General features: G+C 43.6%; 4 protein-coding genes across 4 annotated transcripts; 2 read left to right on the top strand and 2 right to left on the bottom strand.

Annotated features, from left to right (window-relative positions):
• Positions 1 to 951: 951 nt before the first annotated feature.
• On the bottom strand, positions 952 to 2,540 carry LOC121631983 (uncharacterized protein K02A2.6-like). The gene has a single exon (XM_041973102.1). The coding sequence runs from the start codon at positions 2,100 to 2,102 to the stop codon at positions 1,338 to 1,340; it is 765 nt and encodes a 254-aa protein (XP_041829036.1). The 5' UTR covers positions 2,103 to 2,540; the 3' UTR covers positions 952 to 1,337.
• Positions 2,541 to 25,514: 22,974 nt separating this feature from the next.
• Positions 25,515 to 27,101, bottom strand: ch25h (cholesterol 25-hydroxylase). Its single transcript, XM_041973661.1, has 2 exons — positions 26,626 to 27,101; positions 25,515 to 26,537 (listed from the first exon to the last, which is right to left on the bottom strand). Exons 1-2 carry the CDS (start codon positions 27,046 to 27,048, stop codon positions 26,205 to 26,207), a joined length of 756 nt encoding a protein of 251 aa, XP_041829595.1. The 5' UTR covers positions 27,049 to 27,101; the 3' UTR covers positions 25,515 to 26,204.
• A 2,682-nt stretch (positions 27,102 to 29,783) lies between these two features.
• Positions 29,784 to 33,800, top strand: LOC121632925 (S-antigen protein-like). The gene is made up of 2 exons (XM_041974742.1): positions 29,784 to 29,933; positions 33,000 to 33,800. Exons 1-2 carry the CDS (start codon positions 29,784 to 29,786, stop codon positions 33,798 to 33,800), a joined length of 951 nt encoding a protein of 316 aa, XP_041830676.1.
• Positions 33,801 to 33,909: 109 nt separating this feature from the next.
• Positions 33,910 to 61,027, top strand: LOC121632924. Its single transcript, XM_041974741.1, has 18 exons — positions 33,910 to 34,808; positions 35,472 to 35,865; positions 35,987 to 36,178; positions 36,297 to 36,512; positions 39,755 to 39,908; positions 39,987 to 40,110; positions 40,193 to 40,337; positions 40,504 to 40,551; positions 42,547 to 42,738; positions 50,649 to 50,893; positions 50,971 to 51,157; positions 51,917 to 52,108; positions 52,576 to 52,797; positions 54,080 to 54,230; positions 54,393 to 54,516; positions 55,588 to 55,729; positions 55,867 to 55,914; positions 60,404 to 61,027. Exons 1-18 carry the CDS (start codon positions 34,579 to 34,581, stop codon positions 60,593 to 60,595), a joined length of 3,198 nt encoding a protein of 1,065 aa, XP_041830675.1. The 5' UTR covers positions 33,910 to 34,578; the 3' UTR covers positions 60,596 to 61,027.
• The last annotated feature ends 11,062 nt before the right edge of the window (positions 61,028 to 72,089 follow it).

Raw genomic sequence — 72,089 nt, 5'->3', positions numbered from 1 at the left:
AGGTATTGTCAGGTACTATTCAGGTACTGTCGGGTACTTCTGGGTAATATCAGGTAATATCAGATACAAACAGGTACTATCCAGGTACAGTCAGGTACTACCAGGTACCTCCACGTACTATCCAGGCACTGTCTGGTACTACCAGGTACTATCCAGGTAATACCAGGTACTACCAGGTACTATCCAGTTACTGTCAGTTACGTCTAGGTAATATCAGGTAATATCAGGTACAAACAGGTACTTTCCAGGTACTGTCAGGTAGTAACAGGTACTATCCAGGGACTGTTGGGTACTACCACGTACAACCAGGGACTATCCAGGTACTGTCGGGCACTTCCAGTTAATATCAGGTAATGTCAGGCAATATCAGGTACAATAAGGTACTACAAGGTAATGTCAGGTACTATCAGGTAATGTCAGGTACTACCAGGTACTATTCAGGTACAGTCGGGTATTTCCAGGTACTATCATGTACTCTCGGGTACTACCAAGTAGTATCGGGGTACTGTGAGGTACTACCAGGTACTACCAAGTACTATCCAGGTCCTGTCGTTCACTACCAGGTACAACCGGGTACGATCCAGGTACTGTCGGGTACTACCAGGTACTGTCAGTTACGTCTAGGTAATATCAGGTAATATCAGGTACAAACAGGTACTATCCAGGTACTGTCAGGTAGTACGAGGTACTATCCAGGTAATACCAGGTACTATCCAGGGACTGTTGGGTACTACCAGGTACAACCAGGTACTATCCAGGTACTGTCGGGCACTTCCAGTTAATATTAGGTAATATCAGGTACAATAAGGTACTACAAGGTAATATCAGGTACTACCAGGTACTATTCAGGTACTGCCCGGTATTTCCAGGTACTATCATGTACTCTCAGGTACTACCAGGTACTACCAGGTACTATCGAGGTACTGTGAGGTACTACCTGTTATGTTCTTTGGTATAATGTTAACAGTTCAAGAACCGGACATTCAGTTGCACATGACGGTCTCTTTATTACTCTAGTGCCCGATCATACACTGGATCAATGCGCACCACATCACACATCACATGTGTTACACAGAACGGGAAATAGTACCCCAACCAGTGTAATGTCATTTCTCAAATACATAACAATTCCTCCAATCCAATTCTGTTGTATCCACTTAACGTCCATCAGCAAAACAAAAGAACATTAACCTGCAACTGAATATTAACATTCTGCTTTATGTTGTAACCCAATAACTCACTTAAACCAGAATAAAACACATGCTCAGCAGTTATCAGAATAAACACAGATTGTTCACTCTTGTTTGTTAACCTTATCAGGCAATCTGCTGAGAATCTTACAAATCCAGTCTCTGAGGTGCTCGGCGATTTCTCTCAGGGTACCGTCGGGTCGGTTGACCAGAGTCTATGTGACGCTGTGTGGAGGATTCCGCTGTTTGATCCTCGGTGACATCACTCAACCCTTGGGCCTCAGGGGGTGTAGTGAAAATAAACTCATCCGAGCCCAGGGCAGTTGATATATTTTCTGGTTGAGCCGTAGCCAGATGGGTTTCTGCATCCAAAATCTGGTCAACATGCCTGCGCCAGACAAGGTTGGTTCCCACACTTATAGTATATGTCAGAGGCCCTGTTTGTGACAGGATCTGACTTGGCTGCCATTTCTGATTCTGCCCTCTATAGTCTCTGGCGAGCACCTTTTGTCCAATGTTGAAGGTTCGTGTCTTGATCTTTGTTGATTCTTTAGTGGATGCTTGTTTATCCTGGACATGTTTACGGATGTCTGGTTTCAGCAGGTCCAAACGTGATCTCAGATTTCGTCCCATGAAAAGCATTGCTGGAGAACAGCCAGTTGTTGCGTGCGCCGTGTTTCTGTACGCTAGAAGGAACTTGTCAATTTTCTGCTGTAGTGGCTTTACGTCCTTCCGGCTGGCTTTCATTGATTGCTTAAAGGACTGGATAAAACGTTCGGCCTGTCCATTTGTTGCAGGATGATGGGGTGCTGAGGTGATGTGTCGCACTCCGTTGCACCTGAGGAAACACTGGAACTCTTCTCCAGTGAATTGGCAACCATTGTCACTCACTAGCTGTTGTGGCAGACCCATGCGTGCAAACAATGTCCGAAGAGTATTGACAGTGTTAGCAGCTGTTGCTTGTCTGACAGGAAAAATTTCCGGACACTATGAATCAGCGTCGACCACAATAAGGAACATTTGGTCCATGAACGGCCCCGCATAGTCCACATGAATACGTTGCCACGGACCGGATGGCCACTCCCAAGTGTGTACTGGTGCTGTCTGAGGTTGGTGTAATGTTTGCTGACAGCCACTGCAGGACTTGGCCAGATTCTCTATGTCGCAGACTATGCCTGGCCACCAAACGTAGCTCCTAGTGAGACTTTTCATCTTGATCATACCTAAATGTCCATCATGCAGTGAGTCTAGTACCCTGGCACGCAGCTTCGGTGGCAGAATGACGCGTGTTCCCCACATGACACGGCCTTGGCAAATAGACAGTTGGTCTCTGTGGGTGAAGTATGGAGAGAACTGAGTGTCACTACAGTTGGGCCAGCCTTTTAGTGTTAAGTCATACACTTTGGATAAAATTGGGTCACGGTTTGTCTCTCGTTGCACCTGAGCACTTGTGATGGGTAGTGGTTCCATTTGTGCAAGGTGGAACACTGTAGCAGGGTCAGTAGTGTTTTCAGTGTTGTGTGGTTGTGGAAGGCGAGAAAGACCATCCGCATGTCCATGCAGTGTTGTCCCTTTAAATTCAATAGTGTACATATGTGCACCTAGGAACAAAGCCCATTGCTGCAGTCGTGCCGCTGTCATGATTGGTATGCCCTTCTGAGGGTTAAATATGGATACTAGTGGGCGGTGGTCAGTGATCAGGGTGAAGTGTTTTCCATACAAATATTGGTTGAACTTCTTTACTCCCCACACCAGACTAAGAGCTTCTCTGTCAATCTGAGCATAATTCTGCTCGGTTGCATTTAGGGACCTGGATGCAAAAGCAATGGGTCGTCCAGATCCGTCAGTCATTTTGTGGGATAGTACAGCGCTGATACCATATGGTGAGGCATCGCATGCAAGGCAAAGGGGGAGATTTGGGTCATAGTGCGTCAGCACCTCCTCCGATGTAATAAGCTGCTTAACACTGTTGAAAGCTTCATCGCAGTCTTTTGTCCATTTCCATCTGACGTTTTGTTGCAGTAAAGAGTTCAGAGGGTGTAATACCATTGAAAGATTTGGTAGAAACTTGTGGTAGTAGTTGATTAAACCCAGAAATGAGGGGAGCTGACTCACATTCTCTGGTTTGGGTGCATTCAGGACTGCCTCTATTTTGTCCTTTGTTTTGTGCAGTCCATGTCTGTCGATCTTGTGTCCACAATACTCAATGGCCTCCTGGAAGAACTCACATTTGTCTTTGTTTGCTCTTAAGCCATATTTTTCTAACCTGGCCAGTACTGCTGCCAGGTTAGCCAAATGAGTGTCTTCATCTACACCAGTAACAATTATGTCATCCAGAAAGCATTGCGTTCCTGGAATGTCTTGTAGTACTTGATCCATGGCGCGTTGCCATATTGCTGGTGCACTGGCGATACCAAATACCAGTCTGTTGTACTGGTACAGGCCCTTGTGCGTGTTTATCACAAGATATTTCCTGGACGCTTCCTCCACTTCCATCTGTAGATATGCCTGTGCAAGGTCAATCTTGGAAAAGTGCTTTCCACCTGACACTGATGCAAATATATCCTCTATCCGTGGAAGAGGGTATTGGTCTATGCGAAGAAGAGGGTTCAGTGACACTTTAAAATCACCACAGATTCGCACATTGTCACTAGTTTTCTTGCCCACTGGTACTATTGGCGTAGCCCAATCTGACCATTCAACCTTGCTGAGTATGCCTTGGTCTTCCAAGCGCTGGAGCTCTGCTTCTACCTTGGGGCGTACGGCATAAGGAACAGGGTGAGCCTTGTGAAAACTTGGCTTTGCATCATCCTCTAATATGATCCGTGGTTTAATGTTTTTCAGGGTGCCAATTCCATCCTGAAACACCTGTGCGTGCTTATCCAACAGCTGATTAAGTTTTTTATCCACCTGTTGTCTCCCAGGGCCTGATGTCTGTCTCATTGTTTTGATTTCTTTCCAGTTGAGGTGGATGTGTCTCAGCCAGTCACACCCAAATAATGGCACTCCTCCATTATTCAGAACATAAAGTTCCAGATTGCATTTATTTTTCTCGTATTCCACTGTCACTTTTATTTTTCCCATGGGGGTTACTCTCTCTCCTGTGTATGTCTTTAATTTCACTGAAGTTTCCTTTAGTTTCAGATTGGGGAAGTTGTCTTTGTAATCCTTATATGAGATCAGTGAAAGAGCGGATCCAGTATCCAGTTCCATCTGTAACTTAACTCCCTGTATTTTTGGTGTAAGCCATATCACATCATTATTTTTCTCTTGTATTGTGTACAGCTCGAGGCATGCCAACTCTTCCTGAGAATCATTTGAGTCTTTTTCATCGACTTCATGTAGTTTCCTGTCTCTTTTCCATGGTTTGTCCTTCTTTTTGTCATACACCTTTGATTTACACATTTTCTGTATGTGTCCCTTTTTGTTGCATTTCCGGCAGTCTTTATCCTTATACCAGCAATTTGTAGAGTCATGTGATTTTTTTCCGCATCTGTAGCAGGCCTGAGATTTATCATTGCACTGCATCAGTAACTTATTCACAGGACTTGCCTCCGTGCCTTTCCCCTGGAGCTCTCCTGCATCTTTTGCTGCCGTCACCATTAATATTGCAATCTCTAATGCACGGTTCCGTGTGAGATTATCCTCTGTGAGGAGCCGCTTTTGCGTGCTCTCATTGTGCAAACCGCAGACGAAACGGTCTCTCAGCGCATCTGACAGCCCCTCCCCGAACTGGCAATGTTCTGATAAACGCCGCAGCTCCGCGATGTAATCCGAAGTGGACTCCATCCTTAGCTGATTACGCCTGTGGAATCGGAAACGTTCAGCTATGAGCAGTGGCTTCGGGTTGAAGTGTTTCTGGAGCACTTCTGCGATTTCTTTAAAGTTTTTTTTCTGCCGGTTTAATCGGTGTGATCAGGCTGCGCAGCAGGTTATACGTCTTTGCTCCCATGACACTCAATAACACAGCCACTTTCCGGCCGTCCTCGACTTTATAAGCCAGACAATACTGCTCAACTCGCTCCACGTATGTTGTCCAGTCATCCGTGGTGTGATCAAAGCAGTCCATTTGTCCAACACCTCCTGACATTTCCTTGGTGTCTTTGTTAACTGTCCTTTACTTTGGTGAATCTTACTCACGTGTCCTCTTCACTGCCCGTTAGCTTGACGGCGCGTTAGCATTGATGTGGCAAGAACAATAATGTGGCGTCTTTCCTCTGTCGTCGTCTCATTAACGATACATGTCCCCTCACCAGCATCTGTTGCACATCGGGAATCCGTTTCGATTCGTCGCCAGTTTGTTATGTTCTTTGGTATAATGTTAACAGTTCAAGAACCGGACATTCAGTTGCACATGACGGTCTCTTTATTACTCTAGTGCCCGATCATACACTGCGCACCACATCACACATCACATGTGTTACACAGAACGGGAAATAGTACCCCAACCAGTGTAATGTCAGTTCCCAAATACATAACACTACCAGGTACTACCAAGTACTATCCAGGTACTGTCATTTACTACCAGGTACAACCAGGTAGGATCCAGGTACTGTCGGCTACTACCAGGTACTATCCAGGTACTGTCGGGTACTTCCAGTTAATATCTGGAAATACCAAGTAATATCAGGTACAATCATGTACTACCAGGTCATATCAAGGTACTATCAGGTAATATCAGGTACTACCTGGTACTATTCAAGTACTGCCGGGAATTGCCAGATGCTATCATGTACTCTAAGGTACTACCAGATACTATCCAGGTACTGTCGGGAACTACCAGGTACTACCAAGTACTATCCAGGTACTGTCGGGTACTACCAGGTATCACCATGTATTCTGAGGTACTACCAAGTACTACACAGGTATTGTCTGGTACTACCAGGTACTACCAGGAAATATGCAGGTATTGTCTGGTATAACTAGGTACTACTAGGTACTATCCAGGTACTACCAGGTAATATTAGGTACTACCAGGTTCTGTGTGGTACTACCAGGTACTGTGGGGTACAATCAGATACTATCAGGCACTAACCAGGTACTGTCAGGTGCTATCCAGGTACTGTCAGGTACTTCTAGGTAATATCAGGTAATATCAGGTACAATAAGGTACTGTCCAGGTACTGTCAGGTAGTACCTGTTACTATCCAGGTAATACCAGTTACTACCAGTTACTCTACAGGGACTGTTGGGTACTACCAGGTACAACCAGGTACTATCCAGGTACAGTCGGGTACTACAAGGGACTCCCAGGTACTATCCAGGTACTGTCGGTTACTTCCTGTTAATATCAGGTAATATCAGATACAATCAGGTACTACCACGTAATATCAGGTTCTATCAGGTACTATCAGGTAATATGAGGTATTACCAGGTAATTTCCAGGTACTGTTGGGTACTACCAGGTACTACCAAGTACTATCCAGGTACTGTTGGGTACTACCAGGTACTATCCAAGTACTGTCAGGTACTACCAGGTACTACCATGTACTCTTAGATACTACCAGGTCCTACCCAGGTACTGTCTGGTACAATCAGGTACTATCAGATACTATCCAGGTACTGTCAGGTACTACCAGGTACAACTAGGTACTATCCAGGTACTATCAAGGTACTGTGAGGTACTACCAGGTAATATCAGGTACTACCAGGTACTATTCACGTACTGTCGGGTACAACAACGTAATATCAGGTAATATCATGTACTACCAGGTACTATCCAGGTACTGTTAGGTATTACCAGGTACTACCAGGTATTATCTAGGTACTGTCGGTTACTTTCAGATAATATTAGGTAATATCAGGTACAATCAGGTACTACCAGGTAATATCAGGTATTATCAGGTAAAATCAGGTACTACCAGAAACTATTCAGGTACTACCAGGTATTACCAGGTGCTATCAAGTACTCTCAGCTACTACCAGGAACTATCCAGGTACTATCCAGGTACTGTTGGGTACTACCAGGTACTACCATGTACTCTCAGATACTACCAGGTACTACCAGGTACTGTACAGTTACTGTCTGGTACAACCAGGTACTACCATGTATACCCCCAGGTACTGTCTGGTACTAACAGGTACTATACAAATACTGTATGGTACAAAAAGGTACTACGAGGTACTATCCAGGAACTGTCTGGTACTAACAGCTACTATCAGGTACTATTCAGGTACTGTAGGGCATTACCAGGTACTACCATGTACTCTCAGATACTCTCAGGTACTACCAGGTACTACCCAAGTACTGTCTGGTACTACCAGGTACTAACAGGTACTATCAAGGTACTGTCTGGTACTACCAGGTACAACTAGGTACTTTCCAGTTACTGTCCAGGTACTATCATGTATTACCATGTCCAGGTACTGTCAGGTAATATCCAGGTACTGTCAGGTACTACCAGGTACTACTAGGCACTATCCAGTTTCTGCCCAGGTACTACCAGGTACTATCGAGGTAATGTCTGGTACTACCAGGTACTATACAGGTACTGTCAGGTACTACCAGGTAATATTAGGTAATATCAGGTACTATCAGGTACTATCCAGGTACCTTCAGGTACTATCCAGGTATTGTCAGGTACTTCTAGGTAATATCAGGCAAAATCATGTACGATCAGGTACTCTCCAGGTACTGTCATGTACTATCCAGGTACTGTCAGGTACTACAAGGTAATATTCCGTAAAATCTGGTACTATCGGGGACAGTCAGGTACTATCCAGGTACTGTCAGGTACAGTCCAGGTACTGTCAGGTACTGTCAGGTACTTCTAGGTAATATCAGGTAATATCAAGTACAATCAGGAACTATGCTGGTACTGTTAGGTACGTCGAGGTACCTCCACGTCGTATCCAGGTACTGTCAGGTAGTACCAGGTACTACCCAGGCAATACCAGGTACTATCCAGGGACAGTTGGGTATTACCAGGTACAACCAGGTACTGTTGGGTATTACCAGGTACTACCAGGAACTAACAGGTACTATCCAGGTACTGTCGGTTACTTCCAGATAATATTAGGTAATATCAGGTAATATCAGGTACAATCAGGTACTATCCAGGTACTGTCAGGTAAAACCAGGTACCTCCATGTCCTATCCAGGTACTTTCAGTTAGTACCAGGTACTATCCAGGTACTATCCAGGTAATACCAGGTACTATCCAGGGAATGTTGGGTACTACCAGGTACAACCAGGTACTACCCACGTACTGTGAGGTACTACCAGGTACTATTGAGGTACTGCCGGGTATTACCAGGTACTACCAGGAACTACCAGGTACTATCCAGGTACTGTCGGTTACTTCCAGATAATATTAGGTAATATCAGGTATTATCAGGAAAATTTAAGGTACTACCAGGTAATACCAGGTACTATCAGGTAATATCAAGTACTACCAGGTACTATTCAGGTACTGCCGGGTATTACCAGGTACTATCATGTACTCTCAGGTACTACCAGGTATTATCCACGTACTATCCAGGTAATGTCAGGTACTACCAAGTACTATCCAGGTACTGTCGGGTACTACCAGGTACTTTTAGGTACTATCCAGGTACTGTCGGGCACGACCAGGTACTACCATGTACTCTTAGATACTACCAGGCATTACCAGGTACTATACAGTTACTGTCGGGTACTACCCAGGTACTACCATGTACTCTCAGGAACTACCAGGTACTGCCCAGGTACTGTCAGGTACTACCAGGTACTATCCAAGTACTCTCTGGTACTACCAGTTACTACCAGGTACTATCCCGGTAGTGTCTGGTACTACCAGGTACAACTAGGTACTTTCCAGTTACTATTCAGGTACTACCAGGTACTACTAGATACTATCCAGGGACAGTTGGGTACTACCAGGTACAACCAGGTTGTCACGTCTCCGCTGATAGGGGTCAGTTTTTCCCAGCCGTTCCCGAACGCATCTCCAGTTTTCAGCATGATTAGGGCTGATGCGCTCCACCTGTCGCAAGCACTACTTATACAGGTCTGTGACATCCCTTCAGGGCCAGATTCTCTCGGTTTATCCCTGCACGTATCCAGCCTCTGTTGTCTGCCTGTTTACCCGTCTGCCTGCCTACCTGCCATCGACCCTGTACTCTGAACCTGGATATTCGCCTCTCCCTGTCTGGTAACTCTGTTTGGTCTGTTATTTGGATTTTGCCGGTATCCTGACCTTTGGACTGTTTGTCAGACTGTTTGTTGGATATTGGATCTCGGATATTGAATAGGATTTTGTATTTGGACTCTGATATTGGATAACGGACTTATCCTATTAGCCTTTAAGGAGAATTACAAAAGCACTGCCCGCAGTCCTCGATACACGACTCCTTAGCTCTCTGTTTGTGGCTTCCTCACTTATTAATCTCTGTTCAGCCATTCTCTCCCTTCTGCCAGTGGTCATCCTTCAGACCGGTTCTGGAGCTCTCAGAGTCAGACAAGGACTACTACAGCTGGTACATGATCTCCATCCGTTCTGTAACATCACCTCATTCATCCTGCCTCCTAACGCTTGTTCTCGTGTGTCCGCAGACCACTGACCGAGGGAGAGACCAGATCGCATATCTTGTTTATCCGCTTTGTACAATAAAGCTCTTTATACCTATCCCTGGGATTCTGATTATTTTATGAGTCCAATCTCCTGGTACGTCACACAGGAACTGTCCAGGTAATGTTGGGAATGACCAGGTACTACCAGGAACTACCAGGTACTACCAGGTACTATCCAGGTATTGCCAGTTACTACCAGGTACCTCCATGTACTATCCAGGTACTGTCAGGTAGTAATAGGTAGTATCCAGGTAATACCAGGTACTACCAGTTACTAACCAGGGACTGTTGGGTACTACCAGGTACTATCCAAGTACTGTCTGGTACTACCAGGTACTACCAGGTACTATCCAGGCACTGTCTGATACTACCACGTACTGTCAGGTACTTCTAGGTATTATCAGGTAATATCAGATACAATCAGGTAATATCCTGGTACTGTCAGGTACTACCAAGTACTGTCAGGTACTTCAAGGTAATATCAAATAATATCAGGTACAATCAGGTACTACCAGGTACTGTCAGGTACTTCTAGGTAATATCCAGGGACTGTCACGTACTACCAGGTACCACCAAGTACTGTCCAGGTACTGTCAGGTAGTACCAGGTACTATCCAGGTACTACCAGGTACTATCCAGGGACTGTTGGGTACTACCAGGTACCACCAGGTACTATCCAGGTACTGTACCAGGTACTATTCAGGTACTGCCGGGTAATACCAGGTACTATAATGTATTCTTAGGTACTACCGGGTACTAACTGGTACAATCATGGTACTGTCACGTACTACCAGGTACTGTCAGGTACTTCTAGGTATTACCAGGTAATATCAGGTACAATCAGCTAATATCCAGGTACTGTCAGGTACTACCAGGTACTATTAAGGTACTACCGGGTATTACCAGGTACTATAATGTACTCTCAGGTACTACCAGGAACTATCCAGGTACTGTCTGGTACTACCAGGTACTACCAAGTACTATGCAGGTACTGTCGGGAACTACCAGGTACTATTGAGGTACTGTCGGGTATTACCAGGTACTATAATGTACTCTCAGGTACCACCAGGTACTATCCAGGTACCCTCTGGTACTACGAGGTACTACCAAGTACTACCCAGGTACTGTTGGGTACTATCATGTACTACTAGGTTATACAAGGTACTATCATGTACTACCAGATAATATCAGATGCTACCAGGTATTATCTGGTGGTATCATGTACTACCACATAATATCAGGGACTACGAGATAGAATCATGTACACTCATGTCCTACCAGATAATATCAGGTACTACCAGCTAATATCAGGTACTATCAAGTACTACCAGGTAATATCAGGTACTATCAAGTACTACCAGGTAATATCTCGTACTATCAGGTAATACCAGATAATATCAGATACTACCAGATAATATCAGGTACTATCAGGTACCACCAGGTACTACCAGATAATATCACATACTACCATGTACTACCAGATAATATGACATACTATCATGTACTACCAGATAATATAAGATACCATCATGTACTACCAGATAATATCAGGTGCTACCACATAATATCAGGTACTATCATGTACTACCAGATAATATCAGGTACTTTCATGTCCTACCAGATAATATCAGGTACTATCAGGTACTACCAGCTAATATCGGGTACTATCAGGTACTACCAGCTAATATCGGGTACTATCAGGTACTACCAGCTAATATCAGGTACTACCAGATAATATCATATACTACCAGATAATGTCAGGTACTATCATATACTTTCAAGTAATATCACGTACTATCAGGTACTACCAGATAATATCAGGAAATATCAGGTTCTATAATATACTACTAGATAATATTAGGTACTATCATGTACTATCAGGTAATATCACGTACTATCAGGTACTGCGAGATAATGTCTGGTACTATCAGGTACAACCAGATAATATCAGGTACTACCAGATAATATCAGGTACTATCAGGTAATATCAGGTACTACCAGGTACTACCAGATAATATCACTTACTGTCATGTACTACCAGTTAATATCAGGTACACTCATGTTCTACCAGATAATATTAAGTACTATCAGGTACTACCATGTAATATCAGCTCCTATCATGTACAACTAGGAAATATAAGGTACTATCACGTACTACCAGATAATATCAGCTCTTATTAGGTACTACCAGATAATATCAGGAACTATCAAGTACTACCAGATCATATCAGGTACTATCAAGTATTACCAGGTAATATCAGGTACTATAATGTACTACCAGGTAATATCTCTTACTATCAGGTACTACCAGATAATATCAGATACTACCAGATAATATCAGATACTATCAGGTAATATCAGGTACTACCAGGTACTACCAGATAATATCACATACCATCATGTACTACCAGATAATATCAGGTACTATCATGTACTACCAGATAATATCCGGTACTATCAGGTACTACCATATAATATCAGGTACCATTATGTACTACCAGATAATATCAGGTACAATCATGTACTAACATGTAATATCAGGTACTTCCAGATAGTCTCAGGTACTATCATGTTCTACCAGGTAATATCAGGTACTATAATGTACTACAAGATAATATCAGGTATTATCAGGTACTACCAGATAATGTCAGGTACTATCAGGTACTACCAGATAATATCGGGTACTTCCAGATAATATCATATACTACCAGATAATGTCAGGTACTATCATATACTTTCAGGTAATATCAGGTACTACCAGGTACTACCAGATAATATCATGTACTACCAGATAATATCAGGTACTTTCACGTCCTACCAGATAATATCAGGTACTATCAGGTACTACCAGCTAATATCAGGTACTATCAGTTACTACCAGCTAATATCAGGTACTACCAGATAATATCATATACTACCAGATAATGTCAGGTACTATCATATACTTTCAGGTAATATCACATACTATCAGGTACTACCAGATAATATCAGGAAATATCAGGTTCTATAATATACTACTAGATAATATTAGGTACTATCATGTACTATCAGGTAATATCACGTGCTATCAGGTACTGCGAGATAATATCTGGTACTATCAGGTACAACCAGATAATATCAGGTACTACCAGATAATATCAGGTAATATCAGGTACTACCAGGTACTACCAGATAATATCACTTACTGTCATGTACTACCAGTTAATATCAGGTACGCTCATGTTCTACCAGATAATATTAAGTACTATCAGGTACTACCATGTAATATCAGCTCCTATCATGTACAACTAGGTAATATAAGGTACTATCATGTACTACGAGATAATATCAGCTATTATCAGGTACTACCAGATAATATCAGGAACTATCAAGAACTACCAGATCATATCAGGTACTATCAGGTACTACCAGGCAATATCAGGTACTATCATGTACTTCCAGGTACTATCTCGTACTATCAGGTACTACCAGGTACTACCAGATAACATCACATACCATCATGTACTACCAGATAATATCAGGTACTACCAGGTAATATCAGGTACTATCATGTACTTTCAGGTAATATCTCTTACTATCAGGTACTACCAGATAATATCAGATACCACCAGATAATATCAGGTAGTATCAGGTAATATCAGGTACTACCAGATAATATCACATACCATCATGTATTACCAGATAATATCAGGTACTATCATGTACTACCAGATAATATCCGGTACCATCATGTACTACCAGATAATATCAGGTACAATCATGTACTAACATGTAATATCAGGTACTTCCAGATAATCTCAGGTACTATCATGTTCTACCAGGTAATATCAGGTACTATAATGTACTACAAGATAATATCAGGTATTATCAGGTACTACTATTCTATTCTATTCTATTCTATTCTACAGTCATTTAGCAGACGCTTTTATCCAATGCGACTGACATTTGAGAGGAAGAACAACACAAGCATGAATTCAAACAAGATGGGACGTCATAATTAAGTGATAGTCAGACCGCTTTTGAGTCCAGTTAGACCCAGGTGCTGTCATGTAGTGCTAGTGCAGTGCATGTAATTAATTTTTTATTTTTAATTTTTTTTTTTTAGTCATTTTATTTAAATACAAGATTACGATTTCATCACACAATATCAACTTGGTCATAAGTGCATGATTTCATCACATAATATCAACTTGGGCATAAGTGCATGATTTCATCACACATTATCATCTTGGGCATAAGTGCACACAGCTTCTTCAGTACTTGGTTGAGCCAAAGAGCTGGACAAATCTTTCTAACTCATTTAGTTAAGCTAAATGTGGAAATGCTCCTTAAACAACTGAGTCTTTAGCTTGGTCTTAAAAGTGGATAAGGACTCTGTGGATCGGACGGAGTTTGGTAGATCGTTCCACCACCGGGGAACAACAGAGGAGAAGAGTCTAGCTACTGATGTGGCGCCACCTTGTGGTGGGAGCACTAGGCGTCTTTCACTGGCAGAGTGTAACTGTGGAGAGGGAGTGTAGCTCTGGATTAAGGAGTGGAGGTAGACCAGAGCCGTTTGGGTTATTGTTTTGTAAGCCAGAAGCAGAGCTTTGAATTTGATGCGTGCTGCAACTGGAAACCAGTGGAGAGCGATTAGCAGCGGAGTGACATGAGCTCTTTTGGGCTGGTTGAAGACCAGACGTGCTGCTTCGTTCTGGATCATCTGCAGAGGTTTAACTGAGCATGCAGGCAGGCCAGCCAGTAAGGAGTTGCAGTAGTCAATGCGTGAAATGACCAGAGCCTGGACCAGGAGCTGGGCCGTGTGTTCAGTCAGGTAGGGTCTGATCCTCCTGATGTTGTAGAGAGCAAATCGGCAAGACCGGGAAACCGAGGCAACATGGTCCTTAAAGGTCAGCTGGTTGTCTACCATGACACCAAGATTCCTGGTAGAAGACGTGGGCACAAGCGTGATGGAGTCAAGCTGCACGCTTATCTGTGGCAGTAAGGAAGGATTGGCTGGAAAGACAATAAGCTCGGTCTTGGACAGATTTAGCTGAAGGTGGCGATCCTTCATTCATGCGGAGATATCAGCAACATGCTGATATTCACATTGAGACGTTTGTGTCATCAGGTGGGAAAGAAAGGAAAAGCTGAGTGTCATCTGCATAGCAGTGGTAGGAGAAGCCATGAGAGCTAATGATGCACCGAGTGAGGAGGTGTATAGTGAAAAGAGAAGAGGGCCGAGCACCGAGCCCTGAGGCACCCCTGTTTTCAGCCCATGTGATCTGGACACGCCCCCTCACCAAGATACTTTGAAGGATCTTCCTGTGAGGTAGGACATAATCCACGAGAGGACAGATCCTGAGATGCCAAGCTCCAAGAGTTTGGAGAACAGTATATGATGGTTGACCGTGTCAAAGGCAGCAGACAGGTCCAGCAGTATAAGGACTGAGGATTGACCAGTGGATCTGGCAACCCGTAGGGAATCAGTAACTGACAGGAGAGCAGTTTCAGTAGAGCGACCTTGCCTATAGCCAGACTGATATGGATCAAACAGGTTGTTGTCTTGGAGGAACTGTGAGACCTGACTGAAGACGGCACGCTCTAGTAGTTTAGACATGAATGGAAGCAGTGAGACCGGCCGGTAGTTTCCAACCTGGGCTGGGTTGAGTGTGGGTTTCTTCAGCAGCGGGGGAACCCGAGCTTGCTTGAAGGCAGAGGGAAAGACACCGGATTTAAGAGAGGAGGTGATAATATGGGTTACTGCAGGTTTGATTGGAGGTAAAATGCTCTGCAGGATGTCAGAGGGAACAGGATCAAGAGGACAGGTCGTGGGTTTTGAGTTGACTAGAAGTTTAGAGACTTGGTCCTCATTTAGAGAGTGGAAGGAGCAGAGTGAGGCACCAATAGCTGGTTTGGTAAGGCTGAGCTGGTCAGGCTCAGTGAATTGGTTACTGATGGTAGCAACCTTTTCAGTGAAGTAGGAAGCAAACATTTCTGCAGTCAGCACAGTGGAAGGCTGAGCAGGTGGTGGAGATAGAAGAGAATTAAACACCATGAACATGTCGTGTGTTGGGAGCATTGCGGGTCTTGTTCTGATAAAAGGTTTTCTTGGCCGCCTTTAGGCTGGATGTAAAAGTTTCAAGTTTTTGCTGCTACTCAGACAAGTCAGTGTGTTCTTTTGATTTGTGCCACTTTCTTTCTGCAGCCCTGAGTCCGGCTCTGTGCTCCCTTAGGACCTCTGTGAGCCATGGACTGGGAGGGTTTTGTCTGGCTGGTTTTGACACCAGAGGACAGAGTTTGTCCAGAGAGGAGGCGAGAGAGGAGCAGAGTGTTTCTGTAGCCTCATTAACAGACAGTAAGGAGAAGTCTGAGTGGGAAGGGAGGGTAGAGTAAACCTCATCAGACAGCTGTGTAGGTCTGAGGGATCTCAGGTTTCTGCGGTAGGACACCATTTTTGGAGCCGCTTGATTGACATGAGGAAGGAAGACAGAGAATTTAACCAGGAAGTGGTCTGAGAGGTGCAGCGGGGTGACGGACAGGTCAGCTGTGGAGCAGTTTCTGGTCAGTACCAAGTCAAGAGTATTGCCAGCTTTGTGTGTTGGAGGAGTCTGAACCAGTTTGAGATTGAAAGAGTAGATGAGAGCCAGAAAGTCAGTTGCTGTGGTTTGCCAATGTGAATGTTCATGTCTCCCATGACAGTTAGTGATGTGCCATCATCAGGAATGTCAGAGAGAATCATGTCCATTTCAGAGACAAACTCATCTATACTGCCACCCGGAGGCGGTAAATGACCAGAATGTATGCAGTGATGGGTGTAGAGACCTTTACTGGTGATACTCAAGTGATGAGCAGGTAGCCATAGGATGGAGAGGTAAAGTTCCACTTTGTAGAAATAAGAAAGCCCGTTCCACCTCCTCGTCCAGCTGAGCGAGGTGTTTGGGTAAATTCTGCATTGACAGAAAGGGCAGCTGGTGTAGCTGTGTTTTCTGGACAGATCCAGGTTTCAGTCAGGGCTAGGACCTGAATGTCTGAGAGATTTATCAATGAACTGATGAATTCTGTTTTGTTCACTGCAGACTGACAGTTCCAGAGACCGAAGGTAACAGAGGATGTGGCAGACGTGCATGCCATTGGAGAGGACAGGTTTTGTGGATTGCAGTGTCTATGGGAGACATGTCTTGGTCTGTACCCGTATCTGACAGGGATGGGTTTGAAGCACATTGTGCGTTAATATAGTTGTGAGGAGGTTTAAGCTCGTGCCTTTGCTCGGTGGACTCGCACAGGTAGACTCGCAGGTCTTTACCCTCAGTGGTCTTAACCCGACGTGGGCTGACGCTTCAGTGCACCATGTGTGGTAAAGTACCTGGAGCTGACACAGCTGAGCTCACTTTGTTTGATTGCACCCGGCTGAAACCGCCTCTATCTGCTTTGCCCTGAGCAGTACACAGTGGGTGTGACCCGCGTCACGGCCTCAACTGGTTGAAGAGAGAAGGTGCTAACGACAGAGCCCCACACCAGCAATGTAGACAATAACCCGAAACCAAGACAGAAACTCAAGCAGTAACTCACCTAACTGACTGTACCAACCCTGACTGAAATCAGTGCTTGTTCTACCAGATAATGTCAGGTACTATCAGGTACTACCAGATAATATCGGGTACTATCAGGTAATATCAGGTACTACCAGGTACTACCAGATAATATCAGGTACTATCAGATAATATCAGGTACTATCATGTACTACCAGATAATATCAGGTGCTACCACATAATATCAGGTACTATCATGTACTACCAGATAATATCAGGTGCTACCACATAATATCAGGTACTATCATGTACTACCAGATAATATCAGCTCTTATTAGGTACTACCAGATAATATCAGGAACTATCAAGTACTACCAGATCATATCAGGTAATATCAGGTACTATCATGTACTTTCAGGTAATATCTCTTACTATCAGGTACTACCAGATAGTATCAGATACTACCAGATAATATCAGGTACTATCAGGTAATATCAGGTACTACCAGGTACTACCAGATAATATCACATACCATCATGTACTACCAGATAATATCACATACCATCATGTACTACCAGATAATATCAGGTACTACTAAGTAATATCAGGTACAATCATGTACTAACATGTAACATGTAAGACTGGGTGATTAATGGAATTGCTCTGCTGCAGACTCCTCCCACTCATACAGACTCCTCCCACTCATGCAGACTCCTCCCACAACCCCAGCAGCTTTGGTTTTATTCAACGTGAGTTGCAAACACCTTTCAAGTTATTGGCTGGACACACGGGAGGCAATGTTGCTCATCCTCCATCATTTTCTAGGGAACTTGCGCGATGAGGCAAAAATCTCCTCATCGTAGTTTTTTGTTATAATTAGACATAAAAAAAAAAAAACAAATCAAACAAAAAATAACAACTAAATCATTTTTAAAGGATCAAAGAGTAATTGATCTTTTTTTTGCTTTCACTTTGACATGCTAGGTAGAAAAGCAAGTTTTCTTCTTCAAGGACCACTGAAGGGCTCATGTTTGCAGTTTCTTTTCTATGAAAGTTGCAGCAGCTACTTTCCTCGCTGAGCAGCACCTGTTATTCTAAGAACAACCAGCAGATGGCAGCATCGCATCATCAGAGGAGCAGCAGCCTGCTGCTTGTTGACTGTTTAAGAGCTCAGTGAGGAAATGTACTCAGACCTCTTTGCCTCTTCCTGGTGGTTCGAAGCTGGAATATAATTCTTTACAAGCAGCAGCCTCCGGTGGGGAAAAGTAAGCCTATGCGAAAGTGCAAAAAGTTGCAGTTCATCCTCACCGACTAGGGGCTGATGCAGCCATTTTCTTTGATAAACTCTTGTACATCTCAAGTAAACCATCATTTTTACATTTTATCAACACATATAATCTTGCGTAACTGTAACCAGTAACACGGCATCTACCCCGCCAAGGCTGAGGTTATATCTGCCAAGAAACTGGAGTCATTATCAATGAATAGGAATTAGTAGAGGGTGACGCTGGATAAACTGGGCCACTTCATGGTAAATCAGTTAGAAAACAAAAGAGAAGCATTGAGTAACAATGAATTCTGGTTTGAGATCGTTTTCAATGTGCTGAATTTATATATAATATAATTGTTTGGAGAACAGCAGTGTCCATAAAGGTTATGAACAGAATCGGTGACAGAGGGCAGCCTTGGTGGAGTCCAACCTGCACTGGAAACGATTCTGATTTACTGCCGGCAATGTGGACCAAGCTCTGACACCGGTCGTACAGGGACCGGACAGCTCGTACAAGCGGGTCCGGCATTCCGTACTCCCGGAGTACCCCCCACAGGAGTCCCTGGGGAACACGGTCGAATGCCTTCTCCAAATCCACAAAACACATGTAGACTGGTTGGGCAAACTCCCATGTCCCCTCAAAAACCCTGAAGAGGGTGTAGAGCTGGTCCACTGTTCCACGACCAGGACGAAAACCACACTGCTCCTCCTCAATCCGAGGTTCAACTATCCGACGGACTCTCCTCTCCAGCACCCCTGAATAGACATTACCGGGGAGGCTGAGGAGTGTGATCCCCCTGTAGTTGGAGCACACCCTGGGGGGACCACCACCCCAGTCTGCCAGTCCAGGGGAACTGTCCCTGATGTCCCCACAGCATCCAGAGCCTTAAGGAACTCTGGGTGGACCTCATCCACCTCATCGATTTATCTTCAGTAAATATTTATCACTAATTCAGTTTCAAGTTCTGCGATTTTTGTGGGTTTTTCTTCTTTTAACAGAAAGAAGCCAACTCTTTGTTCATGTCTGTAGGTCAGGGAGGTAAAAGTGGTTCCTGCCATCTGGTCTGCACCAGGCAGGAATTTAACCTTCATCCAAACCCTTCAGGAAGGAAAAAGCACCATTTCCATCCACACTGACCCTTAAAACGCCCAGCTAGTCCTTCTTCTAATGTAAGACCCCGTATAGAGTAACTTCCTGGACACCAAACCGGCTGGTTCCGGTTCTGAATCATGGTTTCATTTCTCATTGTTGAGTTTTTATCTGGATATTGATCAGGAGTTTCCCAGAATCTGTCCGCTGGAAATAAAACAAACATCAGACAGGAAGTTGTTTCATCACAGCACACACACACACACACGCGGGCGCACACACACACACACGTCTTTAAACAGTTCTGCTTTCTAAATCTGGTCTAAAGCTAGATCCTGAAAGTGGCTTTCCCCGCGTGGTTTCCGTGATGACGTCCATCTTTCTAACCACTTCCTGTCTGACACAAGGCATCCAGCAGCCTCGCCCAAAAACACGTCACCAGCTGCTTGTTTCACTCGTTTTTCTTCACGTTTTACCGCAGATGATCACCTTAGTTGTAATAATCAGTTCAATATTTCATAAAATCGAGACCTAAAAGGTCTCATGTGTGCCCCCTTTTCCTGGTCAGCGCTCCTGCCTGGCCCCCATCAGAGCTTTTCTAGACCCGCCCCTGCATAGCTGAAGTATAAAGCCTGACTGCGAGGAGGTCACGCTGGCGTCGGCTGCGCTGTAACCGACCGCACGCAGACGCCGCGCGAGTGCAAATCCGCCTTGACGGTCAGTTAGCAGCGGCGCTGACTCAGGCCCCTCCCCCATCCAGCAGCTCTCAGACCCTGAGCTGTTCAGTCGGATCCCGTCCGGGCTCAGCGTCAGATGTTAACAGCTACTGATGAAGCGTGTGGAGGAAAACATTCAGCGTACATATGGGGGGTGCCGTTGGAGGTACTGCTCAGGGGTCATACTGCTAATGCTAGGCTAGCAAAGACTGACGTCACCGCCAAATTGTGGAGCAGGTATTAGGTATTCAGATGAGCCCTCTGACCCTCCTCTGTGCAGCGTGCCATCGTTTTTGCCGCCCTGCTATCCAGACGGCCGTTCTGGTTGAAGGGAAGATGCCTACGTGGAACCGGAGATCCCAGCACAAGGCTCCCTGGAACCTGTTACAGAACGTGGGGCCTTTGACAGCCTTTATTGTGGAAAACAGTGAGATCACCACTTCTGATGAGATTTTTCTATTTCTTTTTCTACTGTTTTGCTTTGAAATGCAGGAGATCAGCGAACCGGACTGTGTTGGGGGTCCGAGTCACCATTCCCAGCTCCCTCCACTGTCCTGTTTGTCTCCATGTTTGTCCTGTGATAGACAGATGACCTGTCCAGGTGTACTTCACATCTACTGATAGTTAGAATAAGCTCCGCCCCCTCAGAAACCTGGATAAAGTGAACATGGAGAATGAAGGAATCTGTGTGTAAACTTTTCCTGATCCTTGTGGATCACCTGGATCTGCTGCTCTGACAGGAGTAATCCTCAGAGAGTGAGAAATATTTGACGTCATCATCATCATCATCATCATCAGCCTGGTCCTGCCGTGACTTGTAATCAGTGCCATGAATCATGTCTGTGGTTCAGGAATGTCTTTATGGGAACCGTGGAGAAACCGGAGCCAGGACCAGGCAGGTGGAGGCGAGCTGCTGCAGGTCCAGCTGATGAAACATGATCCATCACACATCCAGCCCCCACACAGACCCAGGATCCAGATCTGACCTTCAGGATTTAGATCTGACCTTCAGGATCCAGATCCAGGCCAAATGCACAGAGAGACCGATTGATTAATTTGAGTCTGGATCTAGGATCAGGTTCTGGGACGAGTAGAGGAATCTGGATCTGAGTCTGGATCTGGGATCAGGTTCTGGGACGAGTAGAGGAATCTGGATCTGAGTCTGGATCTGGGATCAGGTTCTGGGACGAGTAGAGGAATCTGGTTTTGGAAGAAGGTACAACACACAACAACTAGAGATAAAAAGATGAAGAAAACGGTGAAAACAATGAATAAAAAAGTAAATAGAAAGAATGAAGAAAGACTAGAGAAACTGACACCGAAATTAGAAACACAGAGACCTCCCAGCAGGTCTGTGGACATCCTGGACATCCTGCTAGTGGAGCAGGGTACCTTTTTATGGACCAGGGGAACCATGGGTCCGGGTCCTGGTGGCAGCAGGATGGGGGTCTGGATAGATCTGGACTGATTATTTGGGTGGTTGGTGAAGTCTCTGTTCTGTATCTGCTATAACACTAATTAAGGGAACTAACCTGGACCAGACCAGGTCCTCTACCTCTGTTTGTCTTTTCTGCCGGTGTATCTGATCATTTCCGCCTGATTTCCTCTTTCTGGGAATTCCAGCAGCAAGTGTCCTTGACGGCAGCATGACTCAGTTCCTGAGTTTAATTCCTTTCCTTGGAAGTTCCTCCTGGCCTCCGGCTGACCTGCGGCGGGAGTGTTGGAGGTTTTCCAGGACCGCCTCCCTCCATGTGTCATGACCAGTGGAGTGTGAGGGAAATTCTCCTCCTCTGACTCAGATAAGAGACCGTAGAGAGAGAGAGAGAGAGAGGCTGTAGGCGCGGACTGGCAGCCATGTTTCCGTCAGCCTGTCCCAGAACAGCTGATGCTACACGTAGCTTCAGCAGGTATGAGTGAGGAGAGGATGAATGATGGATGCACCACGTAAAGCGCTTCCTTAATCTAATCCATTATTATTATTATTATAGAAGTAAAATGAGTGAAGGCTGGAAGTGATGTCATTTCCTCCATGAGGCCAGCTTCCTGTTTTCCAGTGAAATGACTGAGATGTTAATCTGGAAAGTTTCTGTCTTTGATTTGGTTGTGGGTCAGTAAACTAAGCAGCCCTGTGATTGGCTGCAGCGTTTCCTCTGATCTGATTTAATTCTGTTACCCGACCTGTACACACACACACACACACACACACACACGCGCACACACACACACACACACACACGCACACACACACACACACACACACACACACACACACACACACACACAATTCACACTTAGCTTTGAAATAAAATAAAACAAACAAATAAAAAACAAACAAGCAACAAGAAGAAACCTGGACCCAAAACACTGGACCCTGGAGGTGGTGCAGGGTCTGCAGGCCTGGTTGTAGATCATAAAACACAGACTGAGGATGAGGGTGATGAAGATGATGAGGGTGAACTGGACCGGACCCGCAGGTTTGGACTGGACCTGCTTAAGGAGCTTCTGTGATGTGGAAGTGGATGTAGAGGGTCTGGACTTTCCTCTGGTGGAGCCATTTAAAGAGGGAGGATGAAGAACTGGAGGTCTGGAGGTCTCCACATGGATGCTGGACATCTGGAGGTTAAAGGAGCAGAAACAGAAGTAAACGCTGTGGTAAATATCTGATGTTTGAAATTAGTTGTCTAAGTAAAAACCTTCTGAATGGAAAAATTTCTGAGTCTGATTTTATCCAAGTTCAAAGCATACAGCTGCAGCACTGTGAGCATGTGCAGAAACACAGCAAGACTCTGGTCAGTAGGTCCAAACCTGCTCACAGCAAAACCAAAATATCCCCTTAACACAGAAACCCAACCAGCCACATCCAGATGCTCGGCTCAGAATCTGCTGGAAACATCATGAAAACATGGATCCATCCTGCCTTGGATCAGCGCTTCAGGCTGCTGCTGGTGTAATGGTGGGGGGAGATTTTCTTGGTCCACTTTGGGCCCCTTAGTACCAACGTGGCCTGGTTTAACCAGCACAGCCTACCTGAGTATTGTTGCTGACCATGTCCATCCCTTTATGACCACAGTGGAGCATCTTCTGATGCTACTTCCAGCAGGATAATGCACCATGTCACAAAGCTCAGATCATCTCCACCTGCTTTCTAGAACATGACGAAGAGTTCACTGGACTCCAAAAAGGGAGCTGAAATGAGAGTTTGACAACTCGTCTTTTCTAAAGTCTGGACGTGTTTCTTGTTCTAGGAAATCTTACCAAGTATAACTTCTTACTGCTCGGGCGGATCATTCCGAGGTTTCTGGTCTGAATTTAACAGAAATTCAAATTTCAAAATGAGTTTTTATGTTTTCGTGAAGCGCTTTGAACTGTCTAGTAGACCTGCAGGGATTTCTTTGGTGGACTAATGTACAGTGTGTGCAGAATTATTAGGCAAATGAGTATTTTGACCACATCATCCTCTTTATGCATGTTGTTCTACTCCAACCGGTACAGGCTTGAAAGCCTACTACCAATTAAGCATATCAGGTGATGTGCATCTCTGTAATAAGAAGGGGTGTGGTCTAATGACATCAACACCCTATATCAGGTGTGCATAATTATTAGGCAACTTCCATTCCTTTGGCAAAATGGGTCAGAAGAGAGATTTGACGGACTCTGAAAAGTCAAAAATAGTGAGATGTCTTGCAGAGGGATGCAGCATTCTTAAAATTGCCAAGCTTTTGAGGCGTGATCATCGAACAATCAAGCGTTTCATTCAAAATAGTCAACAGGGTCGCAAGAAGCGTGTTGAAAAAACAAGGCGCAAAATAACTGCCCATGAACTGAGGAAAATCAAGCGTGAAGCTGCCAAGATGCCATTGGCCACCAGTTCTGTCATATTTCAGAGCTGCAACATCACTGGAGTGCCAAGAAGCACAAGGTGTGCAATACTCAGGGACATGGCCAAGGTAAGGAAGGCTGAAAAACGACCACCACTGAACATGACACACAAGATAAAACGTCAAGACTGGGCCAAGAAATATCATAAGACTGATTTTTCTAAGGTTTTATGGACTGATGAAATGAGAGTGAGTCTTGATGGGCCAGATGGATGGGCCCGTGGCTGGATCAGTACAGGGCAGAGAGCTCCACTCCGACTCAGACGCCAGCAAGGTGGAGGTGGGGTACTGGTATGGGCTGGTATCATCAAAGATGAGCTTGTGGGACCTTTTCGGGTTGAGGATGGAGTCAAGCTCAACTCCCAGTACTACTGCCAGTTTCTGGAAGACACCTTCTTCAAGCAGTGGTACAAGAAGAAGTCAGCATCGTTCAAGAAAAACATGATTTTCATGCAGGACAATGCTCCATCACACGCATCCAAGTACTCCACCGCGTGGCTGGCCAGAAAAGGTCTAAAAGAAGAAAAAATAATGACATGGCCTCCTTGTTCACCTGATCTTAACCCCATAGAGAACCTGTGGTCCCTCATCAAATGTGAGATCTACAGGGAGGGAAAACAGTACACCTCTCTGAACAGGGTCTGGGAGGCTGTGGTTGCTGCTGCACGCAATGTTGATCGTGAACAGATCAAGACACTGACAGAATCTATGGATGGCAGGCTTTTGAGTGTCCTCGCAAAGAAAGGTGGTTATAGTGGTCACTGATTTGTTTTTGTTTTGTTTTTGAATGCCAGAAATGTATATTTGTAAATTTTGAGTTGTTATATTGGTTTCCCTGGTGAAAATCAATAAGTGAAATGGGTATATATTTGGTTTTTGTTAAGTTGCCTAATAATTATGCACAGTAATAGTCACCTGCACACACAGATATCCTCCTAAGATACTAAAACTAAAAAAGCCCCACTCCAACTTCCAAGAATATTCAGCTTTGATATTTATGAGTCTTTTGTGTTCATTGCGAACATAGTTGTTGTTCTATAATAAAATTAATCCTCAAAAATACAACTTGCCTAATAATTCTGCACAGCCTGTAGTCCTGCTTCTCCTGAGACTCACAGCTCCAGTAAATACGCTCACTGTTTCTACTTTATTTCTGGAGAGAAAATGATCAGAAAGGAAATGTTCAGCTCCTTCCATCTCAGACTCAGAATGAAAATCCGTTTGTCTGGAAACTCGGATCTGTTCCTCATGTTGGATCTGCTGTTTCAGCCGAGAACTAAAGAAAGAAAACGTCAACAAGATTCTCTTTTTTCCTCTTCGGAAACTTTATTTAGTCTCTTTATAGTTAACAAAACAAAACATCCACATTTCAGTCACTTTGTTTCCTCCCAATAGAAACTTCCATAAAACTCCCCACTCACACTCCTGCTCCTCAACACCTTCACTCCCTCTCACTTTGCATCCATCCATCCATCATCCATCCATCCATCCATCCATCCATCCATCATCCATCCATCCATCCATCCATCATCCATCCATCCATCCATCCATCCATAATCCATCCATCCATCCTCATATATAACATGTATAACATATCATATCTGTGGCTGTTGGTGGATCCGGACCTCTTCGATCCATTTTCAGGTCGGATCAGTTCAGTATGAACCAGGTTCTGACTCTTCCAACTCGGAATGATCCATCATGGCTGCACCAAATCCATTTTCCTTTAACTCTGAATCCGATTCTCCGGACTTTCTTGTTTCAATGGTGCGACTCGTTGAAAACAATAAAACTAGAAAATCTTCATTAACGTAGAAAATTTAACTCCTCATTAAAAACGTCATACAGAGAAAAATAAATATTCAGATTAAATATTAGAACACAGTCCAGGTCTGTTGTTCCACTTCATCATCATCACTTCATGAAGCTTTCAGGGTTCTTAAACGCCTCCAGAGTTCTATGTCCTCCATGGAGGTGTGTTCAGGTGCTGTGGGGGTCTCAGTCCTGTGTGACCAGTGTCCCGGCCAGCCGGTCCCAGTGGGTGAAGTACGGGGCGAAGTTGCACCTGGACTTGAGGTGGTGGAGGTCGTGGTGGCGGGCGCCGCCGTACAGGCCGAGCGGCACCAGGCGGTGGGTGGCCCAGGGCAGGTCGTAGCCGCAGTGGTCCTCCACCGACAACCAGATATTGACCAGGAAGAAGGCCAGCTCGGTGAGCGGGTGGCAGCCCAACAGAACCGGGTTGGCGGCGGCAAAGAGCCCCAGGCTGAGGGTCTCCCAGACCCCCGAGTACTCTGCAGTCAGGGCAGAGGTGGAGGTGTAGGTGTGGTGCACCTGTAAGAGGAAGCATATTAAAAATCAGTCTCAGGTTTATTCAGGTTGATGAAGACGAGGAAACTCCACCTTCATCTCTGGTACCGACCTTGTGGAAGTTGCGGTAGAGCCAGGGAACCTTGTGGTGTGCCAAGTGCCAGACGAAGCTCTGAAAGTCGAAGAGCAGCAGGCAGACCAGGACCTGGAGCAGCAGTGTGGGCAGAGCCGGGGCCTGGTCAGGCATCCGGACTGGTCTCAGGTACCAGTGCAGCACAGTGAGTGGGAAGATGAAGATTAGGTGGTTGTAGGTGGTCCGAGCCACGCAGCTCCGCACCGAGGCCCAGGTCACGGAGCTCTGAGGCTGCAGCTTGTACTTGCGCACCAGGGCCCACCTGGAGGCCAGCACGTCCAGCAGCAGGAAGGGCAGGCAGAAGGACAGGTAGGCGGACAACGAGAAGAGGACGGGAAAGAAAGGCGAGTGTAGGAGGGAGGCACGTCCCAGGACGGCATTCCAGAGAGGCTGCAGCAGCATAATTCCATGAATCAGCTCTGATCAGTGGGAAAACGTGAGGGTTTCAGGCTCTGACTTGGAGCTCTGCTGCATTTTCATTATTACACACGCTTTTATGGTGTGTGGGTGTGACATCAGCACATTCCTCTGAGATCACACGCCTCCACGCCCTTATATGGACACTTCCTGCTGCTGAAATGGAAAGTGTCTGCAAGTTGAGACAGAAGTTCCAAGGAAACACGAGAGAGCTTCGGCTTTTCACTTTCACAACGTCTGCAAAAAAAAAACGGAAACGGAGTCCGGTCCAGAACCAGAGCTAGACACTAGACACTAGAACCGAAACCAAAACCATAACCATAACCATAACCATAACCATACACCACAACTAAAACCAGAACCAGAACCAAAACCAGAATCAGAACCATACGTCCGACACTAGAATAATCTTGCTGTTCACCTACAAGGCCATCCGTCACCTCGCTCCTCCCCACCTTTCTGATCTCCTCCATGTCTCCATACCAGTCCGTTCCCTCAGATCCTCCATCCACTTCACCGTCCCCCCAGCCCGCCTTGTTACCATGGGAACAGAGCTTTCAGCTGCTCTGCTCCTCATCTCTGGACATCCCTCCCCCCAGACCTCCGTAACTCTGATTCTATACAACTGTTCAAATCCAAACTCAAACACATCTGTTCAAACTGGTAAACTCGCTGTAATATTTCACACTGCTTTTATTATTTTTATGTATCCGTTAATTTATGAATGTATTTATTGGTTTGTTTTACTCTTGTTTTATCCTGTAAGGTGACCTTGAGTGTCAAGAAAGGCGCCAGCAAATAAAATGTATTATTATTATTATTATTATTGTTATTATTATTATTATTTTTTTTTTATTATTATTGTTATTATTATTGTTATTATTATTATTATTATTATTATTATTGTTATTATTATTATTATTATTATTATTATTATTATTATTGTTATTATTATTATTATTATTATTATTTTTATTATTATTATTATTATTATTATTATTATTATTATTATTATTATTGTTGTTATTATTATTATTATTATTATTATTATTGTTATTATTATTATTATTATTATTATTATTATTGTTATTATTATTATTATTATTATTATTATTATTATTTATATTATTATTATTATTATTATTATTATTATTATTATTGTTATTATTATTATTATTATTATTATTATTATTATTATTATTATTATTATTATTATTATTATTATTGTTATTATTATTATTATTATTATTATTGTTATTATTATTATTATTATTATTATTATTGTTATTATTATTATTATTATTATTATTATTATTTATATTATTATTATTATTATTATTATTATTTTTATTGTTATTATTATTATTATTATTATTATTATTATTATTATTATTATTATTATTGTTATTATTATTATTATTATTATTATTATTATTATTATTATTATTGTTATTATTATTATTATTATTATTGTTATTATTATTATTATTATTATTATTATTGTTATTATTATTATTATTATTATTATTGTTATTATTATTATTATTATTATTATTGTTATTATTATTATTATTATTATTATTATTATTGTTATTATTATTATTATTATTATTATTTATATTATTATTATTATTACTGTTATTATTATTATTATTATTATTATTATTATTATTATCATAATTATTATTGTTATTATTATTATTATTATTGTTATTATTATTATTATTATTATTATTATTTATATTATTATTATTATTACTGTTATTATTATTGTTATTATTATTATCATTATTGCTATTATCATTATTGTTATTATTATTATTATTATTATTATTATTGTTATTATTATTATTGTTATTATTATTATTATTATTTATATCATTATCATTATTATTATTGTTATTATTATTATTATTATTATTATTGTTATTATTATTATCATTGTTGTTATTATTATTATTATTATTATTATTATTATTATTGTTATTATTATTATCATTATTGCTATTATCATTATTGTTATTATTATTATTATTATTATTATCATAATTATTATTATTATTATTATTGTTATTATTATTATTATTATTGGTATTATTATTATTATTATTATTATTATTATCATTATTATTATTATCATCATTACTATTATTATTATTATTATTATTGTTATTATTATTATTATTATTATTATTATTATTATTATTAGTATTGTTATCATTATTATCATTATTATTATTGTTATTATTGTTGTTATTACTGTATAACTCATGCCATTGTAAATATTATAGTTTACAGATAATAATATATATAACTACTGTACATAATATTACTATATTGGTGTTATTATTATTATTACTGTTAGAATGAGTATCAGTACTACACATCTTCATGATAATCATGTCTACATGTAAATACTGATTACTATTGTTGTTATTATCACTAGTCTCACTATAAGATTACGTAATAGCTTATAGTTATCAGTAATCAATGTGATCAATGGCTGCTGGGATCCGTTTGCTCTTCCTCCCTCTTTTTGGGTTTTCTTTTTCTCTGTTGTCATTGTTGTTTTTAATTTTACATTCTGTTCAAATCAATCAATCAATCAATCAATCAATCAAGTATGTATTTGTCTGTCCTAAATCCAGAATTAGCTGTTTATGTTCAGGTTGATCAGGTTGAACATAGGATAGGGGTTAGGGTTAGGGATTAGGGCCTTCATGGATCCCAGAACCACTTCCATCCCTTACACCTGGACCAGGATCAAAATCACATCTTCAGACCTCAGCTGCTTGGTGACATCTGCTGGTTCCTCCTGGTCCTGCAGCCTCCCTGGACGGGTTCCTGAAGGTCAGTGTGTTTGCGGAGGGGTGAGGGAAAGTCTATAGGAGCCGCCGTCCACAAACTAGTTCACATCTTCATCCAGGTTTCCACTTTGCCTCAGACCATTTTAAATGAGCTTTGGTCCAGAGAAGACGGAAGAAGCTGGTTCTGGATCCTGTTCACATCTGGCTTCTTCTCTGCATGATGGAGCTTTAACCTGCATTTGTGGGTTTCAGGGTGAACTGTGTTCACAGACAGTGGTTTCTGGAAGTCTTCCTGAGTCCATGCAGTGGTTTCCAGTAGAGAATCATGTCTGCTTTTAATGCAGAAGATCACCAGCATCCAGCATGGTGTTGTAGAAAAATGACCAAGAGTCTGGAATGAGTAAAAGTATATAAGGTTTATTTACAGAAGTACTGAATAAAGAATTACTTGCAAGTAAGGAGAGTGGTGGTCGGGAGAGACTGATGATTCATCAGAGAGAAACAGTTTTATTCAGCTGGTCTCCAGCTGAAGGTCAAACAGTAAAATAATAAATGAGGAATAGAAGACTGAGAATAGAAAACCCACAAACCACAACAAGCTGATATCCAAACAACTATTGCTATCTAGCAGGTGGAAAACCAGCCTCAACTCTGTCATATCAGAGCTCTGGGAGAAAGTGGTCAGTCTGACCTCACACACACACACACACACACACACACACACACACACATACACACACACACACACACACACACACACACACACACACACAATGAAAACTGTAACTTAAGTATTCTGTAGAATGAGAACACACAATATGAAAATGTAAAAGTGGATTAACAATATTAAATTAATAAAGAAACTGAATATACATGTTAATTTTATATGAGTATATATGAGTGATTACCGTATGCAGCTAAATTTCTTTGACAATGGTCCCATGCACACAGAGATTCCTCCTGATTCTCTGAATCTTCTGATGATATTCTACACTTTAGATGGAGGACCTTCAAAGTCTGAGGAACACTTTTCTGAAACTGTTCCACAGTTTTAGATCCAGTTTGTCTCAGATTGGTGAAAAGACTCAAATTCACCCAAACAATAAGAAAAAATTCTAATGATTTAATTCCCCTTAAAATTAGTTTTAAGGTCATAATGTTTGTTTGAAATTTCAACCAATTATACAAAATAACAACAACAATAATAATAATAATAATAACAACAATAATAATAATAATAATAATAATAAAAAAAATAATAATAATAACAATAATAATAATAATAATAATAATAATAATAATAAATAATAATAATAATAATAACAATAATAATAATAATAAAATAATAATAATAATAATAATAACAATAATAATAATAATAAAATAATAATAATAATAATAACAACAACAACAACAACAACAACAACAACAATAATAATAATAATAACAATAATAATAATAATAACAATAATAATAATAACAATAATAATAATAATAATAATAATAACAATAAAATAATAATAATAACAACAACAACAACAACAACAACAACAACAATAATAATAATAATAATAATAATAACAATAATAATAATAATAATAATAGCATCTGGTAAAGAAGGTGGCATTTCAAGGTGATTTATGTATATGAAGATGAAACCCAGAGTTATTTGTTTAACTTGTTCGGATGTGTTTTATTTGCATCCCGGTAGCTGCAGACGTTCTTCCAGGGGTCCGATACATAACAAGTAGAACATTACACCAAAAACTACGAGCAAACGTAAACGTTTTCAACGTACACCACTGAACTGATGCACCAGAAGTCAGCAGGATGGCCAATCAGGACATCTTCCTGCTTCATTCCTACTTCCTGTTTACGCTCTGTTTTTGTTTCTGATGTAACTTAATGACACAAAGAAAAAGATAAAAGCTGAAGCTGTGATCTGAGTGTGATTCTTAACTGGAACGCCCACCTGCTGAAACGGCTGCAAGGAGTTATTTTCATTATTAATAAGATTATTTCTGTTGTTATTCATAGTAATGAAATATTATAAAATGATATGTCGTATTATAATCAGGCTGCAGCTTCCCGGCGACCCTGAACTGGACTAACCGGAACAGAAAATGGGTGGATGGATCAGGATATATCATTTAAAACAACACATTGTTGTTGTTATCATCAGGAATGAATCGGCTCCTGTGATTGGTCGTCTCATCGAGGTTTTATCATGAGGAGTTTAAACACATTTAGTCAGATAAATAACCTGATCAGCGCTCCACATGGGACCTCCCAACTGCCTGAACGCACCACAGGCTTTCATTGGCTGGAAGTCTCTACTTCACATGACTCCAGACGGGTCAGTGAAGGCATCGTGGTGATAGTTTCAGTTTCATTTCTTTCAGTTTGGTTTCTGAGCCGCAGAGAAGAATCCTCCTCATCCTCATCTTCAGTTTGTTCTCTCTACATCAACAAGAAAGAGCCACTGATTTCCTGCGGCTTTTGAACGTCTCAGCATGAGGTCAGTTTGCTTCGGTCATTGTCCTGATGAAATTAACTTTTATTATTGTTATGTACAATGTAGTGATAGTATTTTTTACAACATCAACTAATAAAAAGAAGCATCTGTAGTGAAAACCACCTCTTTGTCCCTGAATGCCTCGTGTTGTGTTGATGTCTCTTGTAAATGGAACCACTGTTGAAGATCAAACCATTCTAACTGTGAGCTGGGGGAGGACGTGGCTGTCAGAGCTGCTTCCTGTCTGGCGTTCCTCCTTCTGTCAGTTTTTCTGAAGACTTTATGCAAAGCATTCTGGGAAACGTAGGCTAGCAAACCAGTCGCCCCCTGCTGGACAACATGAAGAATTCAGGATAAACAGGATAAGGCAAATTTATTTGCACAGCATATTTCATGTACAAGACAATTCAAAGCACTTTACATGAAACATAAAAGCATCACAGCGGAAGCAGGAAGCATTAATAAGTACATTCAAAACAAACTCTTAACTCTTCTACTCGTCAGAATGACTTAGAAGGATTTGTCCAGCTCTTTGGCTCAACTCAGCACTGAAGAAGAACTTACGCCCAAGATGACATTGCGGGATGAAGTCGTGATCTCATATTTAAACATAGAACTTACCAAAAAAAAAAAGCACTGGCCCCGACACAGACCATGACACCGGCCCCGACAAGGACCATGACACAGGCCCCGACACAGACCATGACACAGGCCCCGACACAGACCATGACACAGGCCCCGACAAGGACCATGACACAGGCCCCGACACAGACCATGACACAGGCCCCGACACAGACCATGACACAGGCCCCGACACAGACCATGACACAGGCCCCGACACAGACCATGACACAGGCCCCGACAAGGACCATGACACAGGCCCCGACACAGACCATGACACCGGCCCCGACACAGACCATGACACAGGCCCCGACAAGGACCATGACACAGGCCCCGACACAGACCATGACACAGGCCCCGACAAGGACCATGACACAGGCTCCGACACCGACCATGACACAGGCCCCGACAAGGACCATGACACAGGCCCCGACAAGGACCATGACACAGACCCCGACAAGGACCATGACACAGGCCCCGACAAGGACCATGACACAGGCCCCGACACAGACCATGACACAGGCCCCGACACAGACCATGACACAGGCCCCGACAAGGACCATGACACAGACCCCGACAAGGACCATGACACAGGCCCCGACAAGGACCATGACACAGGCCCCGACACAGACCATGACACAGGCCCCGACAAGGACCATGACACAGGCCCCGAAAATACCCATGACACAGGCCCCGACACGGACCACGACACGGGCCCCGACACAGGCCTCAGGGGTCGCCACACATATTGTTGCCAGATTGTCAGTGATCCCAGTTCTGAGGACTGGTTATAAGTTGTATAAGGAAATATAAGAGGGCCAATATCTGATAATCTTTAGAGCCTAGAGAAGCAGCTGTTAAAGGGTTAAAGGTCATTTTCAGGCTAACTGGAGTCCAACAGAGTGAAAGACTATTCACAAGACATGCCAGTAGGTTTAGACCAAGGTCAGACCAAATAGCTTAGATCTTAGACCCTCCAGGTCTCAGTTAGCAGGTTAACGTTCATCACAGTCCATTTAGAACCAGACTGAATCAGTACTGCATGTTGGGAAGGCTGAAAGAAAAAACAGAACATGGCAGCAGGGCTTAGGCTGGCAAAGCTGTGTCTGAACAGACCAGCAGACTTCTGGAACCAGGTCCTCTGGACAGACCAGACCACAGTGGACATGTTTGGACTTCATAGCAGCTGTCAGCACGGTGGTGGAGGGATGGTGGTCTGGACACCTGCAGTCATTGATGGACCATGAACTCGTCAGATACCAGAGTCCAGACATCATCCTGACTGCAGGAGCCAGACATGCTGGAGGTGAAGGAGGTCTCAGGGACCTTCAGAAAGCTGCAAACCTCAATGACCTGAAGCAACATTGGAAAGAAGGGGAGCAAAGTTCTTCCATGAGAGACCGATGACATCATCCAGGAAACCAGGACTGCAACTTCCTGCTGATGTAGGAGCTTCTAGAACTGCTGATGATGGAGTGGAAGTAGGTTCTGTTCAGTAAATAGGGACCTGGTCTGATCTGTCATGATGATCTGAGGTTTTAACAGCTGGTGAGTTTCACTGCTTCCTGATCCATGAAAACTGCTGAACGTCACCACTTCCCACCTGTGGGAAAAACTTTCTCTGATTTCCTTAGTGATCTACTCACCCGACTGAAGCAGCTGCAGAGCCGCTTCACCTGGGATCTACAGGAGGAAAACCTGGACCTGGAGAGCCTGAGCATTCGACTCCAGGATCACATCGAGCTCCAGCTGGGACAGCGTGGTGCAGCGGCTCGGTCATTCAGCTTCCTGGCCTACGTCAGGTACACTGACCAGGAAGTAATGTAGTTCAGCCAAATCATCCTTTATCTACCCAAACATCTGGTGTGGCCAGAAAAGTTTGTTCAGTGGACCAGATGTCAGTTGTTGGCCTGGACGTAGATTACAGCCAGAAGTGGTCGTAATATAGGAAGCTTTCCTCATGTCCTGGTCATGTTTTCGGTGGCCATGCTAACATTTAGACAACACTGTGAGTCAAGGCCAGATGTGGACCACATCTGGGCCAGACGTGGACCACAGCTGGGCCAGACGTGGACCACAACTGGGCCAGACGTGGACCACATCTGGGCCAGACGTGTTTTGTTATCTGGAGAACCTTTAAGAACCCAAAGTTCTGAGTGATTAAAATCATTATAAGGGAAAAATCACCGCTTCGACTTTAACTGCAGGTTTTTGTATTTTATTAAAGTGGATTAGAAGGAAAAGCTTATTTTATTTATATGAATCAGGTCAAATTAAATATTTATAAATCAGATTATTTTTTAAATTACAATACAGTCCTGAATAAGCTGCTGGGATGAAGCAAGTGAACAGAGAACAGAAGGAGACCAGGAACTGAACCCTGTGGTACGGCATTGATTGAAGTCGGTCCAATCATTAACTACAATCCAACATCTTCCTCTCTAAAACCACCTGTCCGTTCTCAGGTATCTTCAGGGTCAGCCGGAGGAGGCACTGTCACTTCTAACCCAATCAGAGCAGACGACCAAGGAGTGTTACGGTGAGGAGAACGAGCGGCGGCTCATTGTGACGTATGGAGACCTGGCCTGGTTAAAGTACCACACCGGAGACTACCAACAGTCACAGAGCTACTGGCAGAAAGTCCAGGACATACTGGTATGTACACAGCTGGGACCAGAACATCCTGATCCCAAAGACATTGCTGGACCTGCAGCCCACCGAGGCCTGGACTCTACCAGACCTCAGAAGGTTCCTGAGGTATCTAAAACTACCAGCAGCCTTGAGAGTCTGGATCTTCTGGATCTAGTGTGTTTCTGCTTTTGGGTCTGGTCATCCTCCTGGAAAGAAAACTACCCAGTGGTACAAACAGAACCGTTGTGTCCTTGTTAAAGGTTTTGGTTCTAATCTGTTTGGAGCTTGAAGCTGGAACAAGTGCTGTGGTCATGATGCTCGTACTCAACATGGCCTCCTCTGTCAACAGGTGAAGCACCCAGCTGGTTCCTCCACAGGTCACCACCCAGAGGTGTTTGGGGAAAAGGCCTGGACCTACCTCAAGTTTTCAAGGTCTTACTACCCCAAAGCCATGAAATGCTTCCGGAAGGCTCTGGAGCTGCAGGCTGAGGACAGCGAGTGGAACGCCGGCTATGCTATTTGCCTGTTTCGAACGGAAATGGTCAGTGTTCCCAAAAATAACCAAACTGGGAGCTTAGCATCAGAAATCCATCAGTTATCTGTCAGTTAAACCAACTTTCTGAGGGAAACAACCACTACCTGATCAGAGCTGTTTTTAGACGTCTGAAGATGCTGAGCAGTCATCCGCCATCAGGCAGCTTCGCCGAGCTCTGGAGATCACTCCCGATGATGGAGTTCTGCTGTCCATGCTGGCTCTGAAGCTGTCCACCTACAACTGCCACCAGGAGGCTGAAGATGCGGTGGAGAGAGCGCTGAAGATCGATCCCGAGAACCCTCATGTCATCCGCTACATCGGCAAGTACCTGCGGAATCGGGTGGGTCTGGATTTTCTCAGGGATTAAACAAACCCTGGAGTCTGGAGAAGAATAAAATAACATCAGAATCTTTGATCAAACCTCAATGATCTGATTTTCTGAAGCTCAAAAAATGTTGGTTACTATATTTCATCAACACATTGTTTGTCAGGAGGGTAAAACTAACCTAAAGGTTTTCTGGCATGAAAGTTTGTCATTTATTGAATTACCTGTGAGATCAGTGAGTCCTGATGGTCTGAGGATGGACTTCCTCAGTCGTCCTGAAGCAACCCTAGGTGACGCAGTGAATGTATTTGGTTGGATGTTAATCTTTACAAAGCAGTAAATTCCTGCTGTTCAGGACCCTCTAAGAGAAGGAAAGTGCAGGGCTGTGAAGATTACCTTCTACAGATCAAACTACCTTTAACTTAGAAGATGTCATCAGTACGTGGACTCATAAATTTCAGAAAATGGGTCATAAACTTGTCGATGGCCCTATTCTGCCATTTAAAATTTAGCTGATTCAGGTTTTCCTGCAGAGTCACCGTTAGGCCACCACATCGGCACCGAAGACGGGTTTCAGTTTTTTTACACCAACTACATTTAAGATGCATCCACACTGGTTCTGTTTGGTCCACTTGATAGCAACCGTGGTCCACTTTAAAGGACAGTCCAATCCGTCTGTAGCAGTCTGAACAAACATTCTCACTCTGGTTCGGACCAAAGAAGAGAACTCTTGTTAGGAAAATTCCTCACATGAACGACAGACACTCAGATCGGTGAAAAGACACAGCTGTTTCCTGCGATCACAGGAGTTCAAACACAACCAGAAGAAGAAGTTAACACAAGCCAGCCGACAATGTTAGAACTGAAGTCCAGTCTCAGGACACATCCTTATGTAGCCCACCCCCTGGGAACAATGGTCCCTTTCTGGCCTCTGGTGCTGGACCCCTGGAGTGAGGTCCATGTTGACCGACCGCAGAAAATAAAGTCCTTTGATGTGTTTCTACAACTGCATTCACTCACAGGGCCTCTAAAGAGAACAGTCCCACAAAAACAGTCCTGATCACAATCTTTAATGACTAGCTGTGTCTCTCACAGATGGTCACTATCTCATCAATAAGAATTTTCCATCAACTCTGGTCCGATTGACAACCGGGAGGTGGGAGGTGGGTGGGTGAAGGGGGGAGGAGGAAAGGAGAGGGTGGAGGAGGATAGGGTAGTGGTTGATGGTGCCCTGGTTCCCGGGGTGTGTGGCTGGAACATCGGGGTGGGTGCTGACACGCGCCAAGTCTTTGCCTGGGTGGGCTTGGTTCTCCTGGGCGTGGTGCGGGCCCTCTGGCTTGGAATATGGGGGGCACCTCTAGGTTCTTGGGGCCCTGGGCCCTTCGCTCTGGCTGTCCTGGATGGCCGGTACCTGGTGGGGGCTGCCGATCTTGGCCCACTGGGGTCTGTGCCCAGTGACCGCAGGGGGCTTTGGCTGGGACCTTCCTCTGCCTCCCCTTCCTCTCCCTCTGGGTGGGTCCAGGGTGGTCTTTGTGGTGGGGGGGTCTTGGGTTGGTGCTCCAGGATTGCTGCTGATGGCCCGGGTCTCTGGGCCGCCCTAGTTTGCCTCTAGCCTTCGTAGAGGCGTAGTCACATTTGCAGGATCACACTCATCTCTGATCCCTCCTCATTCCTCATACCCATAAAGCTCCTCTTGGTAAAACAAATGTGTTTGGTACAACACAGCAGCCAGACCATCATTGTGCCGCCACCATGCTGGACAGGACATTGTAGAAAAATTATAAAAAGAAAACCAGGGGTAAATCACTGGGAGACTGGTAAATAACTGGGAGACTGGTAAATTGATTTTAAAGTTCTTTTAGTAGTTTATAAATGTCTTATTGGTCTTGGGCCCTCTTATTTATCTGACTTGCTTTTAGATTATGAACCCTCGCGGACCCTGAGGTCCTCTGGTAGCGGTCTATTAGTTGATTCAAGGGTGAGGAACCAAGACATACGGTGAGGCCTCTTTCCGTTGTTACGGCCCTCATCTGTAGAACGGCCTGCCAGAGAACCTCAGGGCTGCAGAGACTGTTGATGTTTTTTAAAAGAGGCTTAAGACCTTTTTAGCTTAGCTTTTAACTAAATTTTATTTGATCTTAAGCTATTTTTAAATTTTATATCTTGTTATTTTATTTTCATTTCATTTTACTCAACTGTATTTATTTTATTTGCTTGTTTATTTATTTACTTACTCTTAGCTTATTGTTTCTTAAGGTTATTTAATATTTGTTTTAACTCCAGTGTTTTTCTCATGGGGATCCTCCACACCGGGGGCTCTGCCTGCTCAGTTTGGGGGTTGCTGCTGCAGTGATCACCCTTGTTTGGGTGGCTGGGGCCATACACTGCAGCCTTATGGCTGTGGTGGGGGCCCTGGTCTGCTCTGATCGGGGTGGTTGTCGTGATGGCGGTTTCTGTAGGACATGGGTAGACTGGTCCTGGTGTGGATGGATCCCCATGATCTTGTTTCCTCACAGCAGCATCAAGCCAGATGGTTATCACTTTTAGTGTTTATACTACTTTTAGTACAGAGAAAGAAATCAAGGAGTCATGTGCTGAATGGGGGGGGGGGGGGGTTATATGCATGTTCGTGCGTGCAGGTGTAACTTTTTTTTCCTGTTATGTAGTTTCTTTTTGTTTTGATATGCATAAATTGATTTTTCATTTAAAGCACTTTGTGTTGCCCCAACATGAAAAGTGCTTTATAAATAAAGTTTGATTGATTGATTGATTGATTGATTGATTGATCGATTGATCGATTGATCGATTGATTGATTGATAACTGGGACAATGGTAAATAACTGGGAGTCTGGTAAATAACTGGGAGACTGGTAAATAACTGGGAGTCTGGTAAATAACAGGGAGACTGGTAAGTAACTGGGAGACTGGTAAATAAATGGGAGATTGGTTAATAACTGGGAGTCTGGTAAATAACTGGGAGACTGGTAAATAACTGGGAGTCTGGTAAATAACTGGGAGACTGGTAAGTAACTGGGAGACTGGTAAAGAAATGGGAGACTGGTGAATCTGCTGGGATCTGTGGGTTTTATGATGTACAGCTGAGCATCATCAGCATAGAATTAATTGCTTCTATAAACTAGGACTGAACCTCGTGGTACACCAAAGCTTAACTGCACCATGGTGGAGGTAAAATCATTCAGTGTCAGATAAACATACCCACTTCCCCATGTTCCTATGTTCCTCTGAATATCTACCAGGGAAAAACTGATAGTTCTATTGATCTACTGAAGAGAGCTCTAGAGAGGACCAGCCAATCAGCTTTCATCCACCACCAGCTGGCGATGTGCTACAATATCAAGAAGAAATCTGCTCTGCAGACCAGACCTTACAAAAAAACAGAGATAGATGGAGGTAGATACAAACACTTACCTGCTCACAGGTACGCCATGTGGACTGAGACCCACTCAGAAGTAACCTGTTTTTCGCCAGAGGTGCAGCAGTGGAGGCGTCAGTGCATTGATCACCTTGAAAAGGCCATCAGCATCAAACCATCATTTGATCTGGCTCGGGCTGATCTGGCTCTGATGTACGGAGAGGAGAAGAATTTCACCAGGTACTCAGGTGTATGTCTAAATGAGAAGCATCTCTCTTTTCTTTTACTGTAGGTTCATCTTCATCATGTCTTCGTCTGACAGGGCAGAAGAGTTGTTCCAGCGAGGTCTGCAGAGGTTACCTGAGATATCAGAGAAAGGCATTAGGCAGGTGTACCATCAGCGCTACGGCGACTATCACTACTATCACACCAAGACAGAGGTTAAAGCCATCACTTCCTACAAAGAGGTGGGTCTCAGTGCAGTGTCTTTGAGTCTGTTTTGTCTGAGGGCCCTGGGGGGCTGGATCAGAGCACTTGGGGGAGGGCTGCTGACCTGTAGAGAACTGAGATTTAAAGTATTGATGAGGCTGTCTGCATGTTATTGATCTGAATTCTGTTGTATCGGCTCCACAGGGTCTGTTGCTGACCCCAAACACGTGGGAGTGGAACCAGTGTGTGAAGGTGAGTTTCAGGTTTTACAGCCAGGTCTCAGGTACTCACTAAGTCCAGTTTCCACCACACTGATTAAACATTGATTTCTCAGAACTTCTGTCTGGAACAATCCAAGGGAATACAGATTTTACCAGGTTTATGTCCTTCACGTGGTGGGTCTCTATCTGGATCCTCATTATATATGGACGGATACGTAGACGGATGGATACGCAGATGGATGGATACGTAGATGGACCGATAGGTAGATGGGTGAATACTCAGACAGACGGATATGTAGACAGATGGATTTGTAGATGGACAGATACTCAGACGGATATGTAGATGGATGGATATGTAGACGGATGGATTTGTAGATGGATGGATTTGTAGATGGACAGATATTCAGACAGACGGATATGTAGATGGATGGATATGTAGACGGATGGATTTGTAGACGGATGGATTTGTAGATGGATGGATTTGTAGATGGACAGATATTCAGTCAGACGGATATGTAGATGGATGGATATGTAGACGGATGGATTTGTAGACGGATGGATTTGTAGATGGATGGATTTGTAGATGGACAGATATTCAGACAGACGGATATGTAGATGGATGGATATACAGACGGATGGATTTGTAGATGGACAGATACTCAGACAGACGGATATGTAGATGGATGGATATGTAGACGGATAGATATGTAGATGGATGGATATGTAGACGGATGGATATATAGACGGATGGATTTGTAGACGGATGGATTTGTAGATGGACAGATATTCAGACAGACGGATATGTAGATGGATGGATATGTAGACGGATAGATATGTAGACGGATGGATATGTAGACGGATGAATATGTAAGCGGACAGATACTCAGACGGATATATAGACGGACGGATTTGTAGACAGACGGATATGTTGACGGACAGATACTCAGCCAGACGGATATATAGACGGACGGATTTGTAGACGGACGGATATGTTGACGGATGGATACTCAGACAGACGGATATGTAGATGGATGGATATGTAGACGGATGTATATATAGATGGACGGATTTGTAGACGGACGGATATGTTGACAGACGGATACTCAGACAGACGGATATGTAGACGGATGGATATGTAGACGGATGTATATATAGACGGACGGATTTGTAGACGGACAGATATGTTGACGGATGGATTTGTAGACAAACGGATATGTAGATGGACGGATACTCAGACACGTAGACGGATAGATACGTAGACTGACGCATACGTAGATGGGTGGATATGTAGACGGATGGATTTGTGGACGGACGGATACTCAGACGGATATGTAGATGGACGGATGTGTAGACAGATAGATATGTAGACGGATGGATATGTAGACGGATGAAAATGTAAATGGACAGATACTCAGACAGACGGATATATAGACGGACGGATTTGTAGACGGATGGATTTGTAGATGGACAGATACTCAGACAGACGGATATGTAGACGGACGGATTTGTAGACGGACGGATATGTTGACAGATGGATATTCAGACAGACGGATATTTAGATGGATGGATATGTATCTTCTGATGCTACTTCCAGCAGGATAATGCGCCATGTCACAGAGTTTATACCTATACTTATAAAGTTCAGATCATCTCAGAACCAGACAACATTCCTGACCCAAACACAATGGACCCAGAAGATTGTAGGCAGCATTAATGGCTGATATTGATGCTCCATCTGAACACATGGACGTGGTCCCAACATAGAGCCTTGTGGGACTCCAATAGAGCCTGTTTGGGATGTAGTAGAATGGGAGATTCATCATGGATGTGCAGCAGCTGTGTGAGACTACTACGGCTGAAAAAGAGAAAGAGAGCTGGTAACTAGTATCATAGAGGTATCTTGCCAGGGTGAGTTAAACCAAGATATGTTGACTCTCCTGAGTCGTTCAGGCTGCTGTGATGAGCTGATGGGCTTTAATCTTTCTGCTTGTGGAGATGAATCCTCTGTGTGTTTGTTTTCTGGCAGAAGTTGAAGCAGATAGCAGAGCGACGTCTCAGAGAGGATGAAGACGACAGTCAGGCTTATGCTCTGCTGGCTCAGGTGGCCCAAGCTAAGGGCGACAAGAAGAAGGCTGCAGAGTTTTATGAGTCAGCTCTGGACTGTGATGGAAACAACAGCGAGTTCCTGAGTGCTCTGTGTGATCTACGTCTGGAGTTGTGAAGAATTTCCTCATCACCACTACCAACCTTCTGATTAATGTTAACGATTAGAACTGATCTGATTCCGCAAAATTTCTTTCTTTAGGAGCATTTAAACAACTCCAGTCCCCCAAAAAGTAGTTCCGGGGTGATGTTCGGCACGGTGTAAAAAGTAGTTCCAGGGCGATGTTCAGCATGGTGTAAAAAGTAGTTCCGGGGTGATGTTCGGCACGGTGTAAAAAGTAGTTCCAGGGTGATGTTCAGCACGGTGTAAAAAGTAGTTCCAGGGTGGTGTTCAGCATGGTGTAAAAAGTAGTTCCAGGGCGATGTTCAGCATGGTGTAAAAAGTAGTTCCAGGGTGATGTTCAGCATGGTGTAAAAAGTAGTTCCAGGGTGGTGTTCAGCACGATGTAAAAAGTAGTTCCAGGGTGGTGTTCAGCATGGTGTAAAAAGTAGTTCCAGGGTGATGTTCAGCACGGTGTAAAAAGTAGTTCCAGGGTGGTGTTCAGCACGGTGTAAAAAGTAGTTCCAGGGTGGTGTTTAGCATGGTGTAAAAAGTAGTTCCAGGGTGATGTTCAGCACGGTGTAAAAAGTAGTTCCAGGGTGATGTTCAGCACGGTGTAAAAAGTAGTTCCAGGGTGGTGTTCAGCACGGTGTAAAAAGTAGTTCCAGGGTGATGTTCATCATGGTGTAAAAAGTAGTTCCAGGGTGGTGTTTAGCATGGTGTAAAAAGTAGTTCCAGGGTGGTGTTCAGCATGGTGTAAAAAGTAGTTCCAGGGTGATGTTCAGCACGGTGTAAAAAGTAGTTCCAGGGTGATGTTCAGCACGGTGTAAAAAGTAGTTCCAGGGTGGTGTTCAGCATGGTGTAAAAAGTAGTTCCAGGGTGGTGTTTAGCATGGTGTAAAAAGTAGTTCCAGGGTGGTGTTCAGCATGGTGTAAAAAGTAGTTCCAGGGTGATGTTCAGCACGGTGTAAAAAGTAGTTCCAGGGTGGTGTTCAGCATGGTGTAAAAAGTAGTTCCAGGGTGATGTTCAGCATGGTGTAAAAAGTAGTTCCAGGGTGGTGTTCAGCACGGTGTAAAAAGTAGTTCCAGGGTGGTGTTCAGCATGGTGTAGCATCTCTTCTTCTAACATGTCTGGAAACATCTGGGAAGTGAGGAGATCAGTTGCTGGAGTTCTAGGAGAGGAATGTTGTCCCATTCTGGTCTGATGCAGGATTCTAGCTGCTCTACAGTCCTGGACCTTGGTTGCTGGATTTCTGCTTCCATGACGCTCCAGATGTTGTGTATTGGTGAAAGGTCTGGACTGCAGGCAGGCCAGTTCAGCAGCCGGACTCTTCTCTGTCCATCTTTCCATCTGAGAGACTCTGCCTCTCTGAAATGCTCCTTTTATACCCAGTCATGTTACTGACCTGTTGCCAGGTAACAGGTAGTTGTCAAATGCTCATATTTTCCATCACATGGTAAAATGCTTCCATCTCACCCTCTGATGTGTTGTTGATCTACTGGAAATAAAAGATGAGTTGACCGGATTCTGATTTTATTTACACTTCACCCAGAGACCTGTGTTTATGAACTGGAGCTGTAAAAGCAATAATCACGTGAAGGGTTCACCTCACCTGAGAAAATGTGACGTGTAAAGCTGAATTTATACTCGCGTGGCGTCTGCGTGAGGTCGATTCTGGCGTCACCGCAGTATGCTCTGCTTAGGTCCGCCGAGGCCCGACATGCATCTCTTCCATACCTGACATGTACCCAAGTTGCAGTGGAAGTACTCCCTTGTGATTGGTCGGTTTCAGATTACCTGTTTCTTAAACTTATAGCTGTACTGGTGGCAAAACATGGACAAATTGGTGAAAGTACTAAAGGACAAACGGTGATGAATCAACAACAGAGATTTCAACTACCACAAAAAAAAAACAAAAAAAACAAAAAACAAAAAGGAAATCTGATGAACTGTAGAGGTTTGTTTATTCATTTATCCCCAGTAGCAGCTACTCTTCCTGGGGTCTCCACAAAATCATCAACTCAATACTAATGGGCAATAATAGTAAAGATTACTTCAGAAATAAACTACTCAGCTGTCGTATGTAGCAGAGTTGTTGTGTTACAGCAGCATCCGCCTCACTACAAGCTCAGCTCATATGAAGCAGTTTCCTGGTTTAAACCCCTGGAACTGATATGGTTTTAACTGTAGTTGCTCTTGACTTCTTATTGAAGTATCAGGTGCATGTAGTAGAGGATCGGGGATGAGGGGGCCTGGACGTTATTGTTGAAAATGGGGGCCCCACAGAAAAAGTTTGGGAACTCCTGCACTGACTGAATAGGATTGGTTTGGGATGTGACGTTCTGGGAACCAACTCCAGGACGTGGAAAAGATTTTATGGAAAAATGCAGTTAGGTTCTTAATTAATACTAAAACCAAACACAAACAGTTATCTTTTTTTTTTTTTTTTTTGCTCTGCCAAGGGGAGACCGGGGGGTAAGGGTAAACACAAATAGTTATCGATACAACAAACATGCTGGAGGGAAGCAGAAAGCAGATCACACTCGTGTCTTTGGGAATGTACGAAAGTGCAGAACTACGGGAAGGATGTGGAGGTTCGACACAGCAGAGGAAGTTTTCAACATGGAAAGACCAAATGGGACAAGTGGACATACTTGTCTCACTTCAGAGATGCTGCTGGAGACTGAATAAAGCCAGTGTCACTGAGCCCTTCTAACAGACACAGCTGTTAAAACTGAGTTACTCCAAGATGGCCATACTGTAAGGAAGCTCCCAAATGAACCCAAGGAATTTAAGAAAGCACCTGCATATGAGAAAACCAGTCTAACCAAAGTCTGAAAAGAAGGGGGTTTGACCTCTATCAGGACACAGAGCCATGAACGGAACATGGAGACATGGGAAGAAAGAAAAATGGAGATGCAGGAAAGTGTCTAGCCGGGGCTGATGCTAGCTAGCAGAGGTCAAATGGCCAACGCGGAGCTGTTTCTAAGTGATCTGAGAGGTTTTCACACAGGAAAACAAAGAACAACTAGAGACAATCAAAGAAGACATTTTGAAGGTGAACACCAGACTGGCAGAAGCAGAGGAGGGACTCCGAAATGTTGAAGAAGTCCTTACAGAGATGCTGAAGCTACACATGAAGCAACAGGAAAAGCTAATGTCCAGTCCAGGCATGAGAATGTGCGGATTCAGAGGGTGCCAGAGGGATCTGAAGAGTCGTCTCCAACAATGATTTCGTTTGAAGAAAGAAGCTTGCCGAGGGATTTAACCTGGAGGGGATGCTCTTGAGTTGCAGGCTGAAAGAGCTCACCACTCAACGGCGCCGCAACCACCAGGAGACGCTTTGCCAAGGTCCATCATCGTCACGGTCCTCAGCTTTAAAAAGAAAGACTGTGCACCGCAATGCTCGACAGAGCAAGGATTCACATGGCAAGAGAACTATGGATCATGTCTTTCCTCCTCTTCTTAAAAACGAAGGGCGTATGCTGAGGTCCAAAGGGTGCTGAAAGAGAACCACGTCCACTTTCAATCCCTTTTCCAGCCAGGCCACAGACATACGGATGGCTCTGTGACCTATGACACCATAGAGGAGATGATGGAGGATTTGTCCTGGAGAGGCTACAGTGTTAGTATCTTCAAACCTCCAGAGACAGTGATGGATCAGATGCGCCGACTGACTTTGGCAAAGGAGAACCTTTAGAAGATCTTCTCCAGCGCCTGCTAGGTTAGGGCCGACTTAGGATGCCTTTTCCTCTCCATCCCCTCTTCTCCATTCATGCAGGAAAATCAATCTGAACATGTCAAATTGAATAGATCTGGTTTTACACACACATTTTTCTCTTCCCATGGACGCAGGGGGTGGCGACCCTGGTATCCAGGGTGGTAAATCATCAGCATTTATCTGAGTATGAGACAATGAAGGGCGACTGGGCAGAATCACCAGGTGGTAACTGGTCCTTTTATAAACACATTTCGAGGTATTTTATATGTAAATGGTAAATGGACCTGTACTTATATAGCACTTTTCCAGTCAGCTGACCTCTCAAAGCGCTGTGTGTGGCGGTGACTTTCATATCTGGCTAATTCCTGGAAAGGACTCTTCACCAGACTAAACCCCCGGCCACCCATGGCTTCACCTCCGCCTTGTATGACGTAATGCAGGACCAGCTGTTTCCTACTGAAAACATTCAGCTGGCTGCTGGAAGAACCATTCCTCCTCCATGGCCATAATCTCCATCATCCCCACGGAGGGAAAAGGTAAACTGGATTGTGGGAGCTATTGTTAACTTCCATACGAGGACCAGACAGGTTTCACTAGACAGAGACAAACTCAGGCAGGTGATGCACACAGGTAGCTTCATTTTTTGTAAGTCTAGACTCAGAAACAGCTTCTGACTTGGCGAGGCGGCCGTTTTTATACAAAGTAAAGACAAAATGTGGCTTCCATAGAGCCATAACTAACACGATCACAGCGCTATAGGACAGACCAACAGCCAGAATTAACATGAATGGAGACTCAACCGAGCGAGTTCATCTGCAAAGAGAATGGGACGGGGTGCTGAGCTTCGCCTCTTCGCCTTATTTCTTGTCTCTGAGCCAGTGGACCAGCCAGAGACCCGACATAGAGCGGCTAGCAGTGGCTTCCAGGGAGCTAAAGCTGTATGCCGATGACCTGTTTGTAGGTCTGATAGAACCAACACCAAGACTGATGCAGGTGCTTAAGGAACATGCTCAACTCTCAGGCTGCAAAGTTAATTCTGGAAAAACTCAGGAATTAACATTTAATTACAACCCTACACTGGAAAGTAAGAATTAGTTTAACAGGAGCTGGGAAGCAACATTAAATATCCGGGAGGCCTACTGCCTCCGGACTTTTCTAACCTGTATGAAGTCACCTGTAAACCTTTAATCTCAAACACAAATCAGAGAAGGAACGTTGTTCCTTTCTTGACCTGAGAATAGAATTAATCCGGATGAATGTCCTACAGCTACTTTATCTATTTCCAGGTTTGCCTGGTTTGCCTCCCAAACAATTGCTAGCATGGGAAAGACTAATATCCCATTACTAATGGAAGGAAAGGCCGGGATAAAATATAAAGCACTGGAGTGCACGAGTTCCCCAGCATGCACGGCAGGATGCAGAAGGTTTATAACCACCGTTTTAACAGATAAGACAGAAGAGAAACCGAAGCTGTCAGACGACCCGTCCTGGACAGACGAAACGAGAGTCTGCAGATCAGAAGCTGGCGTCTGATGACTCAGACTCTGCACCAAATAAAGACGATAACAGATTTAAGAACTGGATTACAAAAGGCCTAACTCCTAACCTCTCATTTCTCCAAAAGGGGGCGCTCCAGAGCTTTGAAGCTCCTCAGAAAAACGTTGGTTTGGAAAAAGAGGACTTTTATAGATATTTACAAATCTGACGGAATGTTGACCAGAATTAAAAAGTGCTCAGGAAGAGGAAGGTTGGATTCATACAGGTGCCTCTGTCTTTAACCTAGTCAGGAAATCTCTGGAATATAGAACGGACCGCATACGGAGGAAGTGGGAAGAAGAAGCCGAAACATTGATCCCTGTTTGATTTATTGTGGATTATCGTGGGTTCTGTTGGAAAAACATTGAGATTTTTCTTCACATCCATCCAGCAACAGCATCAGGTGAGTGTGGTACCTGATGGAGACTTTGTGGGACCAGGGGAGCCTGCTACACTCGTATCTTATGGAGCTACCAGTTTATCAGACCCTAAAGAGATCCATGGACACATGTGTGGAGTACATATTCCCTTTCTGTTTGTAACCGTAAACTGGCACACCGGTAGCAGAAGACTACTGAATATCCCACCTGCTGCAGGCTGAAGGTGGAGCCGCCTCGTACTGAGGGGTGGAGGAACACTGCAGTTGATGTCTACACCATGGAGAAGATGCCTTTTGCTATTAAATGGGAAATTTTAAAATGAATTTTATTCATGTTTTATTTATTTGTCATGTTACAGACTTGGTGGTGAAATCTGTAAAAATGTAATTATGATGTGTTCTGTAAAAAATATGTATCGTTTTCTGAAATAAAAAGAGAATTAAGAAACAAAAATAAGTTACAAAACACGGGGGAAGTGATGAAATCAGAATGTAAATTCACTGATGCAAGAGGAGCAGAAGGAAAATGAAACCTACAGACTGCTGATGCATTCAGGTGCTGTGGGAAACCTTCACACTGTGGTTGAAGCTGATGACATAACAACTAAAGCTAATATTTAAAATATTCTTTGGTTCATATTAATGACTGAGCAGAAAAACAAGCAATTTTTTCTGCAGCAGTTTTCTTTGTGACGTCTTTTTCTGTGCAGCTGATATTTCCAAGGTGACAATGAAGGCATCATAACCATGTCTTCAGTTTCCTTTTTCATCAGTGTTGATGTTGCAACTGATCAGGACATTTGTTCCAGCGAACCAGACGGATCACTGAACCACCAATATGAGGTGAGTCTTCAGGTCTTCCTGTTCAGTACCGATTCCACCCGCTCAGCTCACCTGAGAACAGGTGTCCTTGGTTTTTTCTTTTCATGGTAGAGCTTGGATCACAGTGTGTGTGTGTGTGTGTGTGTGTGTGTGTGTGTGTGTTAGAAAAAGTCGACCCTCACCTACAGGTGGGAGGTTGTCCTGAGAACCTGGCGGTTCTCTGATGTTCCTTTGCCAACTCCCACCCAGATCATCCATCCATCCATCCATCCATCCATCCATCCATCCATCCATCCCTCTTCTGTCTCTGATCTGGTTTGGGGGGCATTAAAGTATATACTCTTTGAAGGCGTTCCCAGGCCGGGCAACAGATTTAGTCCCTGCAGCATGTCCTGGATCTTCCTGGGGTCTTCTCCGGATGTCCAGCACCATGGTCTCGGATTTGGAGGAGCTGATTTTCATCATAACCGCTTTCTACTCAGCTGTAAATCGCTCCAGTGAAAGCTGGAGATTACGGCCCGATGAAGCCAACAGAACCACATCATCTGCAAAAAGCCGAAACCCAATCCTGAGGCCACCGAACCGGATCACCTCAACACCTCGGCTGCACCTAGAAATCCTGTCCATAAAAGTTGTGAACAGAATCTGAGACAAAGGGCAGCCTTGGCAGAGTCCAACCCTCCCTGGAAACAAATCTGACTTGCTGCTGGCAATGTGGGCCAAGCTCTGGCACTACTCCAGGTGCCCATGAGCTGTAGCTGACCCTCCAAGACCCTGAAGAGGGTGTAGAGCTAGTCCACTGTTCCATGACCGGGACAAAAACCACACTGCTCCTCCTAAATCCGAGTTTCGACTACCCAACAGACCCTCTTTTGATGGAGGAATGTGTAAACCAAAACAGTCCTACAACATCCAGAGCCTTGTAGTGGTGGTGCCTCAGGTCAGCTGACCTGCTGCTCCTGGACGTACCGAGGTCCAGAAGCTCAGAGGGGACCAAGCTTTTTCAGTTGCTCATCCAAAACTGTGGAATCTCTCCACATTAGACAAGCTGCTTCATTGTCTATTTTTAAAACCCATTTTTATTCTCTGGCTTTCAGTCCAGTATGAGACTGTTCCTGTATAGTGTGTGTGGTTTGTTTTATTTCTTGGTTTTCTTTGTTTTTAATTTGTTGATTCTTTTAAAATTGCTTATTGTTTTAAAACAGTTTTAAAAACAACGAACAATTATTTTATTATATTTTATCATATTATTTATTTCCTGATTTTTGTATTTTTTTGTGTTGCTTTGTCCATTTATGTGGAGCTGTGGTTGTTTTAAAGGGCTATATAAATGAAGTTAAGTTGAGTTGTAGAACTTGAATCAGGTCATATTGAGGTCTTCTTTCACAACGTATTCATTATTGATTTCTTGTTGGAATAGTTTGTTTTAAAATCACAACACTGAGCTCAACCACCATCTACATGTAGAACAAACAGCACCTCCAGGTCAGATGTGATCTGTTTCCATCTAACACACCTTTCTGTGTGAGCTGCAGCGATGCAGAGGATCTCCACTGCAGGCTGGAGCAGCTGCAGAGTCGCTTCACCTGGGATCTGAAGAACAACGACCTGGAGCTGGACGACCTAAACAAGCAGCTGCTGCACGATATGGAGCTGCAGCTGGGACAACGGGGCGCCATGACACACTCCTACAGAAACCTGGCTTATGTGAGGTAAACAATGTGAGGTGGAGCGGTGGTTTTCTGCACACACCTGAAACCTCTGAGCATCCTCACCTGTCTGTCCTCAGGTATCTTCAGGGTCAGCCGGAGGAGGCGCTGTCACTTCTCATCCAGTCAGAGCAGAAGACCAAGGAGTGTTACGGTGAGAACGAGCGGCGGCTCATTGTGATGTACGGAGACCTGGCCTGGCTAAAGTACCACACCGGAGACCACCAACAGTCACAGAGCTACTGGCAGAAAGTCCAGGACATACTGGTATGTACACAGGATGGAGCTGCTACCTTAGCTTAGCAATGATACATTTAACTGACAGATGTGAGAGGAGGAAGGTAACTCCTACTCCTATATCACTGATGGTCATCCAGGAACAAAACCTGGGTAATAAGACAAGAAGCTCTGCATGAAGGGACGGCCAGTTTCTGAGTTTGGAAAGATGGTTGTGAAGAAAGTAGAACTACCAAAAAATATCAACTCAAAAGGACAAAAATATCAGAAAAAACAACCACCAAGTGTTACAATATACCCACAAAGAGAAAATAAAGACCCACGTGGAGACAGATAAAGATCAAAGTGTTGATAAACCTGCAGATGGTGTCGCGTTAATAATAATAATAATGGATTAGATTTATATAGCGCTTTTCAAGGCACCCAAAGCCCTTTACATGGTGTATCCATCATTCATCCTCTCCTCACTCATACCTGGTGATGCTAAGCTACGTGTAGCCACAGCTGCCCTGGGGCAGGCTGACGGAGACATGGCTGCCAGTTCGCGCCTACGGCCTCTCCGACCATCACCGAACATTCATTCACCAGGGATGCCAACACTGGAGGCAAAGGAGGGTTAGGTGTCTCGCCCAAGGACACAACGACAGTTGACTGCGGGAGTGGGAATCAAACCGCCAACCTTCCGGTCATTGGACGACCTGCTCTACCGCCTGAGCCACCGCCGCCGCAGCAGAAGCTAAAGTCCACGTCTGTCAGATATAATTTCCTTACCTGTCTGAATCTCTGCAGGTGGAGCATCCAACCCAGTCACCCACAGTCCTCCACCCAGAGGTGTACGGAGAGAAGGCCTGGACCTTTCTCAAGCTCTCTAAATCCTACTATGACAGAGCCGAGGAGTGTTTCTGCAGAGCTTTGGAGCTACAGCCTGAAGACTGCGAATTTAACAATGGTTACGCTATCGTTCTCTATCGCACAGAACAGGTACTGATTTATCACAACAGCCTTCCATTACGCTGAACCTGCTGGTTTCACCACTGTCACCATTTCACCAACCAAACCGAACATCTTGTGAAGGTAGGGGGACGGGTCCTGACTTGTTTGCACCTATGCACCAAACTGGGGTCCCTGGAGCGCATTCCCACCCCCAGGAATCCTCCGCAGGGACCCCAGAAAGGGTGAACAACCTCTCTAGTATGAACGGTGGCAATGTTTTTGTTATTGGACTTCTGTGCCCATCATGGATTGTCCATAACAAACACCATGTTCAAGCATAAGAGTCCACATGTGCTCCTGGCACCAGGACACTCTAAGCTGCAGTTTGTATTTGTATCATTGGACTTTTAGTTGTTTTAACTGCTGTCACCATCACATAAACCAGCTGATTGATCAGATTTTAGTTGAACATAAATGGGGAGACGCTGCAGAACTAACTCAGGTCTGATCTGCAGCATGTTTTAGGACCGCACGCTGAAGCGTCACCAGCCATCAAACAACTTCGCCGAGCACTGGAAATAAACCCTGACGATGCCGTCCTGCTGTCCATGCTGGCACTGAAGCTGCTGTACTACCAGAAGCATGAGGAGGCCGACAGGCTGGTGGAGAGAGCGCTGGAGATCGGACCCGAGGACACCCAGGTCATCCGCTACGTAGCCGTATACCTCCGTAAGAAGGTACCCGCTCCCACATGTAGAGACAATGAAATTATCAATCTTATTGATCATTAGGATGTGGCTGACGCCGGTCGTTAGGGCGTAGCTGACGCCGTCTTTAGGGTGTAGCTGCCGCTGGTCAGGTACGGTGTAGCTGATGCCGGTCGTTAGGGCGTAGCTGACGCCGTCGTTAGAGTGTAGCTGCCGCTGGTCAGGTACGGCATAGCTGACGCCGTTGTTAGGGCGTAGCTGATGCCGTCATTAGGGTGTAGCTGACGCCGGTCGTTAGGGCGTAGCTGATGCCGTCGTTAGGGTGTAGCTGCCGCTGGTCAGGTACGGCATAGCTGACACCGTTGTTAGGGCGTAGCTGATGCCGTCGTTAGGGTGTAGCTGACGCCGGTCGTTAGGGTGTAGCTGACGCCGGTCGTTAGGGCGTAGCTGATGCCGTCGTTAGGGTGTAGCTGCAGCTGGTCAGGTACGGCGTAGATGACGCCGTTGTTAGGGCGTAGCTGACGCCCTCGCTAGGGCGTAGCTGACGCTGGTGAGTTTGCTCGAGCGTAGGGGGAACGCGTCGTTTTGGTGTCTGGTTGTAGTTTCTCCTCCTAACCTGAAGGTGGCAGCAGGGGTGGTATCGGCCGGTAAACTCACCAGGTCAGAATTCTTTTGAATGTTCTCTTCAGTTCGGTGGTATTTCCTGTTTTAAAACAACAATGGCGTCCAGTATGGGTCAGTGTCTTTATTAGCTTGTGGAAGAAAATGATAAAATAATGCGATCAGCCTCTCATCAACTCGATCCACTGGTTATTGTTTTTAAAAACGGTGGTTACCACACAAATTCAGCGAGAAGATCCAAATATCCGGCAACACGTGATCCCAAACTGACCAATCAGAAGGGAGTTGCTCTGTAACCGTCTGCGTAGCGGGGTGCACGTCAGGTCTGGAAGAGGTGCACGTCGAGCCACTGGTGACCTATGCAGCGCTTACGGCAGCGACAGCGTAACCTCACGCAGAGCATAAGTCCAGCTCAGTCCTCCGGTCCTGGTGGTGAACAACTTTTCTGTTCCATAGAAAACAGTTTGATCACATTGGCTACAGACTGCTGACACCTGCTGGTGATTTTTATAGTAATAATAATAACAGTGATTGTATTATTGTGGTCCATAAATCTGGTTCTGATGCCTGAATCTGCTCGCAGCATCTGAACTGATGGTCCTCTTTAGACCTGGTCCAGGAAACATCAACCTGAGCTGTAATTTCTTTGTAAGAACTGGCCTTTGTGGGTGATTAAATCTTCCTGTTCCAGGATCAGCTGGATGAATGTATTGATCTGCTGAAGAAAGTGTTGGCTAACGGCAGCCAATCAGCTTTCATCCACCACCAGCTGGCTCTGTGCTACCTGAGGAAGAAGAAAGACCTGCTTCACAACTGGTCCCAGGGACGCAGACTAGAGAGAGGTACGACAGAGTACGACAGAGTACGACAGAGTACTACAGAATACGACAGAGTACGACAGAGTACTACAGAGTACTACAGAGTACTACAGCCGGGAGGCTTCTTTCATGTCGATGCGAAGAAGAAGAAGAAGTTGTAACATGTTTGCTGGTGTTTTCTAACAGACGTGCAGCAGTGGAGGCGTCTCACTATTCAGCACCTGGAGGAAGCCGTCCTGCTGAAGGACAGCATGAGCCAAGCCAAGGCCGAGCTGGCTCTGCAGCACGCCGAGGACTACAACATGACCAGGTGCTCCTCTAGTCCGGGTCACATGACCCAAACAGGCCTGGACAGGAAGGAACACGTCATTCATCCGGGACAAAGTAAAACAGACCCTGTCTGGCTATAGACCTGAACCCAGACCTGAGCCTAGACCTGAGCCTAGACCTGAACCCAGACCTGAACCTAGACCTGAACCTAAACCTGAACCCAGACCTGAACCTAAACCTGAACCCAGACCTGAACCCAGACCTGAGCCTAGACCTGAACCCAGACCTGAACCCAGACCTGAACCTAGACCTGAACCTAAACCTGAACCCAGACCTGAACCCAGACCTGAACCTAAACCTGAACCCAGACCTGAACCCAGACCTGAACCTAGACCTGAACCCAGACCTGAACCCAGACCTGAACCTAGACCTGAACCTAAACCTGAACCCAGACCATAGACTGCCCCCACAGGCTTGAACACGAGTTCCTTCACATTGTTCATGTGGAAAAGTTCTAACTTTCACTATTAAACATGGTCCTGAGTTTTACTGCTGTTTTTCTTCCATCTGGTTCCACCGAAAGTTGAACCACGATCACGTTTCTTCCTGGAAGACGATGGTTGCCACCATCCTTCCAGTTTTAATGATGGTTCTGAACCCACTTTAGTTTCGGCTTCTCCATAAGTTAGATGTACATTTGTGCGGCGTGTGCGTACGGTTGGGTCGGTGCAGCCGGTGAATCGTACGGAGCATGCGGCGGTGACGCCATAACCGACCGACACAGACGCCGCGGGAGTGTAAATCCAGCTTTAGATGTTTTCTCTGCTTGATGCTGATGATCTCAGCCTTTTCAAACAGACCAACGTCTTTTCCACGCCCACGGATGCGTCTCTCCACATTCGTGTTTCTAAAGAGAGAAGCTGCTTGTTCTCGACCGGGTGGCTTAGGCCACTTTTTTTGGCCAGAACGTGTAGATCCGTGGGAAGGATATTCTAATCCTCTGTGACAAATCTTAAAACTTACCTTTTTGAAAAAGCTGCAAACAGACAGGAAAACAAGCACACCCAGGCTGCTGGTCCCAGCTCTACAGCGGTTTCTTCTCTGTTCTCAGAGCTCATCAGCTGTTCGATGATGTCCTGGAGAAGATGAAGGAAGAGTTCTGGAGTGTCCATCAGGTCATCTGTCGCTGCTACGCCGAGTTCTGCTGTTATCACACCAAACAAAAAGATCTCGCAATCATCTACTACAAAAAGGTACAGCCCAGGTCATGATTACCGTCCACATTTAGGTGTCTGAGGACTCCCGAGTCTTCTGGAACCAGAACTTGAAGGGTCTGAGGGGACTTTATCAGGTCTGGACATTTATTCCTCTCCTGTGTTGCATCCAACAGGCTCTGGAGTTCAGTGTGGACTCATCAGAGAAGAGACACTGCATAAAGGTCTGTGTGCTTCTGTTTCCTCCAAGTATGAGCAATGTAATCAAAGTATTTACCACCAGGACCGATTTCACCAAAAACATCTGAGTCTTGAGCTGGCGAGGACGGCAGCACTGGGCGGGTCAGGTTAAACTTTAAACTGTAACCTCGTTGCATTCCCACAGTCAACCGTAACCTTCCCTGAGAGGCGGAGCATCAGGCGGCGAGCGATAGATGCCTCTGCTACGTAACAGGGTCAGCTATGGATGCCATCGCAGCGCCTTCCTTAAAGTTGAACCTCTAAGTCCCCAATGATCCCGAGGAAAGCGTGGACATCCTCAGACATCCATGGAACGGTGCTTTGTGGCGCCATTTTAAATGAGATTCAATCCACGAAATGAAAACATGTTGCTGTAAACACGGAGCCGTTCCTGCTTTGTTTCATGCCAGGTCGCACAGGAAGTGACGTTTCCTCCAGCGAGTGCTTGCGAGCCTCTGGATGGATTTCATAATGTTTCAAACTTAGTTTTACTTTTTCAACTGACTGCTAACCCAACAGAATGATCCCCAAAAAGTAGGGCGGGTCGGATATGAATGAATGAATGAAATGAATGAAAAATACTTTATTAATCCCAAAGGGAAATTCAATATTGTAGTAGTAGTAACTTTTTTTTTTTTTTTTTTTTTAGTAAAGTAAAACAATCACATTAATTAATTAAGGGCTTTGTTCTTCAGCCTGATAGCTGCTGGAAGGAAGGATCTTCTGTATCTCTCTGTCTTGCATCGGACTTGAACAAGCCTCCCACTGAACACACTCTGTTGTTTCGTCACGGCGTTGTGTAGGGGGTGTGAAGGATCTTCCATTATCCTCGTCAGCTTGTACAGAATTCTTTTTTTGATGATCAACTCCAGCGGCTCCAGAGTTACTCCAAGCACAGAACCGGCTTTCTTGATCAGTTTGTTAATTCTTTTCAAGTCTCTGGTTCTGATGCCGCTGCCCCAGCAGATTGCTGCAAAGCTGATTGCACTTTCAACAACAGACCTGTAGAACATTTGCAACATTTTGGTGCAGACGTTAAAAGATCTCAGCTTCCTTAAGAAGTAGAGTCTGCTCTGACCTTTCTTGTAAATGTACTCAGTGTTGCTTTTCCACTCAAGTCTGTTGTCCAGCTGAACTCCAAGGTACTTGTATTCCTCCACCACCTCCACCTCCTCTCCCATGATGGAAACACTTCTATGTGTGTTCTTGTTCCTCCTGAAGTCAACAATCATCTCCTTTGTTTTCTTGGTATTCAAGATGAGATGATTGTCACCGCACCATTTCACAAACTGACCGACCAGTTCTCTGTTCTCTGCTTCTTGTCCATCACTGATACACCCAACAACTGCTGAGTCATCAGAGTATTTCTGCAGATGACAGAACTCAGAGTTGTACTGGAAGTCTGAGGTGTACAGCGTGAATAGAAATGGTGAAAGTACAGTCCCTTGTGGTGTTCCAGTGCAGCTGACCACCATTTCAGACACACAACCTTTCAGTCTCACAAACTGTGGTCTGTTTGTGAGGTAGTCGTAAATCCAGGTGGTTGTGGAGGGATCCACCTGGAATTTCTGCAGCTTCTCACACAGCAGAGCAGGCTGAATCGTATTAAAAGCACTTGAGAAATCAAAGAACATGACCCTCAAAGTGCTGCCTGACTGGTCCAGATGAGAGTGGGCTCTCTGAAGCAGGTATATGATGGCATCTTCAACCCCAAGCCCATTACGGTATGCAAACTGTAATGGGTCCTGAAAGGTGTTCACCTGCTTGCTGAGGTGAGCCAGTAAGAGTCTCTCCAGGACTTTCATGACGTGAGATGTCAGGGCGACTGGTCTGTAGTCTTTTGGTTCAGCTGGTTGTGGTTTTTTAGGCACTGGAACAAGGCAGGATGTTTTCCACAGCACCGGGATTCTTTTCTGGCTCAGGCTGGTGTTGAACAGGTGCTGGAGAATCGGACATAGCTGTTTTGAGCAGGTCTTGAGAACTCTGGGACTGACACCATCTGGACCTGCAGCCTTGTTCTGGTTCAGTTTCACCAGTTGTTGCATGACTTGGTTACAGGAGACAGACAGAGTGGAGGTGGAGGCAGAGGAGGTTTCAGGAAGTCCTGATGTGGAGGGAGATGAGGTTGTGTCCAGGTCCTTGACTGAGCTGCAGGGTGACAGAGTGGAGGTGTGACAGGAAAGCTGTGGGCTCATGGAGGGTGTGTGGCTAGTTGGGGTTGAAGCAGGAGGTGAGCTAAACCTATTGAAGAACATGTTCAGTTCATTCGCTCTGTCCAGACCTCCATCAGTCTGATCCTCCTTTATCCCGAAGCCAGTGATCTTCTTCATTCCTGACCACACATCCCTCACATTGTTTTTCTGAAGCTTACTTTCCAACTTCTTCCTGTAGTCCTCCTTGCACTTCTTCATTTGTGTTTTAAGTTGTTTTTGTGTGGACTTCAATAACTCCCTGTCTCCATCCCTGAAAGCTTTCTTTTTGATGTTCAGCAGCTTTTTCAGGTCACTGGTGATCCAGGGTTTGTTATTGGGGAAGCACCTCACGGTTCTTGTTGGAACGGTGCTGTCCACACAGAAGTTAATATAATCTGTCACACACTCAGTCAAGGCATTGATGTCATCTCCATGAGGTTCACATAGGACGTTCCAGTCTGTAGCCTCGAAGCATCCTCTCAGAGCATCTTCAGCTTCATTAGACCAGGTTCTAATAGCCTTTCTAATGACTGGTTGTTGCTGAACGATGGGCTTGTAGGAGGAGGAGAGAAGAACTAGGTTATGGTCTGATCTTCCTAAAGGTGGCAGGGCAAAGGAGCTGTATGCATTTTTAATATTTGCATAAAATAAGTCCAACGTTTTGTTTTCTCTGGTGGAGCAGCTGACAAAGTGTTGGAAAGTTGGTAGAGTTGCAGAGAGGGAGATGTTGTTAAAATCTCCAGAGATCGCCACAAATGCGTTTGGATGTTGTGTTTGAAGCCTGGCCACTACAGAGTTAATGACATCACTGGCTGCGTCTGGAGCGGTACCAGGTAATATATATACCGCTACCAGAATAACGCATGTGAACTCTCTGGGTAAATAATACGGGCGGAGACTCACAGCTAGCAGTTCAATGTCTCTATTGCAGATTTTCTCTTTAACAGTGACATGTTCAGGATGACACCAGCGCTGGTTTACCAGCACCGCAATTCCACCTCCCTTCAGCTTCCCGCTGAGTTGTTTATTGCAGTCTGCACGGACCGTCCTGAAGCCGTGTACAGACGCATTACAGTCTGGGATGTGTTCATGCAGCCATGTCTCAGTGAAGCACATAATACTGCACTCTCTGTATTCTTTAAGAGACCTGGTTAGCACCTGAAGTTCATCAATTTTGTTAACTAGCGATCTCACGTTTCCCATAACAACCGTTGGAAGAAACGGTTTGAATCGCCACCGTTTTTTCTCTCTGCCTCGCTCCTGCCCTGCATCCTCTTCTCTTTCTTTTCAACTCCGTTGGGATTTGAAGTGTTGTTTCACTGATAATCTTGAGTTTGGAGAGTTTTATCAGTTGATCCCGATGGTAAACAAGTCTCGTTGCCATGGAGACTCACAATAACAAGTCTTGCAAAAAGAAAAAATATTCAGAAAAATCTCCCGTATAGCACAGCCTCTGACCAGCGCGAAAAAATCTACCCGAACAGACACAGATTGACAGCTGATATCTTAAAAAAGACGGCTATATTGCAAAAAAATCATAAGTTAAAAACAGAGCTACTACAATTGCTGCTGCCACCTAGCGGCGCATTCTAGAACAACATATATATATATGTTACCCTATATAAGGTACCCTTTCCAGTTTTCACAGGTGGAAACCCAAAAAATGCGACCCGATCCGGCCCGCCCCCCCCCAAATTAAAAAAAAGTTATAAAACTACAGCACAGAAAAAACAAGACTACTGCACAGGAAGCTGGTCCAGTTCCTGACCCAACGGAAGATAAACCAGAACCGGGAACCAAACATCAGAAGGCATGTAACACCACAACCTGCACGTTTGAGTTTACACTTCTAACTAAAGAATTCCCCGCTGATCAGTACAGCCCAGGTAGCAGGCATGTTTGGGTCGAATCTGGGCCGAATCTGGGCTCCTTCTGGCACTGATGGCTTAGTTACGGCACTGTTGAGTCTGCCAGAAGTGGTCCAGGTGTCAGTTGCTGGCCTGGATGTGGATTACAAGTCTCCTGTGTTTGTCCACGTTTATATAAAACATTCTGATGTGCTTGAAAGCTGATAAGATATGGAGCAGGACACATCTGGTCTTTGGTGTCTAGTCTTCAGTTTTGTTGAGAGTCTCTGAGATAAAGACGGAGTCTCTGTATGTCTGGATTACTCAGGTGTTTCCCCACATCTGATGGACATCTTGTGTCAACAGAAATGTACTGATGTTTATGCACCTGATGTATGTATAGAGGAGGTATCCTGAACTCGCTCTTCCTACAGAAACTGAAGACAATGGCAGAACGTCGTCTGGACAGGAACCCCAGAGACGCCACCGCCCACGGCATTCTGGGAGCTGTGGCCAGAGCTGAGGGAGACTGGGAGAGGGCGGTGGAATGCTACCAGAAAGCTCTGGAAGAAGACGGAGACAACGTGGAGTTTCTTTCGGCTCTGAGCCATCTACAGCAGCTCTGAGGAGGAAGACCTCGGTAGACTTCGTCTTCATCGCTGAAGACATCATCATTTATTCCACAGTCACTAAAGAATGACTCAGCATTTATTGATCAGAACCAGGATCTGCTGGGATATTTTCATGTTTTGGGGTTAACTAGAGTTCTTGATAAGTGCTATCTTATGCCTTTATGAAAGCTGAGATTAGTGTACACACACACACACACACACACACACACACACACACACACACACACACACACACACACACAGTGCACAACATGGGGTTGGACCAGGAAAGCACGAGGCAGCGTGGATGTGGTCTCCTTCAGGGGTGTGGTCTAAACATGGCTACTCTCCAGCCAATCAGCAGCATTCAGTGTGAAGGTTTTATTTTCTCAGTGTCTGATGCTGAAAATGCTCCTCGTAAGTTTCAGGCTTCAAATAAACAGTTTAACTGGAGAGAAGAGTGTTGGTGTTCTACATGTTTCTAACAGAGGAAAGCGTTGCACTGATGGGTGTCAGTAAGGATTCGGGACCTGACAGCTCACCTGAAAACTGTTCCTCCTCAAAGAGGACCATCAGGACCATCAGGACCATCAGGACCATCAGGACCATCAGGACCATCAGTCAGGGTTGGTCCAGTCAGTTCGGTGAGTTTCTGTCTTGGTTTCGGGTTATTGTTGACATCGCTGGTGTGGGCTCTGTCGTTAGCATCTTCTCTCTACAACCAGCTGAGGCCGTGACGCAAGCCACATCCACTGGTTACTGCTCAGGTAAAGCAGATAGAGGCGGTTTCAGCCGGTTTTAGCTGTGTCAGCTGCAGGTACGTTACCAAACATGCGGTGCTGAAGCATCAGCGAGGCGTCAGCCAAGTCGAGCTAAGACCACAAAAGGTAAAGAGCTGCGAGTCCACCAAGCAAGGACACGAGGTTAAATCTCCTCACAACTATATTAACGCACAATGTGCTTCAAACCATCCCTGTCAGACCAAAACGTGTCACCCATAGACACCACAATCCACAAAACCCGTCCTCTCCAATGGCATGAACGTCGGCCACATCCTCTGCTACCTTTGGTCTCTGGAACTGTCAGTCTGCAGTGAACAAAACAGAATTCATCAGTTCATTGATAAATCTCTCTGACATTCAGGTCCTAGCCCTGACTGAAACCTGGATCCGTCCAGAAAACACAGCTACACCAGCTGCCCTTTCTGTCGATGCAGAATTTACCCAAACACCTCACTCAGCCGGACGAGGAGGTGGAACGGGCTTTCTTATTTCTACAAAGTGGAACTTTACCTCTCCGTCCTATGGCTACCTGCTCATCACTTGAGTATCACCAGTAAAGGTCTCTACACCCATCACTGCATACATTCTGGTCATTTACCGCCTCCGGGTGGCAGTATAGATGAGTTTGTCTCTGAAATGGACACGATTCTCTCTGACATTCCTGATGATGGCACATCACTAACTGTCATGGGAGACATGAACATTCACATTGGCAAACCACAGCGACTGACTTTCTGGCTCTCATCAACTCTTTCAATCTCAAACTGGTTCAGACTCCTCCAACACACAAAGCTGGTAAAACTCTTGGCTTGGTACTGACCAGAAACTGCTCCACAACCAACCTGTCCGTCACCCTGCTGCACCTCTCAGACCACTTCCTGGTTAAATTCTCTGTCTTCCTTCCTCATGTCACTCAAGCAGCTCCAAAAATGGTGTCCAACCGCAGAAACTTGAGATCCCTCAGACCTACACAGCTGTCTGATGAGGTTTACTCTACCCTCCCTTCCCACTCAGACTTCTCCTTACTGTCTGTTAATGAGGCTACAGAAACACTCTGCTCCTCTCTCGCCTCCTCTCTGGACAAACTCTGTCTTCTGGTGTCCAAACCAGCCAGACAAAACCCTCCCAGTCCATGTCTCACAGAGGTTCTGAGGGAGCACAGAGCCGGACTCAGGGCTGCAGAAAGAAAGTGGCACAAAGATGACGTCTATCTTGTTTGAAATCTTGATTGTGTTGTTCTTCCTCTCAGATGTAAGTTGCTTTGGATAAAAGCATCTGCTTGACATGACTGTAGAATAGAATAGAACCATCAGGACCATCAGAACCATCAGAACCATCAGAACCATCAGAACCATCAGGACAATCAAAACCATCAGGACCATCAGGACCATCAGGACCTTCAGGACCATCAGGACCATCAGAACCATCAGAACCATCAGGACCATCAGAACCATCAAAACCATCAGAACCATCAGAACCATCAGGACCATCAAAACCATCAGAACCATCAGGACCATCAGGACCATCAGAACCATCAGGACCTTCAGGACCATCAGAATCATCAGGACCATCAGGACCATCAGGACCATCAAAACCATCAGAACCATCAGGACCATCAGGACCATCAGGACCTTCAGGACCATCAGGACCATCAGAACCATCAGGACCATCAGGACCATCAGGACCATCAAAACCATCAGGACCTTCAGGACCATCAGGACTATCAGGACCTTCAGGACCTTCAGGACCATCAGAACCATCAGAACCATCAGGACCATCAGGACCATCAAAACCATCAGGAGCATCAGAACCATCAGAACCATCAGGACCATCAGGACCATCAGAACCATCAGGACCATCAGGACCATCAGGACCATCAAAACCATCAGGACCTTCAGGACCATTAGGACCATCAGGACCATCAGGACCATCAGAACCATCAAGACCATCAGGACCTTCAGGACCATCAGGGAAATGTGGCGCACTTAATCTTCCAGATTTATCAAAGCGTGTGCAAACATCCTCCACCTGTTTCTGTTTATAAACCAGAATCAACTCTAAAGCGGTGCAGGTGAGGGAGGCTTTGCCCCGCCCACATGGTGGCTATAAATGGTGGACGCCTGTAATACATATTCATCACATCATTTTCATGACAACTTGGGAGGGAAAAAGAGGGGAGAAGTGGAATTTTTCGGGGTGTGAGACAGAGATCCTGATGGACCACATTGGAAAAGGTAAAAATGTGTAAATGTTGGACACGGCGTGGACGTTACTGGTGTCAGAAAGACAGAATAGTGGCAGCAGGTGGAGACGCTGTCATCACAGTGTCAGAAGGAAGAAACACCAGAGGAGTCGGAACGTACGGATGGATATCTCAGTCGGTAGAACATCCGTCTGCCATGCAGGAGATCAAAGTTCGATTCCCAGAGTGGAGAAAAGCGTCTGCTAGATGACAGTGATGATTTGTTTTAATGTATAAAATAAACATGTACAGATACACCTGAGACTGATAGCAGTTTATTTAGTTCGTTCTAGTTGCTGGGTGTTCCAGCTGTGTGGGCGGTGTTCCAGCTGTGTGGGTGGTGTTCCAGCTGTGTGGGCGGTGTTCCAGCTGTGTGGGCGGTGTTCCAGCTGTGTGGGCGGGACTCCACCTGGATGGGCGGTGCAGAGGGACACAATCACCGCTATTAACCAGGTGCGGGAAATAACGATCGTCTTGACAGAAATTTAAAAAAAATAAAACATTGTGTAAGAATAAATAAAGGAAATCCTCCTCTTCTGTGTTTCGTTAGCGTAGCATCACTTCTAGACCTCCAGCCTCCAGTCTGGTCCTGCTCTGCTGGGTCTAGAATGAAGGACTGAAGCTACTTTCAGCCTGTTCTTTTACTGGCTGCTACATGCTGGCAGCAGACTGGCTCCTTATTTATCTGGATGGGTTTTATAACATGAAGTTTTGTTCCACAATGACAGAACATGTTTTAGTGGTTGAGCTTCTTATTAACATCATCTCCCTTTTTCCTGGAAATCCTGGTTTTCCCGAGCGTGGCTCTTAGGAGGATTAATATGGAATGTGTCTTTATTTCTACAAACAGCTTTAAAATCTAACATGTGGTGTGGATGGTGATAGTGGATTGTGTACAAATGTCTCACATTTCTCATCATTTCTTGGTTTTATTTTCGACTGTTGGTGTCGCCGTTTCCTGTTTTCCCAGATTTTGTGTGTACGCCTGGTCAGACCGTGGAGCAGGGGTCTCCAAAGTCAGTCCTCGAGGGCCGCTGTTCTGCAGATTTTCAATGTTTCCTGCTTCAACACACCTGACTTTGATGACCATATTTGGCGTATGCTGGTTTTTGTACCTACGCCAGCTTTAGAAATAAGGCCCCTGGTCTCAGTCTGGGAAACACACGCTTCTGAGAAAACAAAACCTAATGGGAATGGTGATGTGTTCAGGGGCTGTAGGGAAACAAGGTGAACACCAGACACACAGTCATCAGTGTGTGATGATTTGTTCCACTGTCAGAGGTGACAGTGAAGGCATCAGTGCAGATTCCTGATTTTAACCTGAGGTGTAGATTGTTTCAGGACATTTTGTTCCAGCCAGAACTCGTGAGATGAGGTGAGTGTGTTTATTTTCATTCAGGTTAGGGTGGGACGAAAAGTGTTCACTTCGTCTCACTCTTAGGTTTGTTTTACTGCAGTACCGTAAAACAAAGCCAAAGTACTTCCTAAATACGTAGAGTAAGCACTTTTTTCTTTGCAGAATATCTGAGAGAAACATACTTTTTCACAATTTGCACAAGTTTTCATTTCAGTGTAAATTAAGTTTTTCATTAGTTCCACTCACAACAGCTGGTTCAGGAAAGAGATTTAACCTGATCAATACCAGCAGATTTACCAGGTTTTCCTTCTTCCTTCATGTTCTGCAATTTATCAACTCGTCGTTTAATTAGCAGAGAAAATAATGAACAGATCCAGACTGAACCTCAGCCAACAGGTAATAATATCAATATTATTATTATTAGGTCCGGTCCATACGAAGTATGTAAGGACCCTACTTATTTATTATTATTATTATTATTATTATTAATAATAATAATAATAATAATAATAATAATAATGATAATGATAATAATAATAGTAATAATAATAATACTATTAATAATAATAATAACAATAATAATAGTAGTAGTCAGAATCAGATCAGAATACTTTATTAATTTTGTTGGAATTCATCAGGGAAATTTGTGTTTCCAGTACAACCCGTCCAAGACTAGACAGTAACAACATATAACAAACAGGACCAGGCATGCTGAGGCAGCAGCCGTTTCTACAGCGCTGCTTTGTCTTAGATACAAGAGAAAGGTAACATTAGGGGAGTAAGATGTAGCTGGAGAGGAAAAAAAAAAGTAGTAATATTAATAATTATAGTAATAATAGTGTTCGGGTACTAAAAATAAACTTCATATGACAAACAAAAACTAAAACAAAACAAAGAGTGTGTCTCAAACCGCAAACTTACATGAGTGCACTGGAAGGTAGTGTGTAGGTAGTTTGTAGTGTGTAGATAGTATGTAGTGTGTAGGTAGTGTGTAGAGTGTAGATAGTTTGTAGTGTGTACGTAGTGTGTAGGTAGTGTGTAGTGTGTAGGTAGTGTGTAGGTAGTGTGTTGTGTGTAGGTAGTGTGTAGGTAGTGTGTAGGTAGTGTGTAGTGTGTAGGTAGTGTGTAGGTAGTGTGTAGATAGTGTGTAGTGTGTAGGTAGTGTGTAGGTAGTGTGTAGTGTGTAGGTAGTGTGTAGTGTGTAGATAGTGTGTAGGTAGTGTGTAGGTAGTGTGTAGGTAGTGTGTAGGTAGTGTGTTTGTAGTGTGTAGGTAGTGTATAGGTAGTGTGTAGTGTGTAGGTAGTGTATAGGTAGTGTGTAGTGTGTAGGTAGTGTGTAGGTAGTTTGTAGTGTGTAGGTAGTTTGTAGGTAGTATTGTTCCAGCTTTTTATTCTTAATTTACAGAATTAATTTCCAGCTCTTGATTTTACTTTGTTTACTCCTTACTTAACCCCACCTGTAAACATGGTTTTACTTTGTTTACTCCTTACTTAACCCCACCTGTAAACTTGGTTTTACTTTGTTTACTCCTTACTTAACCCCACCTGTAAACTTGGTTTTACTTTGTTTACTCCTTACTTAACCCCACCTGTAAACTGGATTTTACTTTGTTTACTCCTTACTTAACCCCACCTGTAAACTTGGTTTTACTTTGTTTACTCCTTACTTAACCCCACCTGTAAACTTGATTTTACTTTGTTTACTCCTTACTTAACCCCACCTGTGAACATGGTTTTACTTTGTTTACTCTTTACTTAACCCCACCTGTAAACTTGGTTTTACTTTGTTTACTCCTTACTTAACCCCACCTGTAAACTTGGTTTTACTTTGTTTACTCCTTACTTAACCCCACCTGTAAACTTGATTTTACTTTGTTTACTCCTTACTTAACCCCACCTGTAAACATGGTTTTACCTTGTTTACTCCTTACTTAACCCCACCTGTAAACATGGTTTTACTTTGTTTACTCCTTACTTAACCCCACCTGTAAACTTGGTTTTACTTTGTCTAATCCTTACTTAACCCCACCTATAAACTTGATTTTACTTTGTTTACTCCTTACTTAACCCCACCTGTAAACTTGGTTTTACCTTGTTTACTCCTTACTTAACCCCACCTGTAAACTTGGTTTTTACTTTGTTTACTCCTTACTTAACCCCACCTGTAAACTTGGTTTTACTTTGTTTACTCCTTACTTAACCCCACCTGTAAACTTGGTTTTACTTTGTTTACTCCTTACTTAACCCCACCTGTAAACTTGGTTTTACTTTGTTTACTCCTTATTTAACCCCACCTGTAAACTTGATTTTACTTTGTTTACTCCTTACTTAACCCCACCTGTAAACATGGTTTTACTTTGTTTACTCCTTACTTAACCCCACCTGTAAACTTGGTTTTACTTTGTTTACTCCTTACTTAACCCCACCTGTAAACATAGTTTTACTTTGTTTACTCCTTACTTAACCCCACCTGTAAACTTGGTTTTACTTTGTTTACTCCTTACTTAACCCCACCTGTAAACTTGGTTTTACTTTGTTCACTCCTTACTTAACCCCACCTGTAAACATGGTTTTACTTTGTTTACTCCTTACTTAACCCCACCTGTAAACTTGGTTTTACTTTGTTTACTCCTTACTTAACCCCACCTGTAAACTTGGTTTTACTTTGTTTACTCCTTACTTAACCCCACCTGTAAACTTGGTTTTACTTTGTTTACTCCTTACTTAACCCCACCTGTAAACTTGGTTTTACTTTGTTTACTCCTTACTTAACCCCACCTGTAAACTTGATTTTACTTTGTTTACTCCTTACTTAACCCCACCTGTAAACTTGATTTTACTTTGTTTACTCCTTACTTAACCCCACCTGTAAACTTGATTTTACTTTGTTTACTCCTTACTTAACCCCACCTGTAAACATGGTTTTACTTTGTTTACTCTTTACTTAACCCCACCTGTAAACTTGGTTTTACTTTGTTTACTCCTTACTTAACCCCGCCTGTAAACTTGATTTTACTTTGTTTACTCCTTACTTAACCCCGCCTGTAAACTTGGTTTTACTTTGTTTACTCCTTACTTAACCCCGCCTGTAAACTTGGTTTTACTTTGTTTACTCCTTACTTAACCCCACCTGTAAACTTGATTTAACTTTGTTTACTACTTACTTAACCCCACCTGTAAACTTGATTTTACTTTGTTTACTACTTACTTAACCTCACCTGTAAACTTGATTTTACTTTGTTTACTCTTTACTTAACCCCACCTGTAAACTTGATTTTACTTTGTTTACTCCTTACTTAACCCCACATGTAAACATGGTTTTACTTTGTTTACTCCTTACTTAACCCCACATGTAAACATGGTTTTACTTTGTTTACTCCTTACTTAACCCCACCTGTAAACTTGGTTTTACTTTGTTTACTCCTTACTTAACCCCACCTGTAAACATGGTTTTACTTTGTTTACTCCTTACTTAACCCCACCTGTAAACTCGGTTTTACTTTGTTTACTCCTTACTTAACCCCACCTGTAAACTCGATTTTACTTTGTTTACTCCTTACTTAACCCCACCTGTAAACTTGGCTTTACTTTGTTTACTCCTTACTTAACCCGACATGTAAACTTGGTTTTACTTTGTTTACTCCTTACTTAACCCCACCTGTAAACTTGATTTTACTTTGTTTACTCCTTACTTAACCCCACCTGTAAACTTGATTTTACTTTGTTTACTCCTTACTTAACCCCCTGTAAACTTGGTTTTACTTTGTTTACTCCTTACTTAACCCCACCTGTAAACTTGGTTTTACTTTGTTTACTCTTACTTAACCTACTGTAAACTTGGTTTTACTTTGTTTACTCCTTATTTAACCCCACCTGTAAACTTGATTTTACTTTGTTTACTCCTTACTTAACCCCACCTTAAACTTGATTTACTTTGTTTACTCTTTACTTAACCCCACCTGTAAACTTGATTTTACTTTGTTTCCCTTACTTAACCCCACCTGTAAACTTGATTTTACTTTGTTTACTCTTTACTTAACCCCACCTGTAAACTTGATTTTACTTTGTTTACTCTTTACTTAACCCCACCTGTAAACACGGTTTTACTTTGTTTACTCCTTACTTAACCCCACTTGTACACTTAGTTTTACTTTGTTACTCCTTACTTAACCCCACCTGTAAACTTGGTTTTACTTTGTTTACTCCTTATTTAACCCCACCTGTAAACTTGATTTTACTTTGTTTACTCTTTACTTAACCCCACCTGTAAACTTGATTTTACTTTGTTTACTCTTTACTTAACCCCACCTGTAAACTTGGTTTTACTTTGTTTACTCCTTACTTAACCCCACCTGTAAACTTGATTTTTCTTTGTTTACTCTTTACATAACCCCCTGTAAAATTGGTTTTACTTTGTTTTACTCCTTGCTTAACCCCACCTGTAAACTTGATTTTACTTTGTTTACTCCTTACTTAACCCCACCTGTAAACTCGGTTTTCTTTGTTTACTCCTTACGTAACCCCACCTGTAAATTGGTTTTACTTTGTTTAATCCTTACTTAACCCCACTGTAAACTTGGTTTTACTTTGTTTACTCCTTACTTAACCCACCTGTAAACTTGATTTTACTTTGTTTACTCCTTACTTAACCCCACTGTAAACTGATTTTACTTTGTTGACTCTTTACTTAACCCACCTGTAAACTTGATTTTACTTTGTTTACTTCTTACTTAACCCCACCTGTAAACATGTTTTTACTTTGTTTACTCCTTACTTAACCCCACCTGTAAACTTGGTTTTACTTTGTTTACTCTTACTTAACCCCACCTGTAAACTTGGTTTACTTTTTACCCCTTGCTTAAACCCCACCTGTAAACTTGATTTTACTTTGTTTACTCTTTACTTAACCCCACCTGTAAACTGATTTTACTTTGTTTACTCTTTACTTAACCCCACCTGTAAACACGGTTTTACTTGTTTACTCCTTACTTAACCCCACCTGTAAACTTGGTTTTCTTTGTTTACTCCTTACTTAACCCCACCTGTAAACTTGTTTTTACTTTGTTTACTCCTTATTTAACCCCCCTGTAAACTGATTTTACTTTGTTTACTCTTTACTTAACCCACCTGTAAACTTGATTTTACTTTGTTTACTCTTTACTTAACCCACACTGTAAAATTGGTTTTACTTTGTTTACTTCTTATTTAACCCCACCTGTAAACTCGGTTTTACTTTGTTTACTCCTTACTTAACCCCACCTGTAAACTTGGTTTTACTTTGTTTACTCCTTACTTAACCCCACCTGTAAACTTGGTTTTGCTTTGTTTACTCCTTACTTAACCCCACCTGTAAACTCGGTTTTACTTTGTTTACTCCTTACTTAACCCCACCTGTAAACTCGGTTTTCCTTTGTTTACTCCTTACTAACCCCACCTGTAAACTCGGTTTTCCTTGTTTACTCCTTACTTAACCCCACCTGTAAACTCGGTTTTACTTTGTTTACTCCTTTCTTAACCCCACCTGTAAACTTGATTTACTTTGTTTACTCTTTACATAACCCCACCTGTAAACTTGATTTTACTTTGTTTACTCCTTACTTAACCCACCTGTAAACTTGATTTTACTTTGTTACTCTTTACTTAACCCCCTGTAAACTTGGTTTTACTTGTTTACTCCTTATTTAACCCCACCTGTAAAACTTGGTTTTACTTTGTTTACTCCTTATTTAACCCCACCTGTAAACTGGTTTACTTTGTTTACTCCTTACTTAACCCCACCTGTAAACATGATTTTTACTTTGTTTACTCTTTACTTAACCCACCTGTAAACTTGATTTTACTTTGTTCACTCCTTACTTAACCCCACCTGTAACATGGTTTTACTTTGTTCAATCCTTACTTAACCCCACCTGTAAACTTGGTTTTACCTTGTTTACTCCTTACTTAACCCCACCTGTAAACTTGGTTTTACTTGTTTACTCCTTACTTAACCCCACCTGTAAACTTGGTTTTACTTTGTTACTCCTTACTTAACCCCACCTGTAAACTTGGTTTTACTTTGTTTACTCCTTACTTAACCCACCTGTAAACTTGGTTTTACTTGTTTACTCCTTACTTAACCCACCTGTAAACATGGTTTTACTTTGTTTACTCCTTACTTAACCCACCTGTAAACTTGGTTTTACTTTGTTTACTCCTTACTTAACCCCACCTGTAAACTTGGTTTTACTTTGTTTACTCTTTACTTAACCCCACCTGTAAACTTGGTTTTACTTTGTTTACTCCTTACTTAACCCCACACTGTAAACTTGGTTTTACTTTGTTTACTCCTACTTAATGCCACCTGTAACTTGGTTTTACTTACTTACTCCTTACTTAACCCCACCTGTAAACTTGGTTTTACTTTGTTTACTCCTTACTTAACCCCACATGTAAAACTTGGTTTTACTTTGTTTACTCCTTACTTAACCCCACCTGTAAACATGGTTTTTACTTTGTTTACTCTTACTTAACCCCACCTGTAAACTTGGTTTTACTTTGTTTACTCCTTACTTAACCCACCTGTAAACTTGGTTTTACTTTGTTTACTCCTTACTTAACCCCACCTGTAAACTTGTTTTACTTTGTTTACTCCTTACTTAACCCCACCTGTAAACTTGGTTTTACTTTGTTTACTTCTTACTTAACCCCACCTGTAAACTTGGTTTTACTTTGTTACACCTACTTAACCTCACCTGTAAACTTGGTTTTACTTGTTTACTCCTTATTTAACCCCACCTGTAAACTTGATTTTACTTTGTTTACTCTTACTTAACCCACCTGTAAACCTGGTTTTACTTTGTTTACTCCTTACTTAACCCCACCTGTAAACTTGGTTTTACTTATTTACTCCTTACTTAACCCCACCTGTAAACTTGGTTTTACTTATTTACTCCTTACTTAACCCCACCTGTAAACTTGGTTTTACTTTGTTCACTCCTTACTTAGCCCCACCTGTAAACTTGGTTTACTTTGTTTACTTCTTACTTAACCCACCTGTAAACTTGGTTTTACTTTGTTTACACCTTACTTAACCTCACCTGTAAACTTGGTTTTACTTTGTTTACTCCTTATTTAACCCCACCTGTA

Source organism: Melanotaenia boesemani, chromosome 21 (assembly GCF_017639745.1).
Source record: "Melanotaenia boesemani isolate fMelBoe1 chromosome 21, fMelBoe1.pri, whole genome shotgun sequence".
Classification (NCBI taxonomy): domain Eukaryota; kingdom Metazoa; phylum Chordata; class Actinopteri; order Atheriniformes; family Melanotaeniidae; genus Melanotaenia; species Melanotaenia boesemani.
This window is presented reverse-complemented; position numbering and strand designations above follow the sequence as displayed.

Excerpts from the sequence above, each read along its gene's own strand:
- LOC121631983 (XM_041973102.1), bottom strand. The coding sequence starts at position 2,102 with ATGGGTCTGCCACAACAGCTAGTGAGTGACAATGGTTGCCAATTCACT.
- ch25h (XM_041973661.1), bottom strand. The coding sequence starts at position 27,048 with ATGCTGCTGCAGCCTCTCTGGAATGCCGTCCTGGGACGTGCCTCCCTC. Across the intron at positions 26,538-26,625 it reads TCTACCGCAACTTCCACAAG|GTGCACCACACCTACACCTC; the intron begins GTCGGTACCAGA and ends TTCCTCTTACAG.
- LOC121632925 (XM_041974742.1), top strand. The coding sequence starts at position 29,784 with ATGGATCCCAGAACCACTTCCATCCCTTACACCTGGACCAGGATCAAA. Across the intron at positions 29,934-32,999 it reads GTCAGTGTGTTTGCGGAGGG|AACTTACCAAAAAAAAAAAG; the intron begins GTGAGGGAAAGT and ends ATTTAAACATAG.
- LOC121632924 (XM_041974741.1), top strand. The coding sequence starts at position 34,579 with ATGAAAACTGCTGAACGTCACCACTTCCCACCTGTGGGAAAAACTTTC. Across the intron at positions 52,798-54,079 it reads CCGTATACCTCCGTAAGAAG|GATCAGCTGGATGAATGTAT; the intron begins GTACCCGCTCCC and ends TTCCTGTTCCAG. Across the intron at positions 55,915-60,403 it reads AGAAGAGACACTGCATAAAG|AAACTGAAGACAATGGCAGA; the intron begins GTCTGTGTGCTT and ends CTCTTCCTACAG.